Source organism: Sorex fumeus, unplaced genomic scaffold, assembly GCF_029834395.1.
Source record: "Sorex fumeus unplaced genomic scaffold, SorFum_2.1 ptg000030l, whole genome shotgun sequence".
Classification (NCBI taxonomy): domain Eukaryota; kingdom Metazoa; phylum Chordata; class Mammalia; order Eulipotyphla; family Soricidae; genus Sorex; species Sorex fumeus.
This window is the reverse complement of record NW_026606087.1, coordinates 14,270,120-14,341,843: the sequence shown is the minus strand read 5'-3', so window position 1 is coordinate 14,341,843 and position 71,724 is coordinate 14,270,120. Positions and strand designations below refer to the sequence as shown.

General features: G+C 37.2%; 5 protein-coding genes across 5 annotated transcripts; all 5 read right to left on the bottom strand.

The window, feature by feature from the left end:
- Positions 1-9,581: 9,581 nt before the first annotated feature.
- Positions 9,582-10,541, bottom strand: LOC130025217 (olfactory receptor 52Z1P-like). The gene has a single exon (XM_056116160.1). It carries the CDS (start codon positions 10,539-10,541, stop codon positions 9,582-9,584), a length of 960 nt encoding a protein of 319 aa, XP_055972135.1.
- Positions 10,542-33,019: 22,478 nt separating this feature from the next.
- Positions 33,020-34,479, bottom strand: LOC130025145 (hemoglobin subunit beta). Its single transcript, XM_056116090.1, has 3 exons — positions 34,323-34,479; positions 33,975-34,197; positions 33,020-33,256 (listed from the first exon to the last, which is right to left on the bottom strand). Exons 1-3 carry the CDS (start codon positions 34,412-34,414, stop codon positions 33,128-33,130), a joined length of 444 nt encoding a protein of 147 aa, XP_055972065.1. The 5' UTR covers positions 34,415-34,479; the 3' UTR covers positions 33,020-33,127.
- A 4,390-nt stretch (positions 34,480-38,869) lies between these two features.
- Positions 38,870-40,323, bottom strand: LOC130025134 (hemoglobin subunit beta). Its single transcript, XM_056116065.1, has 3 exons — positions 40,167-40,323; positions 39,818-40,040; positions 38,870-39,121 (listed from the first exon to the last, which is right to left on the bottom strand). The coding sequence occupies exons 1-3, from the start codon at positions 40,256-40,258 to the stop codon at positions 38,993-38,995; spliced, it is 444 nt and encodes a 147-aa protein (XP_055972040.1). The 5' UTR covers positions 40,259-40,323; the 3' UTR covers positions 38,870-38,992.
- Positions 40,324-46,962: 6,639 nt separating this feature from the next.
- LOC130025167 (hemoglobin subunit epsilon-like) lies at positions 46,963-48,326 on the bottom strand. The gene is made up of 3 exons (XM_056116114.1): positions 48,235-48,326; positions 47,899-48,121; positions 46,963-47,091 (listed from the first exon to the last, which is right to left on the bottom strand). The coding sequence occupies exons 1-3, from the start codon at positions 48,324-48,326 to the stop codon at positions 46,963-46,965; spliced, it is 444 nt and encodes a 147-aa protein (XP_055972089.1).
- A 5,899-nt stretch (positions 48,327-54,225) lies between these two features.
- On the bottom strand, positions 54,226-55,803 carry HBE1 (hemoglobin subunit epsilon 1). The gene is made up of 3 exons (XM_056116109.1): positions 55,667-55,803; positions 55,319-55,541; positions 54,226-54,493 (listed from the first exon to the last, which is right to left on the bottom strand). Exons 1-3 carry the CDS (start codon positions 55,756-55,758, stop codon positions 54,365-54,367), a joined length of 444 nt encoding a protein of 147 aa, XP_055972084.1. The 5' UTR covers positions 55,759-55,803; the 3' UTR covers positions 54,226-54,364.
- Positions 55,804-71,724: the final 15,921 nt, after the last annotated feature.

Here is a 71,724-nt window from a genome sequence, read left to right as displayed (position 1 = left end):
AATGATACTTACTCGAGTGTAACCAGGAGCAGGCATATTAAAGCATATCACCCTTTTAATTATTTCCTTTCAAATAGCCCGTGGAAACAGTGGCCACTTCTCCTTATATGTGCGTACCTGATTGACAGTGGAAGTGGAATGAGATAGGACCCAATAAGAAGCAATTAACCAAAAATAATTACTCTACGAAGCTGCATCTGGTTTCTTCTAGGAAAGGGAAGTAATTGTTGATTCCACTGAGAGATACACCAGGAAACGCACACACATACAGACATTCTACATATATGTAAGTGTATGTGAGTGTATGTGTGTGCATGTGTGTGCATACAGATATAAAAGTAATAGAAATATTTTAAAATTTCATAAAACCATCCATCATAATTTAAACATATAACAGTATTTCATCATATTTGACATTTAAATATGGAACATTTCACAATATATTTTTATTTCTGTCATGAACTTTATTTTCACACATAAACTGTACATGTAATTCACAGTCTTTATATAATAAATATTTTATTAATGACATATACTTCTCATTGATAAGATGCTATTCCATACACATCAAAAACAATAATAAAGTATAACAAAATGACAACATGATAGAAATAGTGATAGCAAGAAATTAAGACAGCTAAGATACAGAGCCACAGACAAAAACAACTTTCACCCAAACTAAAGTTTGTTCAGAGAACTGGGTGGTTGGAAGTTTCATTTAAATTTATTGTCAAATCTATAAACATTATTTTAAATGCCATTTTCTTTTCTTTCTTTAATCATCTTATGGGTTATTGTATAGTAAGTTTTTGCATGAATATGGATATAATTTATCACAGTCTACCCTTTGTTATAAATATTATTTTATCATATGCTTACTGCTGATTATCTTATTTTTCTAATATAAGTTTATAGTTAATGGAGAAAATGCTTTATATAGATATCAGTGCTTTGTTATATCTCTAGCTCTCAAGAGTAATTTTTAATTGTGGTAATTTTATAGTACTATTCCTGCTAAAAATAGTACTTCTTTTCATTAGTCACAAATCCAAGCACACATAAAAATAGATCATTGAGAGCTGGACACGACAGGGATACTTGACTTTCATACAAAAAATTCCAGATGGATCGCTGACACATGGTCTCCAGAATCTTTCTAGAAAGATGCTAGAGGCTCCAGGGGACACCTGGGTGTCACTAGTCCTCTCTGGCATGGTAGGGCAGAAGCAGCAATGAAGCTCTGGGTCTTAAAATTGAATCATCCAGCTACATTAGCAGATTATCATCAGGATTAACCTCCAAATCCCTGTACAATGCTTGAAGCCCACACCCTGTGCCTTGAAATAAATAATGAATAATGATTACATAAACAAAGAAGTAAAAGCCATCTATAGAAAAGAAACAGAGGTAGATCTTCTGACCTTTGTTATAACAACCAGTTCTCAAATGTGATCATGAACATTTAATCTGATAGAAAAAAAACATACTTGGTGAAAAGATTTTTTTTATTATGTAACAGATTTTGTTCATGAGAATATGAAAAGATAATTTACAGGACAATGGTAACTTAAAAATGCGAGTGTTTAACAACCAAAAACAGGTGAATATTTCAATAGCCTCAAAACCAGAAAAATAACCTCAACCTCTTTAACCTTTCAGTTAAAGAAACTAAGAAAATGACTAATAACACATAAAATATAAATTAAAACTAAAATGTCCATGATTAAATTAAAAAGCTAACAAAGTTAAAACTATATGGGAATGTTGGAACATTAATAACAGAAATGTCAAGTGGTATGAATGCTATAAAAAAGTTTGGCAGTTTCTAAATACACATCTGACAAGGGGTTGATATCAAGGATACACAAAGTACTGGTTGAACTCCACAAGAAGAAAACATCCAACCCTATCAGAAAATGAGGTGACGAAATGAACAGAAACTTCCTCAAAGATGAAATCCAAATTGCTAAAAGACACATGAGAAAATGCTCTGCATCATTAATCATCAGGGAAATGCAGATCAAAACAATGAGATATCATTTCACACCACAGAGACTGCCCCACATTCAAACATCCAAAAGCAACCGGTGGTGGCGCGGATGTGGCAAGAAAGGGACTCTCCTTCACTGCTGGTGGGAATGCTGACTGGTTCAGTCCTTCTGGAAAACAGTATGGACGATTCTCAAAAAACTAGAAACTGAGCTCCCATTTGACCCAGCAATTCCTCTCCTGGGAATATACCCCAGAGAGGCAAAAAAAAGTATAGTCGAAGCAACATCTGCAGTTGTCTGTTCATTGCAGCACTGTTTACAATAGCTAGAATCTGGAAAAAAACCTGGGTACCCAAAAACAGATGACTGGTTAAAGAAGCTTTGGTACTTCTACACAATGGAATACTATGTAGCTGTCAGAAAGGATGAAGTCATGAAATTTACATACAAGTGGTACTACATGGAAAGTATCATGCTAAGCGAAATGAGTCAGAAAGAGAGAGATAGACATAGAAAGATCGCATTCATCTGGGTAACATAAAGTAACAAAATAGGAGACTAACACCCTAGAGTAGCCGAGACAAGTACCAGGAGGATTACTCCATGGCTTTGAGGACAGCCGCACACGCTAGGGGAAAAGGCAGCTCAGATAGAGAAGGGAGCACCAAATAAAGGGTGTTGGGAGGTTCCTCTCAGGATGGGAAATGCGTGATGAGAGTAGACTATAGTCCGAACAAGATTGCCACTCAATGTCTCTTTTGCAAACCACAGCACTCAAAAGGAGAGAGATAACAAAAGGGAATTCCCTGCCACAAAGGTAGGGTGGGATGGGGGGAAGGGGGGTGGGAGGGATACTGGGACTGGTGGAGGTGGAGAATGGGCACTGGTGGAGGGATGGGTATTAGATCATTGTATAACTGAAACCCAAGCACAAAAATTTGTAAGCCTACAACTGTACCTCATGGTGTTTCACTAATAAAAATTTAAGGGAAAAAAACAAAGTTTGGCAGTTTCTAAGCAAATCAACAATATTACAATATTATATTTTAGTTATGCTACTGGGTCACTGTCACTGTCCTCCCATTGTTCATCGATTTGCTCAAGCGGGTCTAGTGACTTCTCCATTGTGACACTTGTTACTGTGTTTGGCATATTGAATACATCACGGGTAGCTTGCCAGGCCTTGCTGTGTGGGCGAGTTACTCTCAGTAGGTTGCCGGGCTCTCCCAGAGGGGCAGAGGAATAGAACTTTGGTCAGCCATATTGGCCTCTTGCAAGGCAAACGCCCTACCGCTGTGCTATTGCTCCAGCCCATGCTACTGGGTACATAGGAAAAATAAAAATTATAAACCAAGACTCACAGAGATACTGAATATAAATGCTTTATCAGCATTGTTCCCAAGGGCCAGAAGTTCAAAACAACCAAAGTATGTATAAACAGATTAATGGTAAAAAGTAATATATATATATATGTATGTATTCTAACACAAATTTGCATGGTATTCAAATTTTAAAAGGATTGACAATAGAAACATACTACAATATGTATAAACTTTGAAAACACTACATTGGGTGGAACAGGTACAACACAAAATGATGAATAATGTATGATTATATTCACACAAGAAAACTAAAATAAGAAATTCAATAGAATTATAAAGTAGAATAGAGATTACTCAGAAGGGATTTGTTATATATAAGTATTTTTGGAGGGGGGCTGATAATAAGACATCTTTTCAGGACCACTGTCCACACACTCGAACAAGTCTCACCCAAGACGGGATGAACCTCACCCAAGAGCAGATTGGCAGGAAAACCCAGATATGAGAGAATCCATGACTGAGATCTCCAAGCCCTCTTGGATCGGGACTGGGCTTCCTCCCCCCGGGTTCCCAGCTTTCCAGTAGCTTGGCAGTCATACCCACAATCTGTCCCTGGTACCATGTAATCTCATCAACAACCAAGACCCAGGGACTATTAACTAAAGCTCCTAGAAGAGAACGACACAGAATTTCCTGGACATTATATTCTATTCATAACAAGCAATACAAAACAAATCATCTGGCATTGCCTTTTTGGCAGGTTTGAGTGATGGTGGGACTGGTGTTGAATTATCAAATGTAACCAAAGTAGAGAGAGAGTATGGGGAAAATTGTCTGCCACACAGGCAGGGGGAGCATTGGAATGGGGGTGGGAAGGTCAAAGAGGGGTAATACTGGAGATTTTGATTGTGGAAAATGTGCACTAGTGAAGGGATGGGTATTTAATGATTGTATGACCAAAGCTCAAACATGAAAGCTTTGTAACTCTATCTAATGGTGAATCAACAGAAAGGTGGAAAAAGAATAATAATAAAATAATAATAATAATAGCACAGTGGGTAGGGCGTTCGCCTTACAAGCGGCCAACATGGCCGACCCGAGTTTGATTCCTCCGCCCCTCTCGGAGAGCCCGGCAAGCTACCGAGAGTATCTCGCCCGCACGGCAGAGCCTGGCAAGCTCCCCGTGATGTATTCGATATGCCAGACACAGTAACAACAAAAGTCTCCAATGGAGACGTTACTGGGCCCGCTCGAGCAAATCGACAATCAACGGGAGGGCCTTTACCTGTAATATAAAATTAACATTATGAATAAAAAAGTAATATGGAGTTCATACCCAATTCAATCAGCTTAATCAATGACTGAATAAATAGCAATAGTCCTCATTAAAAAATAATAAAATAAGACAGCTTAGTTGTGGAACATTTTCAACATTTTTAATGGCACTAAATTACACAGTTAAAATATTCACATAATTAATACTACCTATATTTTATCATAAAAATTCAAATGTTGCCAAAATTTTAAAAAATAAAATTATTAGTATTTGGTATTACAATGAACATGTTTATTCTCTTGGATAGAATTATCTTTATAATAAACTATATGCACTAAACATTTTTCATTTATTTAAAGTACATAAATTTGTGATATGATACTTATTTTCCAATTCACTATTGTTGTTATAAAAAATTACCAGCTTTCACTCAGTTTTATTGCACTATAATTAATAAAATGTTTTAACACTGAAAATTATACAATATTACAAAATATTCTTTTCTAAATATTTGAATTGTGTATTTGACATGTATAGCTGATGACCTGACATTAAAATATACAGTGAAATATTTATAAAGTTGAGAAAATTAACATATTCATGCCCTCAAACATGTAAGTGATAGCACAGCGGTAGGGCATTTGCCTTGCACGCAGTCAACATGACCAACCCGAGTTCGATTCCTCCACCCCTCTTGGGGAGCCCTGCAAGCTACCGAGAGTATCTCGCCCACACGGCAGAGCCTGGCAAGCTACCCATGATGAATTCGATATGCCTAACACAGTAACAACAAAGTCTCCAATGGAGACGTTACTGGGCCTGCTGGAGCAAATCAATGAACAACGGGAGGACAGTGACAGTGACAATGACAGTTAAGAATACCTAAATTCTATGCTGTCAACAAGTTTCAAGGGCACAATACAACATAAAACATGTTTTGGGGAGGAGAAACACAGCTTCATAAATGAACTAATCTAGCCTGCACAGGTCTAGATTAGTTCATTAGGTCTAACAGGTCTGCACAAAGAGACCAGTTCTATGACAAAACTGGACAAAACAACTTCTGATTTATGAAACTTCTTTCTCTCGCCCTCCCTCCCTCCCTCCCTCCTTCCCCTCTTCCCCCTTCCTCCCACCCCTCCTTCTCCTTCCCCCCTAACTTCTCTTCCTTCCTCTCTCCCTCTTTTTCTCTCTGGTTTTGAGAGTACACCTTGTGGTGACCAGGACTTCTCTTTATTCCAATCTCTCAGGGATCATATGCCTTGTGAGGGATCAAATCCTGCCGTCCACTTGTAAGGCAAGCATCTTACCTGCTATACTATCTCTCCAGGCACCTTATGAAACTCCTTAAGAACTCTCAAAGGTAGCATTGTAATTGAAGCAAAACTCTGCTACCCCAGGCCATGTTTTGGTCAAAAGGTTACTTTCATGGGAGGGGCCTTAAAGGTAGAATATAATGTATGTTTTGCAGAGGTGTATTTACCACCAGGTCAGTTAGTTCTACTTCAACCTTCCTGTCCTGTTAATCCTGTTCAGCATAAAAGGAGAAATAACTCAGTACCCACTGTTGAAATGAACTACAGATTAAAATGGATTCCTGACAGCGGGGAACAAAAATTTTAGCAAAAAAGGAAAATAACAAGGATGGCAGCAGAAGTTATACCCAGTGATTCAGGGACTGAATTAAGGTAACTCATTTGCAAGAGGAAGTTCCTAAGTTCTGAACCATCCAATCTGTAAAAGGGAAATATAGAGAAGAGTTTTCCTGTATGTTAGAATATCCAATAAAGAGGTAAAAGAGTTATTAAATTAAAGAGCAATACAATATGACTTGACGCTTATCTTCCACAGAAATGGAAGGAAGAATTGATAAGGGGCATTCAAATCAAGCTAAATATCAAAATTAGACAAGGAGAATGGTCCTTGCTCCAAACCCCAAAAGCCTAATACTCATTTTGTTTAGATTTGAATATAAGATGGAGTTGGCCTCAGGTGATCAGCCCATCGAGAAACTTTGTTGATTTTGGTGCCCACTGGCCTGGAGAGCACCTTTTTGAAAAATATGCTTTCCTGTTCTTTGTTTACAAAAATTCATTCTTGTAACCATGAGGACAAGATAGTTGCTCAATGGACATGAGACTGCCATCTTCTAAACTAACCACTTGTTGCCAATAAAACACTTCCTTGACTTATTTGAAAGAAAATAAGTGATTTTAATGAAGTTATCATGGAACTTTGTTGTCTTTACTGTAATTTGTGGCTACCTGAATATCTCATTTTACCAAATAAATTTAAAAAGCAATTCATGCAAGAAACCCAGATGTGTTTTATTTTATTCTACCTATAAATATCTTTCATTTACATTAGCTAAAATATCAATGTAACAAATTCTGCAGGAATTTTGATATCCTAATCTTGTGTATCCTCTTCAAATATTTATTTTGGAGGGGACAGTGTTGGAGCCACCCCTGATGGTGCCCAGTACTGGGCCCCTTTGTGCTAGAGGAACATATGGTATGGGACTCCAACCTGGTGTCAATTACATTCTAAGTAGATGCCTTAATTCTAAGAGTTATTAAATTAAAGAGCAGTAAAATTTGACTTGATGCTTATCTTCCACAGAAATGGAAGATAATTATCTTCACAGATCTGAATATTGAATACCTTCTTCTTAATAATCTAAGAGGTGGGTCATAATATTCACTATAGTGGAGACCATTAGGGCAAAATAAGAACAATGGGAGAAAAAAATTTTCTTTTCTCTGTGCAGTATTCCTAAATTGGCCGGGTGGGAGGGGGGATCATTTACCTAATGAGTATATCTTTTGAATATCTAATACCAAAGCATGATGACAAATTATTTGTTCTCCCATAATATGAAAGGATATTCTGATATTTTACATTCATAAAATAAGTTTTTTAGTGATGCATGTTGTTTCCCCAACTTCTTCCAGAGCTCATTTCCATTGTATGAGTTATTCTGACTTCTTTTGCTAACTGGATAAACATTTCATTTAAATATAAAAGATAGTTTAATTATCAGAACAATGAGAACCATACTAAAGTATTGTCATGTTACTAGCAAGAAAAACTCCTTAGATAATATGCTAATTTCATACCATTTTATTACTGTATGAAAAGCAAACCAGGATTTCTAACATCAAAATATGTTTTTAACATCTAAAATAGACATCATCCAGGAAAGAAATCCTAAAAAGATTGCTAATGATCAAAATCTTGATTCATTTTTGAATGATTCATGAGTTTATTTTTACTCTTGATTCATGAGTTTATTTTTCTGTTTATCCAAGTGTGAATAATTTCACATTCTCATGACAATTAAAAGAGAAATCACAAAAATAGTTTCTTTATATGAAGGAATTAAAACCTGGAGACAAGCTTTTAAATATAATATTTGGAACAATTAGAGCCTTTTCTATATGATTTTTTGCAAAATATTCATCCTAATTTTCTTTCTTAAAAATTCATTTATTTTTAAAACTGAATAACAGTTACAAAGCTGTTCACAATTGAGTTTCAGTCATTTTATGTTCCAACACCTGTCCCTTCATCAGTGTACAATTTTCCACCACCAATGTCCTCAGTTCCCCGCCCCCATTTCTATGACAGGTATTTCTCTCTCTCTCTCTCTCTCTCTCTCTCTCTCTCTCTCTCTCTCTCTCTCTCTCTCTCTTTAGTTTTGGGCACTATGGTTTGCAATTCCAGATACTGAAAAATTATCAGGTATATCTCTTTACCTACTTTCAACACTGAGTTACTGTTCAAAGTGATCATTTCTGGTTAGTGGTTGGAAGCTTGTCACATGTGGGTGTGGGGCAAAGGGAAGTTAAGATAGAGAAGGTATCAGTATGACAATAATAGTTGGAAGCTGTCCTAATTTTTTATTGTTTTTTGATTAAATACAAGCATACTCAATACTTTATATACCAAATAATATCTCTGTTAATAACCACATAATTTACTGATGGCTTGGGCCCTAAACCCCAGTATCCAGAAAAATAATATTAGGCTATCCATATAATCTCAGGGAGAATAAAATTAATTTTGTCTTTAATTTGCTGTTAATAATCATCCAAGCAATATACATTATGAATCTATTTCTTAAATTATACCTTATGAGATCAGTGAATCAGAAGTATTTTAACTTAGAACTCACAGACTTAATTTAAAAAAAAACTGCAAATAATGATTTACATTGTGTTGAATGCTTTTGGTATATGTAGTTTCTGATTGTTGGAGAATATGTTATCCTTTTAGTAGAATTTTAACTGTCTACTTCCACTCCTGCATTCTGTGTAGAAAGTTCCCATGTGGGTTAAATATTAGGTTATTATATTCATTTTTACCAGATCTATACTTACTTATATTAAGGATATGTTATAATGGAAAATAATAGAATAACAAGAATAGTTGAGAATAAAATTTATTTAAATTCTTTTTCGGAAAAAAATGTTTACATGTTTTATGAAAAGGAATTGAAATTTTGGTACATATCAACTTATATGTGAGTATATTATATATATGCATATGTATTCCAATTACTCTTATTTGTAACTGAAACACACTAACGGCATATGTTTTACTTAAAAATTCCCATTATTGTGTTGAGAGGATCCTCCCAGGAAGTGAGATGCACACTGAAAGTAGACTATAGACCGAACATGTTTGCCACTCAAAGCCTCTTTTGGAAACAACAACACCTTAAGGAGAGAGAGAACAAAAGGGAATGCACTGCCACAGAGGCAGGGTAGGATGGGGGGATGGGAGGGTGAGAGCGATATTGGGATCATTGGTGATGGAGGATGGGCACTGGTGGAGGGATGGGTACTCGATCATTGTATAACTGAAACCCAAGCACAAAAATTTGTAAGTATACAATTGTACCTCATGGTGTTTCACTAATAAATTTTTTTAAAAAATAAACAAATAAATTTTTAAAAAAATTTCCAATATTTAGCATATTTCATTATATTAACAACATGTACTGATTGGAGAGAAAAACAAGATCACTCTGTCTTGTATCTGTTTGGTTTTCACCCCATAAATGATGGGGTTTAGCATTGGGGGCACTACCACATAAAGATTGGCTATTAGGATATGAACATGATGAGGAATTGTTTTGCTCCCAAAGCGATGGGCAAAAAATGAAAAGAATGCTGGGGCATAGAACATGAGTATGACACAAATGTGGGAGCCACATGTGTTAAGGGCCTTGAATCTGGCCGACCAAGAAGGTATCTTAAACACTGTGCAAAGGATCATTGTGTAGGAGGTGATGATGAACACTATATCCAGTCCTGTAGACATCAGAGCAACAGTCAAACCATAAATTATGTTAACTTTGATATTATCACAGGCCAATCTGGCAATACCCATGTGCTCACAGTAGGAATGGGGAATGATGTTTTTACCGCAATATTTTAGTCTGTATACCAGGAAGATAAATGGGAAGCAGATCATAAAGCTTCTGACAACAGCTGCTATTCCTATTTTGCCAATGACGGAGGAAGTTAAGATAGTGGTGTATCTCAGTGGGTAGCAGATGGCCACATAGCGGTCAAATGCCATCGCCAAAAGAATAGCAGATTCAACTACAAAGATGAAATGTATGAAGAACATTTGGATAACACAACTACCAAAAGATATATTCATGGAATTGAACCAGAAGATGGCCAGGATCTTTGGGGCTGTGGCTGTGGAAAGAAGAATATCTGTTAAGGCCAGCATGGAAAGGAAGAGATACATGGGCTCATGGAGACTGTGCTCAGTCACTATCAGGAAGATCAAGAAGATATTTCCTACGACAGCCACAATGTACATTGAACAGATAGGGATAGCGATCCAAACATGTATATCTTCCAGTCCTGGGATTCCAGTCAGAAAATACCACATATCCTGGGGATTAGTGTAGTTATAAAAGGAAGCATCCATCTGTGTCAGGTATTTCAGACCTAGAAAGCGTAGAACTGACTGAAGATGCAGAACAACCTTAAGCTGATTGATGTCTGACTAGCTGTTTTTTTCCCAAATTGTTCTCTGTGAAAGGACAGTGAAATGGGTTATGTAGGCTCAAATTACACTTTGACTCATTCCACAGAAGAACTAAATCTGTATTTTAAAATAACAAATTACGTTTAATAATTGCTTAGTATTTTATAGATTATATATAAGATAAGATAAGATAAAGGCCCTCCCGTTGATCGTCGATTTGCTCGAGCGGGCCCAGTAACGTCTCCATTGGAGACTTTGTTGTTACTGTGTCTGGCATATCCAATACTCTCGGTAGCTTGCCGGGCTCCCCGAGGGGGCGGAGGAATCGAACTCGGGTCGGCCATGTTGGCCGCTTGTAAGGCAAACGCCCTACCCGCTGTGCTATCGCTCCAGCCCATAGATTATATATATAAAAAACTTATTAAATCTTCACAAGAGACTCATGCAAATATCTTTAAAATGATCCATGACATGCATACTATTGTTGGTCAGACAGGGCTAATTTGAAATCTCTGATTTTCACCACTTCTGAATAGTGTCTTTAAAAATAAAGATAAATATAAAACCATCACATCATTTTTTCTGTATCTCATCATTTTAATTGTATCTGTTTTAAATAGACATGTGCAAAAATTTTGGAAATATGCTAATTATGGAAGAGTAAATTATGTTTTGCCAAACTATATTTCAAGTCACATATCAGGTATGTTCTCTTTGACATTTATTCCCACTAATAAGCTAAACATAAACACTGTGAAGGCATTGTAAATGCATGTGTTATAGGATGAACAGTAAAAGAAAAAAAATTCCATTGATAAATAAGGGTTGGCTTTGTAAATGAAAATATTAATCATGTGAAGTAGCATAATAATCTATTCTCCTTTTGCTTGTTGAAAAGCAGATAGTTGGACTTTCTATTTTCAAGTTCCACTACAGTAAGTAAAAGTATTTCCACATTATAACACAGGGGTTGCATACTCCTTTGATAACAAAAAAAATATTTTTGAGTATTTTTTTCCATGCACTCAGTTGACCCGTTCGACCCGGGTTCGATTCCTCCACCACTCTTGGAGAATTTTCATATATAAATATAATGTGTGTATACAAAACTTATGTACATAAACATATGCATGAACAGAGATACATATTAGGTTGATTCCAAGTGGTTCTCTTACCTCTTAGTCTCAAGTCTCATAAAACTTTTAGGCTTGTATCCTGTATAGCTTCGTTCATCTATTTACTACAGTTCAATATACCAATCGTCATGTGATATAATTCTATTTTATTTCCTTTTACTTATGGTGTCCAATATGTAATTCTTCATTCCAATATATAATTCTTCATCCAAAAATGAACATGGAATCACAAATATATTTTCAATGATGGTGTTAACAATAGATAATAGTTTGGTTCTAGGGTCATATAGAACTGGATTCAAATATTGGCTTATTCAAATTTTGTGGTGATCATTCAAAAATAATCTAACTTGAAATTTTGTCATCAGTCGTAAAATACCCACAATGTGTATCAATTAAAAACATGAATCAATTTAAAATTTCTTTGTCTAGGATATTTGTTTTGAAAATAAATTATACGTTTTATCTCAGAAACAGATTAGGGCACCTGCAAATTTGATATTAATCATACTGAAATTATTATTACTTAAACAAGTCTATTGGACTTCAGGCTATGTTCCACCAAAAGTAATAAATTGACTTTGGTTCTCCCTAACAGTCAAGACTTATTTTATTATCTGGCACATAATATCAACAGAAATTTTCATCACAAATGAGTGATATTTTATTTACTTTTTCTTTTTTTTTTTTTTGAGCCACTCACAGTAGTGCCCAGGGAATCACTTGCCCTATGCTCATAGAATCATTCTTGACTGGCTAACACAACTACATGTGGTGATGGATAATTGAATCCAGGTTGGCTGAATGCAAGGCAAGCTCCCTACCTGAAAAAAAAAATTATCCTGTTCCTAAAGTAAGAAAACAGGAGACTAACACCCAAGAGTGGCCGAGATTAGTACCAGGAGTTTTGTTCCATGGCTTGGAGGCCAGTCACACATGCTAGGGGAAAAGGGATCTCAGATAGAGAAAGGAACACCAAATAAAGGGTGTTGGGAGGATCCTCCCAGGATGGGAGAAGCATGCTGAAAGTAGACTATAGATCAAACATGATTGCCACTCAATGCCTCTTTTGCAAACCACAACACCCAAAAGGAGAGAGAGAACAAAAGGAATATCCTGCCACAGAGGCAGGGTGGAATGGGAGAATGGGGGGTGGGAAGGCTACTGGTACCCATGGTGGTTAAAAATGGGCACTGGTGGAGGGATGGGTATTTGATTATTGTATAATAGAAACCCAGGTGCAAAATTCTGTAAATATACAACTGTACCTCATGGTGTCTCACTAATAAAATTTTTTTTAAAAATTTATCCTGTTCCTACCATGTTATTTTTTATAAGGTTTAGGAATTATACATCTTGGTTTGTACTTGGGTTTAGAAGTGTATTTTTTCTAAGAGGTTTAATTTTGCCCTATCAGTAATATAACACTATAACATGTAGTAAAAGATAACAAAATAACACAGTTTTACTTTAATCAGTGTCTAACTGAGCAACTAATACTTAATATTTAAAAAATTCCTTAGGAAAAACAGGCCTACCTATATGTATACAGAAATACATGTTTCTGAATATATAGAAATATATGTATTGAGGAGAAAATATTAAGCAGAAATAAATGCAAAATAAATATTTGTGTATACGGCCTAAATATGTCATCTTAAACAACTAAGTTTTTTAACCACAGTGTCTTGTTTTTTAACATTAGGATATGAGTTCAAGATGTATAAGCACTACATTAAGATCTGTATAGGAAAAAATACTATAGATAAATTATATATATAAACACATATGCATATATGTTGTATTCTTTGCTATCTATTTAATTCTCTATTTACTGAAAGACTGCCAAAATGTTACAATTATAGAGGAAAGTCATTGAAAGCCACAACCAAAACATTCAAAGTCAAGCATGTGACAAATGCAACCTGATTTAATTACTAAGAAGGAAGAGAAATTTCTGCAATCTTTTGACTTAGTTCTTCTGAATTCTTTTCTAAGTATGAGCCTCATTTACTTACCTTTTTTATTTTCCCCCATCTTGAAAATATTAGACCAATTAATAGAATTTAAAAAATAAATGTAAGGAGCTGTTTAAGATACAAATGGGAAGCCTGAAACTGTCTATTTATACATTTTTTCAGATCTCTATATATTACAGGTCTTCAGTTCTCCAGAGGATTGCATTTTATTCCTCTCCTAAGAGAGAAATAGCCTAGAATTAGTCTTTAGTATCCAATCCTCAGGGAAAACCACGTTTGATCCATCTCCCTCTAAGATCTTAGCATATTTTCTTGATGACTAATACTCTCAGACATTGAAGTTAATACATAATGCCAAATATTCCTTTCCTTTACATGTCAGAAACTTATCCTACTACAGTAATATTGTTAGGTGGATCTGAAAATACATGGAATTATCCAAAATATAATTTTCATGGAAGAAGAAACATGTTTTTTCAGTTCTTCATATATTTTATTTGATATTTGGCTATCAAATGTAAAATCCCTTATTCAGTTTTTGATGAAATATATTATTCTATCCCCTGTAATGATTTTTGATCTTGAAGGTATTTTCCTTAGCAGGGAAGATGTTTTACTGGCAATATAGTTCTACTGGGTTGTTTTTGCTTTTGTTTTTTCTTGCTTTTGAAACTGATAACCCAAAAATATATCCATGACAAATGCTACTGGAAATTGAGAAAACAGCGTGCCACTACTTTTTTGGAGACAAGAGGCAAACCCTGCTGTACTAATGGCATACACATGATGGTGCTTGGGTAATTATATATATCCAAACACCTTGGCTACATATAATTTAGGAAATATACATTTTAGGAAATAAAACCAAAGTTGATCACTTGAAAAACAAGCACCTTAACCCTTCTTCTGTGTCTCTGGCCCTGATACTTCTTTTTCATTGGTAATCTGTCAAGTTTTTCAGTGATGAATAGCAGTATTTCTGGAAACTTCAACTTTTCTTCAATATTTGTTTATCTATATAGAACATAAGCTTAAGCAGTAGTCACTATTCCAACTATGAAATTGGCAAATAACCTTAATAAAAAGAATCTATAAAGTTAACTCTAGAATTTTAAAGAAAATGTAGAAATTTTCAATCTTCTTCACATTATTTTCTTTTTTTAATTGATTTTTTATTTTTATTTGTGAAACACCATGAGGTACAGTTGTAGATTTACAAATTTTTGTGCTTGGGTTTTGGTTATACAATGATCAAATACCCATCCCTCCACCAGTGCCCATTTTCCACCACCATGGATAATATCCCTCCCCCCATCCCCCCCTTCCACCCTGCCTCTGTGGCAGGGCATTCCCTTTTGTTCTCTCTCTCTCCTTTGGGTGTTGTGGTCTGCAAAAGAGGCATTGAGTGGCAAACATGTTCAGTCCATAGTCTACTTTCAACATGCATCTCCCCTCCTGGGAGGACCCTCCAAACACCCTTTATTTGGTGCTCCCTTCTCCATCTGAACTGTCCTTTCCCCTAGAATACCTGGCTGTCCTCCAAGCTATGGAGTAATCCTCGGGGTGTTGATCTCAGCCACTCTTGGGTATTAATCTCCTACCCTGTTACTCTATATCCCCCAGATGAATGCAATCTTTCTATGTCTATCCCTTTCTTTCTGACTTATTTCGCTTAGCATGATACTTTCCATATTGTACCAATTGTATGTAAATTTCATGACTTCATCTTTTCTAAGAGCTGCATAGTACTCCATTGTGTAGATGTACCAAAGTTTCTTTAACCAGTCATCTGTTCTTGGGCACTCAGGTTTCTTCCAGTTTCTGGCTATTATAAAGAGTGCTGCAATGAACAAACAAGTGCAGATGTCACTTCGACTATACATTTTTGCATCTCTAGGATATATTCCCAGGAGTGGTATCGCTGGGTCAAATGGGAGCTCAATTTCTAATTTTTTGAGAGTCGTCCATACTGTTTTCCAGAAGGGCTGAACCAGTGGACATTCCCACCAACAGTGAAGGAGTGTCCCTTTCTCGCCACATCTGCACCAGCATCGGTTGCTTTTGTTCTTTTGAATGTGGGCCAGTCTCTGAGGTTTGAGATGGTATCTCATTGTGGTTTTGATCTGCATCTCCCTGATAATTAGTGATGTAGAGAATTTTCTCATGTGCTTTTTTGCCATTCGGATTTCTTCTTTGAGAAAGTTTCTGTTCATTTCATTGCCTCATTTATTGATGGGGTTGGATGTTTTCTTCTTCTGGAGTTCAACCAGTACTTTGTATATCTTTGATATTAGCCCCTTGTCAGATGTGTATTTGGTGAATATCCTTTCCCATTCTGTAGACTGTCTTTGTATTCTTTGTATTTTGGTCACTGTTTCTTTGGAGGTGCAGAAGCTTCTTAGTTTAAGATGGTCCGATTTATCTATCTCTGTTTTCAATTGCTCAGCCAGTGGCATGGCATCTTTGAAAATACCATTAGCCTCAATGTCATGGAGGGTTTTGCCAACTTTGTCTTCAATGTACCTTATGGTGTCTGGTCTGATGTTGAGGTCTTTAATCCATTTTGATCTTACTTTTGTACATGGTGTTAGGCAGAGTTCTAAGCCCATTTTTTTTGCATGTAGCCCTCCAGTGATGCCAGCACAATTTGTTAAAGAGACTTTCCTTACTCCACGTCACATTTATTGCACCTTTATCAAAGATTGGATGATCAATTGATTGAGGGGAGATGTCAGTGTATTCAACCCTGTTCCATTGGTCTGCAGTTCTGGCTTTGTTCCAGTACCATGCTGTTTTAATTATTGCTGCTTTGTAGTAGAGTTTGAAGTTAGGGACGTTGATTCCTCCCATTTTCTTTTTCCCAAGAATTGCTTTAGCTATTTGTGGGGGATTATTGTTCCATATAAATTTCGGGAGTGTTTGCTCCATTTCTTTGAAGAATGTCATGGGTATCCTTAAAGGGATTGCAATGAATTTATACAATGCTTTTGGTAGTATTGCCATTTTGACAATGTTAAGTCTCCCGACCCATGAGCAGGGGATATCTTTCCATTTCCTCATGTCCTCTTTTATTTCCTGAAGTAGAGTTTTGTAGTTTTCTTTGTAGAGGTCCTTTAATTCCTTAGTTAAGCTGATTTCTACGTACTTGATTTTCTGAGGCACAATTGTGAACGGGATTGTTTTTTTTCTTGTAGCTTTCCTCTCTCTCACTGTTTGCGTATAGAAAAGCCATGGATATTGGGGTATTGATTTTATAGCCTGCAACTTTACTATATAAGTCTATTGTTTCTAAGAGTTTTTTGGTGGAGGTTATTGGGTTCTCTAAGTATAGTATCATATCATCTGCAAATAGTGAGAGCCTGATTTCTTCCTTTCCTACCTGAATGTCCTTAATATCTTTTTCTTGCCTAATTGCTATTGCAAGTACTTACAGTACTATATTGAATAGCAGTTGAGAGAGTGAGCATCTTTGTCTCGTCCCTGATCTTAGAGGGAAGACTCTCAGTTTTTCCCCATTGAGGATGAATGCTTGCTGTAGGCTTGTGGTAGATGGTTTTAACTATATTGAGGAAAGTCCCCTCTATAGCCATTTTGGCTAGGGTTTTCATCATAAAGGGTGCTGGATCTTGTCAAATGATTTCTCTGCATCTATTTATATGATCATACGCTTTTTGTTTTCTTTTGTTGATATGATGGATTATGTTGATTGATTTCCGAATGTTAAACCATCCTTTCATCCCTGGGATGAATCCTACTTGGTCATAGTGTATGATCTTTTTGATGAGTAGTTGGATTCTATTTGCTAGTAGTTTGTTGAGGATCTTTGCATCTGTGTTCATCAGGGATATCGGCCTGTAATTCTCTTTCTTTGTGGTATCTCTGTCTGCTTTTGGTATCAGTGTGATATTTGCTTCGTAGAAACTGTTCGGAAGTGTTTTTGATATTTCAATTTCGTGGAAAAGCTTGAAGAGGATTGGGAGTAAGTCCTCTTTAAAGATTTGGAAGAATTCACTAGTGAATCCATCCAGGCCAGGGCTTTTGTGCTTGGGGAGACTTTTTATTACCATTTCAATTTCCTTGGTGGTGATAGGTCTGTTCAGGTATTCCAGATCTTCTTGATTCAGCCTTGGGAGTCTGTAGGAGTCTAGGAATTTATCCATTTCCTCGAGGTTTTGATGTTCTGTGGCATAAAGCTTCTCAAAGTACTCCCTGAGGATCCTTTGAATTTCTGTAGTTTCTGTTGTAATGACCCCTCGAAGAACCAGCTCTTGGTTTCATTGATCTTTCGGATTGTTTTTTGGGTTTCCATCTCGATAATCTCTGCTCTGAGTTTTATTATTTTCTTCCTCCTGTTCGGGTGTTCGGGTTGTGCTCCTTTTGTTGGTCCTTCTCCAAGCTCTTAAGTTGTGAGGTTAGGTTATTTATGTGTGCTCGCCCCTCCTTCCTGAGGAATGCTTGTAGAGCTATAAACTTTCCTCTTAAGACAGCTTTTGCTTGTCCCATAAGTTTTGGTAACTCGTGTCCTCATTTTCATTCATTTCTAGGAATCTTTTGATTTCCTCTTTGATTTCCTTTCTAAGCTAGTCATTGTTCAATAGCACACTGTTTAATTTCTAGGTGTTTGATTTAATTTTCTGTTTTTGTGTGTGATTTACTTCTAATTTCAGTGCATTGTGGTCTGAGAAGATTGTTGATACAATTTCTATCTTCTTAATTTTATGGAGGTATGTTTTATGGCTATTGCCGTACCATATTTGATAGGGTTCGAATATGGTAACACCTACGATGATGATTAGAGGTCGCCCCAAAAGCCTCTATCCCTCTCAGAAAGATTGGCAAGCTGCCGAGAGTATTCCGCCCACACGGAAGATCCTGGCAAGCTATCAGTTGTGTATTCGATATGCCAAAACCAGTAACTACAACTGGTGTCATTCACCTGACCCTGAAGGCTTCACCGACATGGCAGCACTGAGAAGGATGAGAAAGGAAAGGTCAATAAAATCTCAAGGCTGAACTAGGCTGCCACAACGAAGGAAGACAAAAATGATCGTCTGTACTTTCAATGCGCATACACCAGCATCAGATGCATCCATCGAGGACCTGATGGTACAAGTGTGAATGATCAAGTACATCATTGGTCTGACCGAGACAAGAAGGCATGAATCTCACCTTGCCATTTTCGACACTGGAAAATTGGTCAAACTTCTTCATCAAGATCAAGAACGATCGGTTTGAGGCTCTTCATGTTCCCAGAGCGAACAGATACCATTAGGCTACACTGGCATGGGATAGGGACGAATGGAGACGTTACTGGTGCCCGCTAGAGCAAATCTACGACTAAAGGAAAGTTAAGTGATTAAGTGATTTGTGGTTCAGCATGTGGTCTATCTTGGAGAATGTTCCATGGACGCTTGAGAAGAATGTGTATTCAGATTTTTGAGGATGAAGTGTCCTGTATATATCTACTAAGTCCCTTTCTTTTCCCTCAGATGAAGTATGTCCTTGCTAAGCTTGAGTCTGGTTGATCTATCAAGAGGTGACAAAGAGGTGTTGAAGTCTCCCACTAGTATTGTGTTGCTATTGATGTCTTTTTCGAACTCTATGAGTAGTTGTTTTAAGTACTTTGCTGGTCTCTCATTAGGTGCATATACATTTATTATTGTAAGTTCTTCCTGTTGTACAGATCCTTTGATCACTAAGAAATGGCCTTCACTGTCTCTTATGACCTTCTTCACTCTGAAATCGATGTGGTCTGATATAAGGATATAAGGATGGCTACCCTAGCTTTTTTATGGGAGCTGTTTGCCTGTAGGATTGTTTTCCAGCCTTTGACTCTGAGTCTGTGTTTGCTTTGACTATTGAGATGTGTTTCTTGCAGGCAGCAGAATGTTGGGTTCAATTTTCTAATCCATCCTGCCACTCTACATCACTTAATTGGTGCGTTTAGCCCATTGCCATTGAGAGAGATTATTGTTATGGGATTTTGTCCCATTGTTCTGTTTAAACTTGGTGTATTTGAGGGGCCTGTCTTGCCTTAAAGTAGCCTATTTAGTTGTTCTTGTAACCATGGTTTTGAGTCTCTGAAGTTCCTGAGCTGTTGTTTGTCTGTGAAACTGTGTGTTATTCCTTCTATTATGAATGAGAGTCTCGCTGGGTAAAGTATTTTTGGAGAGGCATTTATTTCATTGAGTTTTTTCACTATGTCCCACCACTGTTTTCGGGCCATGACGGTTTCATCAGAGAAATCAGCTGTGAATTTTAAGGATGCTCCTTTGTAAGAGATTTCTTTCTTCGATCTTGCTGCTTTCAGAATTTTGTCTCTGTCTAAAGTGTTGGTCATTTTGATCAGGATGTGTCTTGGGGTATTTTTATTCAGATTTCTTCTAGCTGGTACCCTTCAGGCCTCCTGAATGTGGTCACAAGTTTTCTTCAGCTCTGGAAACGTTGTAGTAATGATGTCTTCCACAGTTTCTTCTTCATCAAGGTTTTCTTCCTGTCCCTCTGGGACTCCAATAATTCTTATGTTACCCCTCTTGGCTTCATCACGATCTTCTCTTGCCATCTGTTCCCGAACTGTGAGTCTCTTTTCCATTTTCTGCTCTTTTCTGGCAACTCTCTGAACTTCATCTTCGAGCTCACTGATTCTGTTCTCAGCTGCTGTTACTCTGCTGCTGAGGCCTTCCACTGAGTTTTTCAATTCACCTACCAGATTTTTCAGGTCTGACATTTCTGATTGCATTTTCCTCATTTCTGCCTTCAAATCCTCTTGTCTTTTATTGGCATTGCTTTCCATTGTTTCTTTTAGTTCCCTAAGCATCCTAAGGAGCTCCCTTCTGAATTCCTTGTCAGAGAGGTTGTCTAACACTACAATACTGTTGGTGTCTTCTGGGTTAGCCTCATTAATAAGAAAGTTTGGTGGGCTTTTGCGTTGCTTTACCATTGTGACCAGTGTGGTTTAGTCCTTCACGTTCACTGTTACTATTCTGGTTGAATGAGGAGAGAGTTCCCGGATCCGTTCAGCTTTGTTGCCGCGAGATGTGATGTTGCCTCAGTTCCCGTCCTGCATAGATCAAGGGAGAAAACCGGCTGTTCTAGGGGATTGAGCTAGCTGTGCATGCCCAGGGAGAGTCCCAAGCTGTGGGGGCAGGCTGTACCTGGTTGAATGAGGAGAGACTGCCAGGAGACGTTCAGCTTTGTTGCTGAAAGATGGGCCTCAGTTCCCGTCCCGTGCAGATCATACTGTTCCCTCTTATAGTGGGAAAGGATTTTGGATAAGGTTGGTCGATGGTAGGCACCCTTCTACCTTTCTGAGTTTGACCTTCTCAATCAGGCATTATTCTTTGTTTTATAACCGACATTGAGTGAAACTTTTGGAGGAGGTGCTATTTAGTACTGAGCTTATACAGCAATTTTCAAACAGGTCTTTGTTGGAAATGGAGTAGGCGAGTGGGATGTTGTTGGATTGTAGTAGAAGAGATGAGAAATTTTTGGTTGGTATTAGGTGACAAGTTGTGGGATGAAAGTCCTGAGTGCACGATGTGAGTGATATAACTGCGGCCACGTTAGTGGCCACCTGCGGAGGAGAAGGCCACGCACACTTTTGGGAGGCCACGTCCCTTCCTGGTGGTCACGCCCCTAGCCCTCCCAGGCCACTCCCACCCAGGATCCTGGAATGGAGGAAGGGTGGTGGACAGTCTCCCCGCTGGGCTCCTGCAGGAATCGGCGGTGCGGCTGGGGGGCAGGAGCGGCTCCTGGCTGGGCTTCCCCTACCCACCTGGAGGGGAGGAGCCAATGAACTGGTGGGCCGGTCCTGTGGAGCTGGACCAGGGCGGTCTCCCCACTGGGCTTCTGCGGGAATTGGCGGCATGGCTCGGGGGCCCACATTATTTTCTTGCTTTGAGTTTTGACTTGGGCTTGGGGAATATTCACAAAATGTTTAGTGAAAGTGTGTGTGTGTGTGTGTGTGTGTGTGTGTGTGTGTGCATGTGTGTGTGTGGTGAGAGGGCTCCAAACCACAGCTCAGGAAGTTCGAGTTAGGGGGCACTTCTATTCTCAGCTAATAGATTCTCAATCAGATACAAGAGCCCAAGCAGAGCAATACTGCTCTGGTCCTGCATTGCAGAGAATACCTGAGCCACCCAGCAGTGCTGAGGGTTCCCAGGTGCTCAAGAACATCAGGAGCATAAATTGTTGTACCTGGAGATGTTGAGGGGACCGTGTGATGCCAGGAATCAACCCTGCCTGGTTCAATTTGCTGTAGCCTAGATGGAGCTGGAGTGCATCACTGTGAGTAAAATAAGTCAGAAGAAGGACAAATACTAGATGTTCTCACGTATCTATGGTACATAGAGTTACAATACAAGAAAATGGATCATATCAAATGTTTACTAGTCTTTGAACCTGATTATAGAAATGAGAGTGCCAAAAAAGAGATAGGGAGGGCTGAATGTTGATAGAGACTGGCAACAGCATAAAAGTATTGCATTTTTGTCTTAGTCAAGATCTTAGACATATTGGTGGTTTAGAAATGAAATAATTATATATCTTAAAATCATAAGAGTGAACTCAGGGATAGTATAGTACATTTAAAACACTTGCTTTGCTTGCAGTCAACCCCAGTTTGAATCCTTGTCAACACATATGGTCTCCTGTACACCTCTAGGAATAAACTCTTAGCACAGTCAGATGTGGCCCAAAAGTCAAAACCCAAACCAAACCAACAAAACAACAAACAAAACATGAACAAATGCTATTATAAGCATGCAAACCACACTATAACAAGTACATCTTTTGAAAAGAGTTTACAAAGGAGGCAGGGTTGGGAGAGGAAGGGAAATTGAGTCATTACTGGAGAGACAATAGCGTGAGTGGTAGGATTGAAGTCTGGACATTGAGTATTCAGAAATCAGTTATTAAACGACTTCTAACCACATTGCCTAAATATAAACTAATCAGTTAATCTTTTGAAATCTTTTTTTCCAATCATAAAAATATACTCCTATATGTGTACTAAAAATACAAATTATTGAAAACAGTTCTTCAGATTATCCACAAAAGCTAGTGGAGCTACACAAAATTTGTCAACCTATTAAAGAAGAGACAAAGAATAGATTATTAATTCCTTTGTAAATGTGTGATGAGAAGCAAGAAAAGATAAGACTAATGAAATCAATTAATTAAAACGTCAAAAGGATTAAGAGGATATGTCAGTTGAACTTTATGTTTCATCTGTAATTTTTAATGATTATTTTCTTTATAAGTATGTTGTTCTTCCACCACAAAAAAAATCTGTTATTTTTTTCTTCAAGTATTTTTAGCCAAAAAAGCCCAAAAAACTCCCCAAAATAAAACAGAATAAATTTATGATATTTTCTTATGCACTTCTGGAGGTTCACTTATGAAGTATGACTTAGAGCAAATTAAACAAATTAATCTTTTAGTGCAATATTTTTTATATCTCCAGTTCAAAATTACCTATTTAGTCAGGCTTTTTTTTTAAGTGTTTTCTTTTTTAATTTTTATTAGTGAAACACCATGAGGTACAGTTGTGGACATTACAAGTTTTTGTGCTTGGGTTTCAGTTATACAATGATCAAGTACCCATCCCTCCACCAGTGCCCATTCTTCCAATCCCAATGATCCCAGTATCCCTCCCATCCCCCATCCCTTTCATCCCACCCTGCCTCTGTGGCAGGGCATTCCCTTTTGTTCTCTCTCCCTTTTGGTTGCTGAGGTTTGCAAAAGAGGCATTGAGTGGCTCTCATGTTCGATCTATAGTCTCCTTTCAGCATGCATCTCCCATTCTGGGAGGATCCTCACAACACTGTTTACTTGGTGTTCCCCATTCCTCTTAAGTTTGATTTGCTAAGGGGCAGGGAATGGGGTCAGTGCTCACTGACAAACTTCCTGATTCAAAATCCCATGCTTGTCTTTTTTTTTTTTTCATTAAAAAAAATTTCTAATAGTGAGACATCATGAGGTACAGTTGCAGACTTACACATTTTTGTGCTTGGGTTTCAATTATACAATGATCAAATACCCATCCCTCCACCGGTGCCCATTTCCCACCACCACAAATCCCAGAATCACTCCCAACCCCCATCCCTCCATCCCACCCTGCCTCTGTGGCAGGGCATTCCCTTTTGAAGTCAGGCTTTTTTAAACTTATTATCATCTAACCTTTACAGCTGATTCTCTGTGTAATTTCTTCTTGCTCTTTTTTTTTTCAGATTCAGATGGATAATGTGAAATAGTACAGGCTGACCCTAAAATTATACAGGAAGAATGGAAACATTAAAATAAGTGTATTTACAATTATTGCTACAAAAATTCTCAATTATGACAATCAACATAGTTTTCTGTTCAATGGTTTAATGATACTCATAAATATTCAACTTTTAACAATAAAACAACCCTTTTGTGGTTTCTCTAAAGGTTTCATAAAGATGCCAGCAGGGGGCAGAAGAGGTTCTTTGAATTTTGCCTTATGTCATGAACGTATAAATTAGACCTGTCGCAGGTCTAGATAAGTAACAGACACATGCAAAAAAGAGATAAGGACTTCCTATTTTAGCATATGTGCTGCCAGAATCAAGCACAAGACTAGCCTAGAGATAGCGTTCAAGTATTCTTAATATACAAACACCAAAGACAGGAAATTCATCACACAATGTAGGATAAAAATTCTAGCCTACATGAATGTTTATTATATCAGTTTTGTGAATAATCTCTTTATTATGTATTATTATTTTTGTGATATATTATTTATTATATATTTCATTATATGATATTTTAATAAAGAACACCTCAATTATTATTATTAAAAATTTCTATTACATGGTATGTTTAATTGTGGTCACCTAGGCATTTTCTAAAACCCTCACAAGTTTCTATAAAGATTAGTGTTATTGGTATTATTAGATTAGGTTCACATAAATAACCCATCTCTTATCAATTATCTGCTTTAATATTTCCCTATATGTAAGAAAATGGGAGACAACTTAATAATAAAACACTAAATAAAAATACAAAATATAAATATATAAAGTAAGAACCAACATACAAAAGATGAAAAACAAGCCAAAAATACAAGGATGATGGTAATGAAATCAACTAAAATATTTAGCTGTATTAAAATAAGCACTTATGCATTTATGTATAAATAGATGCAGCATCATGCTTATTTAAAACCATTTTCTAAGAATTACAGAATAGGCCAGGGCAATCTAATTCATTCTTCCAAACTTACATTAGTTTTATAAGAAATTGACTTATAACACCCAATTTCTCAGCACTCAATTTCTCACCCAAGTGCTCAGGGTCCAAATATTTTTCAAGGAATTTCTATGACTTCACTAAAATCATTTATAATTACCTTCTCCATTGCTTCTCTCATTCTCCCGTCTTCACATAGTGGAGATGAGTAGTTGTGACAACAATTAAAAAAAAGGTAATTCACAAGTCAGTAATTTCTTTGAAAATAAGCCTATAAAACATTATTGGTATTGTAATATAAAATCATATGTATTATACACAATAAATTATATCTATAATCGAGATGAATTGACATTATCATGTTTGATAGTAATATATCAATAATAAAGTTTTGAATTCATATATTGGCATAAAGTTCAGTTTCACTTTCCTCTTCAAAAAGATATTTTTTTAAAAAGCACCTCAATTTTGCCCAGTAAAAGGAGCAGTATTTTGCTAAAAGTGGAGTTCAGGCCCAGATAAGTGGTTATGACAGCTGTATTTGTATTCCTGGAGTTTGGGAGAAAAGATATGTTCTTGGTAAGGGAGAACAGAATGATAAGCAGTGGGTGATCCCCAAATAACTGCTCTGGCCTCCTACACAACTAAGCACCCTAGAACTGCCTCCTAGTCTTACTGCTGCCACAGAGATGGAGCACTTAGCTGCAGTACCTTGTGAAGAGAGGCATGAGGTCCTTGATCGTCAGATCATCTGTTTTGCTGAGGAGCAAAAAATCAAGTGAACTGAAACCAGGAAAGAAAGTCTAAGTATATAGCTGCAGTATCATATGAAAGGGACTTGCCCATAGAAGTTTGTTCATGATGTTATTACTGGAGTATGTGGATACTGCAATGTAAACATGGAACTTTCCTTTGGGTTTAATAAGATTATATGTGTCTAATATGGCTCCTTTGTTCTTGCTCTCCAAGCCTTGGCTATTTTGAAAGATGCACCAGAACTACCCTTAAAAACTACTTTAAAGTTATGTGAGAATTGAGCATCATACATTTATATGAACCATATTTAAAAATGTTTATTGGTCTTTTTAGATTATAAAATTTTAACTATATAATCTCTGGGGTGGCCAGGGAAAGCCCCAGTGGCTCTCCCTCATGCCGCCCAGGTTCAGTAGATTCAGACCACTCTCCTGCCAAGGGCGGCCAGTGCAGTGGGGTGGATGATGGAGAAAATGAGGGTCCAGTCAGCTGGTTGATCAGTTGTCATTTATTCCATTCTCCCCACGTGCCTGTTCCAATCTCACTAAGCTCCCCATTCTAGTCTCACAATGCCCCTCATTCCTGTCTCTCCCTCTCATCTCTCCATATTCCATCTCATAGCCTAGACTTTCTCTCTCCAGGTGCCTGCTCCTGTATTCTTCTACATTCTTCTCCCTCTGTCTCCCTTGCTAGTCTCTCCAAGTTCCATCTTGCTGTCCTGTTCTCTCTCTTGTCTCTCCAACTCCCCAGCATTGCAGGTAAATGCAATGGTAGCAAAATCAACATAAGAAAGCCCTTCCTTTGCTCTTGGTCAAAATACCACTCAAGGTGTTTTTCCCTTTTCTCAGTGCAATAACTTAATTAACATCTTAATTGACATCTTAATTCTACTTGTTAATATTATTTTGTATGGACACAGGAAGAGATACATTGAGCTTGTAGGGTGGCTCTCCTGGGAGCATTTCACCACAGACTCAGACAACTGAGTGCAAAGGCCAGATTAAACTTTCCTAACGCTAGCAGTGTCCAAATCTAGTTATTACTTTTGGTTCATGACAGAATTCGTTGATGACCATGCTCTTAACTTGCAGTTAAGTATTATGGGGCTTTAGCCATGCCCATTTTGATGCCAGGGCAGCATATAGCTCGGAGCTTGTCCTGGGTCCATTCAGTCCCTTGTCAGGACACTGCTTTTGCTGTGCTAGGAAGAAAGGGCAACTGAGGCTTAAGTTGAGAGAACATATGTCTAGGAGGTAAATATCATTCAGAGTCAATTAATTCCCAAACTATGAAAGCATAGTATTAACTGTCTTCTTGTATTCATACAAAAAGGACATTGCTCTGAATTAACTATGCAAAGGACTTAAGGAGAAGAGAAAAACAATATTTACAAGTCAAGAGAGCACAAAGAAAGAAGTTACAAATAAACACAGAGGAATGGGAACACTGTGATGCGGGTAACCCAATAAACCTAAACTCCATGTGGAAAGGCTGAAAGGACAAACCAATGTTACTACAGTAACAATTATTCCATTTTTAATTCTTAGGTTCCCAGCATTTTAGATATTTGAAATTCTAGACTGCATACACTCCCTCGATCCCCCACCCCCTCCCCACCACCACCACCACCTCCATCACCAGTTTAAAGGCTAATGATTAGAGTCCTCACAGGTAGGCATTCTTGGAAATTAGAGAATCTAAGCATTTTTAGCCATATAAAATTAAGGCAGGTCTGACTTGCAAACTGGAAATGATAACTAATTGGAAAAATCCATTGCCCTGCCTTGCAACAAAATATCGAGGAAAGATTAGATGATCATATGTTTGGGAGGAGATGTCAGTATATTCAACCCTGTTCCATTGGTCAGCAGTTCTGCCTTTGTTCCAGTACCATGCTGTTTTGATTTTTACTGCTTTGTAGTAGAGTTTGAAGTTAGGGAGGTTGATTCCTCCCATTTTCTTTTTCCCAAGAGTTGCTTTAGCTATTTCTGGGGGCTTATTGTTCCATAAGAACTTCAGGAGTGTTTGCTCCATTTCTTTGAAGAATGTCATTGGTATCATTATAGGGATCACATCGAATTTGTACAATGCTTTGGGAAGTATTGCCATTTTGACAATGTTAATTCTCCCAATCCATGAGCAAGAGATAGCTTTCCATTTTCTCGTGTCCTCTTTTACTTTTTGAAGTAGCGTTTTGTAGTTTTCTTTGTACAGGTTCTTTAATTCCTTAGTTAAGCTGATTCCTAGGTAGTTGATTTTCTAGGGCATAATTGTGAAAGAGATTGTTTTTCTTTACATCACTTTCTTCTCTCTCACTATTTGTGAATAAGAAATCCATGAACTTTTGGGTATTGATTTTATAGCCTGCAACTTTACTACACAAGTCTATTGTTTCTAGGAGTTTCTTTGTAGAGGTCTTAGAGTTCTCTACATATAGTATCATATCATCTGCAAATAGTGAGAGCTTGATTTCTTCCTTTCCTACCTGAATGCCCTTAATATCTTTTTTTTTCCTAACCACTATTGCAAGTATACTTCCAGTACTATATTGAACAATAGTGGAGAGAGTGGGCATCTTCGTCTTGTCCCTGATCTTAGAGGGAAGTCTCTCAGTTTTTCACCATTGAGGATGATGTTTGCTGTAGGCTTGTGGTAGATGGCTTCAACTATATTGAGGAAAGTCCCCTCTATAAACATTTTGGCAAGGGTTTTCATCATAAAGAGTTGCTGGATCTTGTCAAGTGCTTTCTCTGCATCTCTTAATATGATCATATGATTTTTATCTCTTCCTTTGTTGATATGATGGATTATGTTGATTGATTTCCGAATGTTAAACCATCCTTGCATCCCCCGGATGAATCCCACTTGGTCATGGTGTATGACCTTTTTAATGAGTTGTTGAATTCCATTTGCTAGTATTTTGTTGAGAATCTTTGCATTCATGTTCATCAGGAATGAACATCACAAGAAATGTGAAATTAAGCAAGGAAAGCCTCTTTAACAAATTGTGCTGGCAAAACTTGAAAGCTACATGCAAAAAAGTATGTGCTCAGATCTCTGCCTAACACCATGTACAAAAGTAAGATCAAAATGGATTAAAGACCTCAACATCAGACCAGAATCCATAAGATACACTGAAGACATAGTTGTTAAAAACCTCCATGACATTGAAGCTAATGGTATCTTCAAAGATGTCAAGCCACTGTCCAGGCAAGTGAAAACAGAGATAGACAAAAGGGACTATCTTAAACTAAGAAGATTCTGCACCTCAAAAGAAACAGTAACCAAAATACAAAGACAGTATACAGAATGGAAGAGGATTTTCCCCCAATACCCATTCGACAAGGGGTTGATATCAAGGATATACAAAGTACTGGTTGAATTCTACAAGAAGAAAACATCCAGCCCCATCAAAAAATGGGGTGACAAAATGAGCAGAAACTTTCTCAAAGAAGAAATCCGAATAGCTAAAAGGCACACAAGAAAATGCTCTACATCATTAATCATCAGGGAGATGCAGATCAAAACCACAATGAGATATCATCTCTCACCACAGAGACTGGCCCACATCCAAAAAACAAAAGCAACTGGTGTTGGCGCAGATGTGGCGAGAAACGGACCCTCCTTCACTGCTAGTGGAAATGCTGACTGGTTCAGCCTTTTTGGAAAACAGTTCATTGCATCACTGTTTACACTAAATAGAATCTGGAAAAAAATCTGAGTGCCCGAGAACAGATGACTGGTTAAAGAAACTTTGGTACATCTACACAGTGGAGTACTATGTAGCTGTTAGAAAAGATGAAGTCATAAAATTTACATACAAGTGGTATTACATGGAAAGTATCATGCTCAGTGAGATGAGTCAGAAAGAGAGGGACAGACATAGAAAGATTGCATTCATCTGGGGAACAAAAAGCAACAAAATAGAAGACTAACACCCAAGAATAGCCGAGATATGTACCAGGAGGCTTACTCCATGACTTGAGGCCCAGCCACACATACTAGGGGAAAAGGCAGCTCAGATAGAGAAGGGAGCACCAAATAAAGGGTATTGGGAAGATCTTCCCAGGATGGGAGAAGTTATGCTGAAAGTAGAGTATAGACCGAACATGATTGCCACTGATTGCCTCTTTTGCAAACCACAGCTCCTAAAAGGAGAGAAAGAACAAAAGGGAATGCCCTGCCACAGAGGCTGGGTAGAATGGGGAGGGGGGGGGGATCGAGGGATGGAAGGGATACTGGGATCAGTGGTGGTGGAGAATGGGCTCTGGTGGAGGAATTGGTACTCGATCATTGTATAACTGAAACCCAAGCACAAAAATTTGTAAGTCTACAACTGTACCTCATGGTGTTTCAATAAAATAGCGAGGAAACCTACTAGCCACTTGTTCCATAGAGATAGTTCGGTTATTTCATTCTTTAGTCAATTTTCAATTTTTAAATTTTCAATATATCTCTCTCTCCCTCCCTCTCCCCCCCCCACTCACCCCCCCCCCGTTTATCTGCCTCTATAATTATTTTTTCTGGGCCTCCCTTAGCAGATCCCAGGGCTTATCAAGGCCTACTCTTGGCTCTTTGCTCATGGGTTAATATTGTTAATATTCAGGGAACCATATGCTTTGCCAGGGATTGAAGATCTTCAATGTCATGCTAGGCAAGCATCCTACTCCCAGCACTATCTCTCAGGACATTCTTTGTTTGTTTGTTTGTGGATCACATCTAGAAGTGCTCAGGGCTTACTCCAGGGTTTGCACTCAGAAATTCTGTTGGTTTTAGAGGTATAGGACGCTGGGGATTAAACCCAGGTCAGCTGAGTGCAAGGCAAATGCTCTACTTACTGGATTATCACTCCAATCAACCTTTTCTGAATAGCATTATTTGTTTTCTTATTGTTCACATTTGTAAATTTTTTATATATATGATATTTTCAAAATATTAAAAATGTATCTAACATATATTAACTCATTGCTGTACTATGTACAACAGCCAAGTTGTAATTGTTACTAAGCTTACAGTGATATACAAATGTATAGAAAATGTAACACACACACATACATATATATATATATGTAGAGAGAGAGAGAGAATATGTACCGCTCAGTCATACACATGAAAATAAAATTATGCTTTTGACAATAACATGAATGAAAGTTATAGGGTCGTGCTGAAATAAAAATCAGTGGAGAAAAACAAATATTAGATGATCTCACACAGTGTAGGATAGAGAAAAGCAAAGCAAAGGAGTAGAATAAAATCAAACAGCTTTGGTCTCTGACAGAAGGTGAGAAGTTTCTAGAGAAAAGAAATGTAAGCAGGAAGGGAGTTCAATGCTTTGTGGTGGGACATATTGTTAATTGTTGATGACATAGAGTAGTTACGTATATTTTGAAGAGGTATGAAATTGGACCCCTAAAACACAATCTTGTAAATCATAAGATAAAAATAATAAAATAAAAGAGTCAGCAGAAAAAGACTACAATGTTATAAATAAAATAAAGTCAAGGCAAACTCAGATGGCTAGATGCTTTGTTGGGAGTACAAGTTTATTTGAAAAAATACATAAGAGTAACTAGAAAAATTTAATTGATTTTTAGACAAATTGGGAATTACAATTCAAAATAAATAAGTCATTTCAAAAATCTGATGCTATTGGAAGAATAAGCAAATACGAATACACAATGTGCAGAAAGTTAAGCCATAGATTCATGCATCTATGGTGAGTTGCAAAATTACAAACATAATATCACAAACAGAATAATAGATGAATTTAGGGACCAGAGACAAACAGTGGGTAGGGACCTTGTCTTGCATGAGGCAGACCTGGGTTCGATACCCCGGCATCCGATGTAGTCCTCTGAGTACCACCAGGAATGATTCCTGAATGCATAGCCAGGTATATCCCCTCAGTACTGCTGAGTGTGCATCCCACAAAATTAATGAATTTGTAAAATGTATTTAGTAACATCATACTACTAAAAGAAAAATTGCATTCCTATTAATGTTAAATGCAAAGTAAATTCCAAGTGAAGTACCAACTGAAGGGTTAAAATAAGTGCACCTTTAGGAAATTAAATTTTCAAAAATAGAATTCTTCTTAACCTTTAGCAACAATTATAAAATTAATTATCAAATTCTGATGGGCCAGAGAAATGGCTCAAAATGCTGCCTGAGACTCAGTTTAGTTTTCAAACACCACATAGTACTGTAAGGAGTTCAGTGAGATACTACCTAAGATCAGAGCAACCTCAAATACTGCCAGTTTGGTCCTCAAACAAAGTCAAAGCAACCAAGAATGAAGCCTTGAACAGGAGACTGGAGCTGTTCAAAGGACTGTAGCAGTAGCTTAGTTTAGATCCCAGGGACTGCATGATCTCTAAGCACCACCAGGAGCAATACACCAAGCACTGAGTAATCAACAACAGTTTTAATGGTATACTGAAAAAATAGCAAGTAAAGTAGCACCGTCTTCCCGTTGTTCATTGATTTGCTCCAGCAGGCACCAGTAAAGTCTCACAACAAATTGTGAGACTTCTTATTGTTTTTGGCATATCGGATATGTCACAGGTAGCTTGCCAGGCTTTGCTGTGCAGGCGGAATACTCTCGGTAGCTTGCTGGGCTCTCCAAGAGAGGCAGAGGAATCGAACCCGGGTCGTCCATATGCAAGGCAAATGGCCTATCTGCTATGCTATCACTCCAGCCCAGAAAGTAGGCAAAAATATTTATAGAACATAAAGTACTACAAATATTAAGAAAATTATAACATATAATACCAGGTGAAAGAGTAAAAGGTAGGGAAAATCTTTTTAGTCTAGTTATAAGATAATTGATTGAAGCCAAGTTAAAGAGAGATCAAAAGCAACTTGGGAGCTTTTAACTTTACCTAAACTGAGAAGGGCACTTTTGAGGCAAAAGAGTTGAGGAAAAATAAGAAAGAAAATTATTCCTTGCAGTAAGAACACTTGTGTGCAGGCAAGAAAAGTAGGACAAAGTGAATATATCTGATTCTATTTACTGATTTATTTAATTTGTGGATATATGTGATCAGTTTCCAAAATGGATTAGAGATTATCCTGAAAACTATGTCTAAAGATGTAATTTTCCCACAGAATCAATGTAATGCCAGTATTCACTAAATTTCAAATGTAGTTTTTTTTATAATATCTACACTGTTGAGAAAGAAATGCCTTTTATTAAGTACTCAGTGTTCACACTTTTCTTTTCTGATTTCCCTTGCCCTTTTAACAAAGGGCACACATATTCCCTATCTTTAAATCCTCAGAGTTGTTTCAAAACCTCCATGAACTAATAAATAAGTAAAAAGAAACAGGAAGGTGAGCTGAAAGTTCTTTATTATGCAGAAACCACATCCTTGAAGGTGGGCATTATTTCCCCAAATTCAAAATGACAGTGGTCTCTACGGGGGAGGGGGAGGGCAGATTCTTAGTGGTACTTGTGAGCCAGGGCAGTGGCCACACCAGCCACCATCTTCTGGAAGGCAGCCTGCACGGCAGGGGTGAATTCCTTGCCAAAGTGGCGCGCCAGCACACACACCAGCACGTTGCCCAGGAGCTGTGGAGAGAAGCACAGAGACACAGACACATGAGTAACAGAGGAATCCCGATTGTCTTCTGAGAAACTGGACCACACTCATCTCTTTCTGCTAATACTCTAATCCAGTGCATTGAAAAGATAACACCACAAACAGGAAAAAATATCATTGATGTCAATAGAACATGTTTAGATTCTTTTGGTTTAGATTAATAATCATTGTGAACACTGTCTGTCTTTGAACAATTACCTCTGCCATCTCTCCCTACTTCTCAGCCTTCTGACATTCATTTTTCTGTTGAGAACCCACATTATAAAGTTGTAATAGATTTCTCAGATTTGAAGCATTACCATAAAGAACATTATCCTGTGCCTCATTTCTTAGAGCAATGTTTCCAACCCCCAGAGGAAGCACCATATAAGTTTTCCTTCATGCGTAAGTTACAGATAAGAATAGATCATATTAAATCAGATGTCAGTTGAAGTATGAAAGTTGAGGTAGAAATATGAGAGAGAAGGAAAAGATAACACACTGCATGCAGGCTTGAGGGGAAAAAAGAGCAAGGTTGTGAGGAAAGGAAAAAATTAATTCTGGTGAAAATATCATCAAACTATAACGATTTAGAAGACAAAAATGGTATATGGTGATGTAAAGAGAATTTGAGACAGACAAGGAAAGTGAAAGAATGAAAGAGAAAGATGGCACTGTGCAAAGAAAACACGGATCATGCAAACTCACCCTGAAGTTCTCAGGATCCACATGCAGCTTGTCACAGTGCAGCTCACTCAGCTTGGCAAAGGTGCCCTTCAGGTTGTCCAGGTTGCCAATACCATCACCCAGGGACTGCAGCACCTTCTTGCCGTGGGCCTTCACTTTAGCATTGCCCATGATGGCAGAGGCAGAGGACAGGTCACCAAAGCTGTCAAAGAACCTCTGGGTCCAGGGGTACACCACCAGCAGCCTATGGGGGAAAGCCAGACAGAGCCCAGGGCGCGTCAGTGCCTGTTGGGACCTCGGGCCTGGGCTGCTCCCCATACCCGGCTTTCATTCACTCCCCTTCACCTAGCTTACACACCAGATACCCACCTGCCCAGGGCCTCACCACCGACTTCATCCACGTTCACCTTGCCCCACAGGCCGGTGATGATGCCCTTCTCCTCTCCAGTCAGATGCACCATGGTTGCGGTTTGTTTGGTTGCTCGTCAACACAGAAGTGTCAAGAAGCAAGTGTAAGCAGCAGCTGCCTCTGAGCCTCATTTTATGCCCAGCCCTGGCCCTGCCCTCTCTGTTCTGGGAGCAGATTGGTCATAGCTGGGGTGTGGTTTTGGAGGCTCAGGTCTGGATTTGACAGACACACATGCCCTTGGGAGTGTGGCACTGCCTCCCAAGTCTCACTCTTTAGACCCTGAGTCATCTCTTCTCCTCTCTTTAGGTCTTTTCTCAAGTCATCTGCTAAAACACTACCCTTGCCAAGTTTTCTTGTTCAGTTTGTTATCAGCTACTTTTTGGAACGTTTTCTAGAGGTTGCTTTATCTTACTAAACCTTTTTAATTTCCTTATTTTGAAGGTTTGTTGTTCCAAAAATTGGAGATATTCACTGACTGGTTGTAGAATCTATGGGAAGGGGCCTAAGAGAAAGTGCAGGATTGAAGGCATTTATGTTTGCATGTAGTTTAACCTAGTTCACCCTTCCACTCCATACAGTAAGGTCCAACAAGCTTGCCAGCAGCACCAGAGCCCAGAGCCAGGAGGAGCTCTTAGTATCACTGAATGTGTACCACCCCCCACACCACGTCTCTCCACACCTGCAAAACATGTACAGGACTAATCCTCTCTGTTTTCAGATTATCCCAAGACAATTACATGGATATTACTGAGAATATCTGTGCTTCAGTACCAAGAATAGCTTTCTTCTCTTCAGTTGAATAAATTTTGGTAAGAAAAAAAATTATTTATCCACATAGCCTATACATGATTGTTGGAAAGTAGAATAAATATTAAGTACTCTGTGAAATAGCATTCTGTTTGGCTTTGAGTGTCCATGGACTGAATCATTGGGAACTGTCAATGTAGTGAAAAATGCAATTAAGTCTAACAAAAACTCAACTAACATCTCGAGTTGTTAGTAGTAGAGGGAAGCAATGTTTTAATAAGTAAATTTATGGCCTCTCGAATTGTTTCCCATGTAAGAAGTTCTGTTAGCAGCATGAAGCCAGGGAGATAGTATAGGGAAAGGCTCTTGCTTTGACGGGACTGAACCTGGTTCATTTTCAGGCACCATGTTTGATCCCCTGAGCCTACCAAGAGTGATCCATGAGTGCAGAGCCAATTTACTTTGAGTTTTTTATCTGCAAAAAGATTCTACATCTTGACTTTTAGAAAAAAAAGAGTTCTTTCAATTATTATTATTATTATTATTGGGGTGGTGGTGGCTGGTGTAATTATTATTATATTGAATCACCATGAGATTCATAGTTACAAAGATGTTCATGATCAGGTTCCAATCATACAATGTTTCAACATCTATCCCTCCACCAGTGTACATTTCCCAACACAAATTGTTCTCCCTGTTTTTCCTCCCCCACCCCCTACAGCCTGGATCTATGGCAGGCACTTTTCTCTCTGTCTCTCTCTGTCTCTATCTTGCTCTCTCTCTCGCTACCTTGCTTTCTTTCCCTCCCTTTCTCTCTTTCTCTCTCCCTCTCTGTCTCTCTCTATCTTCCTCTCTCTCCATTTGGGCATTATGGTTTGCAATATAGATACTGAGAGTTATCTTATTTGTTCATTTACCTACTTTTAGCATACTGTTCTTATCCAGAGTAATTATGCCCAACTGTCTTTCATGGTTGTCACTTCTCTATCCCACTGCCTTTCCCCCTAGCACTTGAGGCAGGCATCCAACCATAAATCAATCCTCCTGACTCTTGTTTCTACTGTCTTGGGGACATGTTGACTTTTAAATAAATGGAGTTTTTTTTAAATTCTTTAAATGTGAATGAAAACAATGATGAGACTTTCATCACTGTTTTACTTCTACTGTATGAAGTGGTAAGGTGTAACCAGTTTTGTCTTTCAACTTTAATCCCAACTCTCTGTGCATGAAACATCTTTTCTTCCCTTCACCACCCCTCCCCCATCAACACAAATGGGAAAATGTAACATGCATATAAATAAATAAAAATATGCATACCTATTTCCCAAGATAAATAGAAATGAGTTTCTTTTGTTTATTCCAATATGTCAAGTTTTGCCTAATTTTAATTGTTCTGTACCCAGATGGCTGAGTGTGAGTATAATTGAGGATGAACATTACATTTTTTTCAGATTACCATGGCATTTATTCAGAGATGTCTGGCTCTGTTATTTCTTTTATAATTGCATCTAATGAGAACTTTCATATCTATTCTAGTCTCTAGTGTTCAATATTAAATTTCCTTAGTGGAACATTTCAGCAATCTAATCTTTATTTTCCTCAGTCAAGCAAAGTCATCATTTAATTCTCTCTTCCAGATACACACTTTCTTTGTTATCTCAGTTTAACACACTTTCAAGAATTCAGTTCAATTCGTGAGAAAATAAAATAAAAAGTTCCAAGAAAAGTGCAACTTGGTGTGTGTGGTAGGGGGGAGGGTGAGAGGAGGGCAGACATGTACATAAAATCACTTCTATGTAGGCTAACTAACGCATTTTCAATTTTTCAAATTTATTTTGGAGGATGAGGACAAGCCTCCCAAATAGTACTCAAGCTTCTGAAGGTACTTGAAACATTTTGTGGGTCTGATAGGTGGCCAGGTATGGCAAAATGGTGATGGTCAGTACCAGCTGGGGACCATTAGGGTTAGAACTGTTTATTCTCTGGGGTTCTGCACTTCAGGGATTAAACTCAGGTTTTTTTTTGCTCCAGACTGCTGTGTTATCTCCCTGATCCAAACATTTTAAAAGTCTATTTATCTCAAAAAAATTAAAAAGTCATAGCTCAACATAATCATTACTTTACAACCTGCATTCCAACTTGCTACAATTTGAAAAATAGTACCTCATTAATTTCAATATTAACATTTCCTTCACATGCTAGGTTCTTGTTTTAACCTTGTGTTAACTTCACTGAATATCATGAGAGATAATGAGCAGTGTTTTGCTATATAAATATGAAATTATTCTTTAGGGGCAAATGTTTTTATTTCCATCTGATCACCAACATATAAATATGTGTAAAGAATTAACTTCAAAGGCAGGCAAAATCCTCAGGAAACTACATTACATCTCAATAAATGCATAAGGCAAATAACATTTAAATCCCCGGATGTTAAATTGGATGAAACTATTTTAAAGCAAATGAAAATGTAGATACAATATTGTATGATCCTCTTTCGCATTTGTTCCCTGTTCTTTCCTCCACTCCCCTAACCTCCTCTTTTTTCTGTTTTTCAAAAATATATACTATGTTAATTGAAAGAATATCGAACATATACAAATAATTATGATAGGTAGGCAATAATTATTTGTTAAATTTATAAATTAAATAGCAGTCTAATCTTAAGGGACTAATAATTTCACTCCAACTTTTACAGGAACTTCAACAATGAATGAAAATATAAAAAGAAGATATTTCACTTCCACTACCTAATATATGGTTATTAATTTTTCTGGATATCGCCCCACTTAATGTTGTTGGGGCCCCAACAACCCGCAGTATGTTGTTCCTATATTTTTCTTATTAAAAATTTTAGGTACACTTCAAGCTTAGATTCATTTGCCAAATACAGGGTTTAAAAAAAAAACAAGAATAGTTTATTAATTTCTGTTCTTTTTTATGACAGGGTAGTTTGTATCTCCCTTTTCAGATAATAAAGCCCTAAATCACTCTTTTGACTCAGTAAGTTTCTTCTCCATTCTGTGTAATGAATTTAGGATTGTTAATATAAATATTTATTAACTCACCCCCTACAGACTATTCCACTTACTGAATATCCATTGCCTTTGGAAAACATTAAACATAATAGCAATGTCCAGAAATAGAAAATAGACAAGAATATTCATACAGCATAAAGAGTATTATGATGATTAAGAAAATTACAAGATGTAAAAAATGGGTGAAGAAGAAAGGGTGGAAGAAATATACTTGAGTTGATCATAGGAAACTTGATTGTAAGCAACGTGACAAGCAATACAAAGCTATTAACTGTACCTGAACTAGGGAGGAGGTGGTTGGGGGTAAAAGCTATGATGCAAAGGAGAGAGGAAAGTAACTTCTTAGAACAGGAACACTTTATGAAATGTAGTATTGCACAGGTAAAAAGAGGGAAAATGACTGACTATATTTTCTAATTTATTTACTTTGTGGTATGATATTTGAGTAATGCTGTAAAGAGATCACAGCACTAGACTGAAAGTTATGTGTAAAGATGTGTTTGCCCCAGAGTCAATGTAAATCCAGTGTCCTTTAAATTTCAAACCCTATATTGCTGAGGTAGATGTGTCCTCTATTGAGTTGACCCTGTGTTGATGCTTTTCTTTTCTGTTTTTTTTATCTCGCCTTTTAATCAAAAGACACAAGAGTTCCCTATCTTTTGATGCTCAGGATTGTTCCCAGACCCCAAGGAAGTAATAAATAAGTTAACAGAAGCAGGAGGTGAACAGAAAGTTCTTTATTATGCATAAACCACACCTATGAAGGTGGGCATTGTTTTTCCAGGTTCAGAAGACAGGTTCCACAGAAAGATGGGATGCATCTTTCTGGGAAAGAGGCCAAATTCTTAGTGGTACTTGTGAGCCAGGGCAGTGGCCACACCAGCCACCATCTTCTGGAAGGCAGCCTGCACAGCAGGGGTGAATTCCTTGCCAAAGTGGCGCGCCAGCACACACACCAGCACGTTGCCCAGGAGCTGTGGGGAGAAGCACAGAGGCACATACATATGAGTAACAGAGGAATCAAGATTGTCTTGTGAAAAAATGGGTTATACTCGTGTTTGTGGCAATACTCTACTCTAATGTATTGAGAAGTTACTCCATAAAAAAAATGAGTATCATATCCAAATGGTATGTGGCACATATGGCTGAAGTGACAGATTATTTATACCTGGTCTGTCTTTTAACAATTTATTCTGCTTTCTCTTTCCCTCTAATTCTCTTTTTTATCCACCGAATTTGCTTTTTAAAATCGTCTATTGACACTTGAATTCAAAACTGAAGAGATATTGAAGTAATATCCTGTGCACTTTTTCTTAGAATAATCTTTCCAATCCCCATTGGAAGCACTATATGAGTTTCTCTTCATTCATAAGAAGGAGACAAGAACATTACATTAATTCAGATGTCAGTTGAAGTATGAAAGTTGAGATAGAAATATAAGAGAAAAGGAAAAGATAACACACTGCATGCAGGCTTGAGGGGAAAAAAGAGCAAGATTGTGAGGAAAGGAAAAAAATTAATTCTGGTGAAAATATCATCAAACTATAACGATTTAGAAGACAAAAATGGTATATGGTGATGTAAAGGGAATTAGAGAGAGACAAGGAAAGTGAAAGAATGAAAGAGAAAGATGGCACTGTGCAAAGAAAACACGGATTATGCAAACTCACCCTGAAGTTCTCAGGATCCACGTGCAGCTTGTCACAGTGCAGCTCACTCAGCTTGGCAAAGGTGCCCTTCAGGTTGTCCAGGTTGCCAATACCATCACCCAGGGACTGCAGCACCTTCTTGCCATGGGCCTTCACTTTAGCATTGCCCATGATGGCAGAGGCAGAGGACAGGTCACCAAAGCTGTCAAAGAACCTCTGGGTCCAGGGGTACACCACCAGCAGCCTATGGGGGAAAGCCAGACAGAGCCCAGGGCGCGTCAGTGCCTGTTGGGACCTCGGGCCTGGGCTGGCTCCCCATACCCGGCTTTCATTCACTCCCTTTCACCTAGCTTACACACCAGATACCCACCTGCCCAGGGCCTCACCACCGACTTCATCCACGTTCACCTTGCCCCACAGGCCGGTGATGATGCCCTTCTCCTCTCCAGTCAGATGCACCATGGTTGCGGTTTGTTTGGTTGCTCGTCAACACAGAAGTGTCAAGAAGCAAGTGTAAGCAGCAGCTGCCTCTGAGCCTCATTTTATGCCCAGCCCTGGCCCTGCCCTCTCTGTTCTGGGAGTAGATTGGTCCAAGTCGTGGCAGTAATTCATTGGTTTATAAGATATAGATACACCCTCTTCTTGCAGGTTCCTTGAACTCATCCTCAGATTAGCTGTTCTAATTTGTAAATTCAATCTCTTGACCTTATTTTCTCTGAAGATTTTAGAACAAATAGATTATCAGTCTCAGTTATGTGTTGAGTTTAACTCTTCCAATATTTGTGCTTTATCAATAAATTAACTAATGCCTGTAATGTAGACCATTTATCAATTAGATATTAAATGAGTTTTTCTTTTTCTTTGTATAATTTGAAGTGGCTAAAATTGATATACATATAAAATCATTTTGAACTCTTCCTTTTTGTGTTAATATACACCCTAGAAAATCCTTTTTTATCCCTTGTCATGCATGTTACTGAAAAAAATAACCCACTGACAAAATTTAAAATGATAGTTTTTTCTGTACTAATTCTGAAGGGGTTTTTGGTGGGTGGATTGTACAGAAAATTTTTTTCAGAGCTAAGAAAACAGTTAAAATGTTTTTTAAACTATGTAAAACTAATTTCTGAAGAGATAAGAACTTTAATATAGTTTAGCTTATTCAGTCATTTTGACAGTCTGTGATAATGATAGTGTGGCAGTGTCCACAGCTATCTCAAAAAAAGAGAGATAGACAGAGACACCCCCCCACACACACACACATACACACACAGTGAGAGAGAAAGACAGAGAGAGAGAGAGAAAGAGAGAGAGGAGATTGAACTCAAAAGGTAGTTCATTCTTTTCTCAGTTCAAATAAAAACAGTAACATATCCACAAGGAGAGAAGGGTATGTAAGAAAAGGGAAAGGAATAGGAGAGAAAGGAATGGAAGTGAGAAAGGAAAAAAGGGAGGAGGGAGAGAGGAAGAATATAAAGAAGAAAAAAGGGGGAAGGGATTAGGAGAGAGGGAGAGAGGAAAGAATGAAAAAGGAAAGAAGAAGGAAGAGAAACAGAGGAACAGAGCAAGAAAGGAAGAGAATGTAACCTGAGGAAAAGGGGAGTGAAATATGCAAATTGGAAGACAAGGGACTTTTCGAACATCAAAATTTGACAAGGAATAAAATAGGTCAACAAAATGTTCATATTCTGCTCATAAGCATACTAAATAATGTAACTATTGGACAATGTTTGGTGGTATCTTAGAAAGTAAAATATATCTAAAATCTATGACCTAACAACTATGCTTAAAGATACACACAAATTCAAGTTTTTGTGCTTGCACAATATCTGTAGAAATGCATATGATATCAAGATGCATAATGGACCTAATTAACACCATTTTAAATACTTTAATAATTATTACATTAGCAACATTTTAAATAATTAAATTTTAATATTTAATGAAATATGTAATGTCACATAGTAAAAGATAGACATATTACACTGCAATTAACTATTTCACCTGCAGCAGTACAAATTAAATGTGCAACATAAATTTGATTAAAAGTAACCAAAAGAACTGGAGCTACAGGAAAACAGGTAGGGTGCTTGCCTGAATGTGGCCAACCCAGCTATGATTTCTGGCACCATATACAGGCCCCAAACACCACCAGGAGTCAACTCTGAGCACTTCCAGCTGTGGCCTTATCCCCACCCAAATAATAAATAAATCTATTCTTTTATCCCACCCACTTCCCTTATACCATAGGTAAGACCACAATTTTGAACTTGTAGAATCTTAGAGTTACTTCTGCTGCTTTGAAAATTTATTTATTTTACTTCTTAAAGACTTTTCATACAGTCTTGTAAATATAGGTTTCTAAGAGTAGAAATAATTATGTAGATGTTTATAAGGTTACCAAATTACATCCAATACCAAAGCACAAATATTCTTCCACTACATTCAAATTTCTCCCCAAGCTCTTGGAAACCTCAGTTATATCCATAGAATCTAATGGTTGGCTTCTATTGGGCCATTATATGTTACCTTTTTTTTTCAATTTTTTAAAATTTAATCACCCTAAGATACACATTTACAAAGTTGTTCATGATTGGGTTTCAGTCATAGATTGTTCCAATACCCATCCCTTCACTTGGATACATTTCCGGCCACCAACGTCCCCAGATTCCCTCCTGCCACTCCCCACCTGAGTCTCTCTCTATGGCAGGCAACATTTTTTCTGTTGTGTTTTTTTTTTGTGGCACTATTCCTTTGTTTTTATAACACATTCAGTATTAGTCTTTCTCCTTCTGACTTATTTCACTTAACATTTGTTCTTAACTTCATGATTCCCCAAACGTCATCATTTCTTAAGTTATATTCCACATGCTATATTTTGGCATTAGCAAATAGTGCTTCAATAAACTTGTGCATGTGCATGTGCATTTTCAAATTAGTGTCTTTTGTTATTTTCAGTAAATACCTGAGTAGAATTTCTAGTTAATTTGATAGTTCTTTTAGTTTAATAAACATTTATTTCTTTTTCATTTTCTGGAATAAAATCACAAAGCAGAAACAGTGCAAAGCTCACACTTAAGTTCTCAAGGTTCACATGGAGCTTGCCACACTGAAGCTCACATAGATAAGGGAAGTTTCTCTATGAGGTTAACCATATTTTTAACAGTACTGGCAATAGAATTCTGCACATTTCTTGCCATGAACCTTGACTTTATATTTTTTTAATTTTTATTAGTGAAACACCATGAGGTACAGTTGTAGACTTATAAATTTTTGTGCTTGAGTTTCAATTATACAATGATCGAATACCCATCCCTCCACCAGTGCCCATTTTCTACCACCAGTGCCCATTTTCCACCACCACTGATCCCAGTATCTCTCCTACCCCCCCCCCCATTCCCCACATCCCACCCAGCCTCTGTGGCAGGGCATTCCCTTTTGTTCTCTCTCTCCTTTTGGGTGCTGTGATTTGCAAAAGAGTCATTGAGTGGCAATCATGTTCAGTGTGTAGTCTACTTTCAGTATGCATCTCCCATCCTGGGAGGATCCTCCCAACACTCTTAATTTGGTGCTCCCTTCTCTATCTGAGCTGCCTTTTCCCCTAGCATGTGTGACTGGCCTCCAAGCCACGAACTGAACCTCCTGGTAGTTATCTAGGCTATTCTTGGGTGTTAGTCTCCTATTTTGTTGCTTTATGTTCCCCAGATGAATGCGATCTTTCTATATCTGTCCCTCTCTTTCTGACTCATTTCGCTTAGTATTATACTTTCCATGTAGTATCATTTGTATGTAAATTTCATGACTTCATCTTTTCTAACAGCTACATAGTACTCCATTGTGTAGATGTACCAAAGTTTCTTTAACCAGTCATCTGTTCTCCGATACTCAGGTTTTTTCCAGATTCCAACTATTGTAAACAGTGCTGCAATGAAAAAACAAGTGCAAATGTCACTTTGACTATACTTTTTTTGCTTCTCTGCAAGTGGTATTGCTGGGTCAAATGGGAGCTCAATTTCTAATTTTTTAAAAATTGACCATACTATTTTCCAAAACAAAGACACCACAAGAAAAGAAAACTACAGGTCGATATCCCTGATGAACACTGATGCGAAGATTCTCAACAAAATACTAGCAAATAGAATACAAAAACTTATCAAAAAGATCATACGCCATGACCAAGTGGGATTCATCTCAGGAATGCAAGGATGAATGGTTTAACATTCGGAAATCAATCAACATAATCCATCATATCAACAAAAATAAAAACATATGATCATATTAAGAGATGCAGAGAAAGCATTTGACAAGATCCAGCATCCGTTTATGATGAAAACCCTTGCCAAAATGGTTATACAGGGGATTTTTCTCAATATAGTTAAAGCCATCTACCACAAGCCTACAGCAAGCATCATTCTCAATGGTGAAAAACTGAGACACTTCTCTCTAAGATCAGGAACAAGACAAGGATGCCCACTCTCTCCACTGCTGTTCAATATAGTACTGGAAGTACTTGCAATAGTGGTTAGGCAAGAAAAAAATATTAAGAGCATTCAGGTAGGAAAGGCAGAAATCAAGCTCTCACTATTCGCAGATGATATGATACTATACTTAGAGAAGCCTAAAACCTCTACAAAGAAACTCCTAGAAACAAAAGACTTGTATAGTTAAGTTTCAGGCTATAAAATCAATACTCAAAAGTCCATGGCTTTCCTATACGCAAATAGCAAGAGAGAAGAAAGTGACATGAAAATAACAATCCCATTCACAATTGTGTCCCAGAAAATCAAGAACCTTGATTTTAGAATTCCCAAAAATCACAGTGATGTAGGACAAGTTACTAAAACTATAAAAACTCTTTGATCAAGGGAGCCTATTTCATAATCATAGTCCCAACAAAAAAGGAAAGTCAAGATATATAAGATGCCTCCTGATCAGTCCTTTCAGAAATTCTATATTTCTTCCCCCATCAATCTAGTGTTTATTATCCCATGATTTCTAGTCTGGCCACTTCCACATTCACCCTACCCAAGACTAGAAGGAGTAGCTTTCTTAACAGTAAAACCATAGTGGTGTCTGGAAGCTTCCTGAGCACTGCTGAACTTGGAAGAGATCCTGAGCACCACTGGGTGTGGCCGAAAAGTCACATTCAAGTGGTTGTTGTTGTCACTACCAAGGGTTTTATTCAGACAAAAAAGGTTTATCAAGGTATACATTTCTGTCTCTAATACTGTTGTGTGGCTCTCTTGAGGTAATTCTACTGTGCAATTCACACTGCAAAATGTCCACCCGCTTATTGCTAAACAATAATGCCTGTACATGAGGCATGACTAGAGTAAAGAAATGCAATGAAGAGCAATAATTAGAAATAAATTTGTTGGATATTAAATGAAGCATTAACAATCATATGAGATATGCTTCTGATATTCAACTGTAGTGTAGAAGAATCCACAGATCTCCTTAGTTTTCAAGGTTTAAATGGAGTTCACACTTTCCTAGATCTTGCAGATAGGAATAAATACCCCAGTTCAGTATCAATTTGAAAAAATAACCTAGAATTTGATAATGTAGTGAATTCAATATTGCATCCTTTTATATTGAGTTTCATAAACCAGTGTTTCTGACTAGTACCATGCACCTACTCACTTATGTCAGAAAACACATTTGACCTGGTGAAAAAATGCATTTTTGTGTCAAAAAAGAGTGTGTTAGAATCTTTTTTTGGCAATGATTTAATGTAGGGAGTTATGTATGCTCTGTGTTGCTTCTCCCTCTGTTTCTGTGTTAAAGTTTTACTTATATCTAATCTGTAATCCCCAATCCTCACATACTACTGCTATACACTTCTATAGCCATGATCTAACATACTTTGGGAGTTTATTACTCAAAAAGGCATACATAGGTGTATTCCAAGCATATTACCTATAGGATAAATAATGATTCATTTTATTTTTTAAAAGCCTATTGTATATAACTTTAAAGTCCAGGAAGCAAGTTTACTTCTCCTTAAAATCAATCTTACACATACACACACACACACTCACACACACATATGCACACACACACACCCCAAGTGTAATATTTCATGCATTTTCAGAAGTCTCTAAGTCTTAGAAGGTTCAGCATTATATATTAGTGCTTTCTCTGCTATTAAAAATGAAATTCTTTATTTTTGATTGGTGAGTGACTTTTATTTATTCAACTTCAAATAAATTACTTATATATAAGAAGTGGGTAAAATATACTAATCTGGGGGGGAAATAATTTACCCTGAAAAACTCAGTTATCTGAGAGCATTCAGTCCACACCTCTGCTGATTTGAATACTGTGGCACAGTGATAGAAATGAAGAAGTGTTAATCTCAAAAGGACTTTCTTAAAGATAAAAGGCAAATTGCATATTGGTATAGAGAGGACCTCACCACAGCTGTGATTACTCCTTCCTGTCACTTGTAGCCTACTTTGAGGAACTGGCTCAGGGATGACTCACCATGACCAAAATGTTCATCTCTAAGGGAGCAAATGCACTCAGTGAGCCCTCAGAATCAGAGAGATTACAGTTCTGAATGTTGGTGAATAACTTCCATAGTTCCAGAAAACCTTGGTTTTATTAGTTGTCTGTAACCTTATACTGAGTCCTATATGTAATTTTTACAGAAAAGAATTTGTGCAAAAAGAGAAAAAGGTTTGCTGGATCAGCATATCCAATCCCACCAATGTCAGTGTTCCTATATTTAACATGAGTCCCTCCTTTCTCTACATTATGTCAAGAAATAGTCATACCAAACTCCATATTTTTACTAGCTCATATCTCATCGGTCTTTTTATGATCTTTCCATTAAGTCTATCTTCAAAGGCCCCATACTCCCAAAAGTTCTTGCTTTCTTTGGAAGAGACAAAAAAGATAGTGTAGAGAAGCTTATTTGCACATAGAGATGTGAAACTACACTCCAAAAACCTTATAGTAAATAAAAAAATAGATTTATAACATTTGATTTTAAATAGGCACAAAAACACAGAAAGAGACAAATAAATTCTTTTTGAACAAAATTTATTTTATTTTAATCATAGAGGAGTTAGGTCTGAAGGCCTGGCACAATCCCCAGAACATCAGAAATGGATCTTGGGACATAGGCTTCTCCAGTGGGGGCACGTCATTGGAAAGGCAATTCAGTGGTACTTATGGGCCAAAGCAGTAGCTACAGCACTTGTCAGCTTTTGCCAGGATGCCTGCATATTTGGGGTAAATTCCTTGCCAAAGTGGGTTGCCAAGACAATCAATATCATGTTTCCAAGAAGCTGTAGAGAAAATAAGGATAAATAAAATAGAACATAGTGAAAACTTGACTAAATAAATGTAATACCCATTTCCTTACTGATAAGACTTTATTTAACTCCTAGGGCCATTTTCCCATATGCCTTGACATTTGAGTCAATATTACTTCCGACCCCTATCTAAGGTTCTGTTTTATCTTGCTCTCCTTTTCAGAGTCAGTTCATGACCCAAGAATATTGCTATGTAAAGCCTTCTATTTTAAAATATATAACTATCATATTGTTTGAGAAATATTATAGTCATAATATTGTTAGAGAACTAAAAGGGATGAAAGAAGTCCCCAGTCACTATATGCATACATTTTCTTGAACACTCACATGAAAAAGAATTCTGTGATATATAGAATGATCCGGAAAATATATACATATAATAGTATTGTCATTCCATTGTTTGGGGAGATGGTCTTTTTAAAAAACATCCTTACTTTGTCCTCATTGGGCTAGTAACAGAAAATCATGCAGGAAGTTGTCAATTTTTATAGAAATATTTAGTTAACAAAAGCAAGATGCTTTCCCTGTCAGAACTTCCTTCATCCCAAACACTGACAAGGGAATTTTATCCAGTACTTTTTACAAGACATGGATTTCAGAAAAACCAAATGCACAGAACATCCAATAGCTCTAATTCTTGTCTTATCTGTGTCATTTATAGCAATCTCCCTCAGATTCCATCACTCAAACTCAAACCACATGTGTAATCACAGTTTCAAAGTAGTCCTGGCTCAGATATTCAGACTAAAAGAGCAAAGTTCAATAATAGGCTGCACTTACCACAAAGTTTGCAGGGTCCACGTGCAGCTTGTCACAGTGCAGCTCGCTCAGTTCAGCAAAGGCACCCTTGAGGTCATCCATGTGCTTCACAGCTTCTCCAAAAGAGGTCATCACTTTCTTGCCATGGGCCTTAACCTTGGGGTTACCCATTATGGCAGAGACAGAGGACAAGTTGCCAAAATTATCAAAGAATCTCTGTGTCCAGGGGTAGACAATCAGGAGTCTATAGGAAAGTAAAAGACACAGATCAAATGAGAAGTCCAAACATGTAAGAAACCTGACCAGCATCAGGAATCTTTCTATATGAAGTTGCCTTTGTTAGATTTTAATGCTTACCTCCCTAGGATCTCTGCTCCGGCCACTTCCACATCCACCTTGTTCCACAGGCTAGCAACAGCAGCCTTCTCCTCAGCAGTAAATTGCACCATGGTGTCTAGGAGCTTCTTGTGATTACTAATGTGTCTGCAGCAGGTCTGTGCTGCTGCCTTCTCTGTGTGGCCTTTTATTCCTCCTCTCTCGACCCCAGCCCCTTGTTTCTCCCAATGACTATTGGTCAAGGGTGGGAAGTCACCACCAGGGGAGGGGTTTGGATAAGGGAGGGTCAGCAAGATGGACATTGTGTCTCTGATAATGCTGGGTGGCCCCTTGAAAGGACTCTGCTATTCCTGTCCAATTTGATACTTCACTTCTTTACTCTTCTTGGGGAGCCCACCCTTCCCCCTCCACCTAAGAATGCAATTCGTATCTCAGATTTCCCACCACTATTATCTATCACTGCTTTCAAGGATAATCATGAGGCATGGGTTAGAGCTCTGAAGGATAAGAACTGAAATGTCTAAGGAACTGGGCGAAGTTGTGAGAATGTTTCATTTTTGTTCAGTCTATGTATGGAAGAAATTATTGTTCTTTTTTCCCATTTTTGTTACTATCACATCAGGCACACATGTGGAATATTTTATAGTAATTACAAACACTTCTAGCTAACATCAAAGGAAGGACAGAAAGAGAAACAATTAAGCAAGTTAAGGTAGGATTAAGAGGTACTCCCTCTAATAGCACAGTTGTGAAAAAGTCTCTGTCAATCATTGGAAAAATGTTATAAGAGCTTCAAAGTGCCTTCCAGCTTGTGACAGAAGATGTAGGTGTTAGGGATTGGGGGAAATGAGTACTCATGTTTAACATCAAGAGCTTTAGAAGACTCCATATTATGAGAAGTTTGATTAAGGGAGTTATCTCTACCATAGGTTGGATCTGTAGGCTTTGTTCCATTTTACTTTATGTCCTTTTAACCGTGTAGAGGCATTTGCAGTATGCCACAAATTACCGTATAGAAGGAATGCACCCTGTGACTTAATTAACTTTGGTCCCATGAATTTCAGCAAACATTTATAGAACTATATATCATATTTTCAGTGAGAAGGGGAATTTTTTTCCATCTCAGAGTTTATTATTCCTGCATTAAGAGATACAGAAAGTTTCTTAGTTTTTTTAAAAAGAGATCCCTATAAAAAATAATGTTAATAAATATCAATACTCCGACATAAAAAATAATGTTTAAGAATCTGTATCCATTTACAGAGTTAGTAAAAATAGCTCAAGTATTAGTTCAAATATTAAAGTTTAATTTCTGCTTTCAGAGAAGAAATCCTTTCTTTATGGATGGAGAGTAACTGAGATGTAACTGAGTTGTGACTTTTAACTGAGAGTTTGCTATCAGCTTTTAGAGATAAGGGAAGACTTACTTTTACTTTAAAAGAAGGATAAGATTTCTGGTCAAAGAGGGACTTTCTTAAAAATAAAAGATCATTGAAGTCATAGAAATGAAAAGCAATCTTAAGCACAATAAGAAAACTCAGTGAAAACTTAGCAAATTGATACTAAAACCCTTTTAAAAAAAGCTTTTACTTGCCTCTATCGCAGAACAAAATATTAACTATTACAGTATACCTCTAAATTGAAATTATTTTACCACCCAGCTTGTAATGTTTCCTGAAATTATAATGCCCAGAGTAAAATTTTTTAAATCTTATGACTATATAAAATTTCTATCTTTTCATCGCTATAGATGGCTAAAACTTCTGGGCAATGAGATTTGTTAATCTGTCAGTCACTATTTTCCATTTATAGCTATAATGTTGGGCTGGAGCCATAGCACAGCAGGTAGGACTTTTGCCTTGCACGTGGCCAACCTGGGTTTAATTCCTCCGTCCCTCTTGGAGAGCCCAGCAAACTACTGAGAGTTTCCTGCCCACAAGGCAAAGCCTGGCAAGCTCCCCTAATGTATTTGATATGCCAAAATCAGTAACAGCAAGTTTCACAATGGGAGATGTTACTGGTACCCACTCTAGCAAAATCAAAGAACAACAGGAAGACAGTGCTACAGTTCTATAGCCATAATATTGTCTCTCACAATCTAAGTCTACATAAAATATATTTTGATTAGTATAGAAGTTTAGGACATAGAGTCTATGGAAATCCAGTTTAGATTTTCACAAAGGGGTAGGGGGGTTCAGGGTCAAAGGTAGCTCAAAGTAGTGGAGAGTAAGCCTTGCATTTTCAGCTTTGGAGTTTTATTCCTGGCACCTCATGTTCACTGACCACTGCCAGGTACAGCCAGGGAGGTCATTAGACATGGCTTGGTGACCCCTGAACAACACAGGTGGCTCTGGTGACCTCCAAAGTAGTTTGCACTCCAGCAACATCATCACATTATCACCCTTAAACCATCTGGCTTGACTGGTGGAATATCTCCACAAGTGGCCCCCCGTCACCAGAGCATTGCTGAGGAGACCCATCAAAAGAAACAGAGTAGAACTAGAGCTAGAAATGTAGCTAAAAGGCAGAGCATTTTATTCGCATATGTGAAGTACTTCAAGGACCAGAAAAATAAATAAATGAATGAACAAACACAGAAATAAGTTTATTCATTTAGTGAGGCAAATGTATATTGATCTTTGACCACATTTGATTCATTTGATTATACAGAATAGTTTATAGAGCCTGACCATAAAGACAAGAAGATTTTTTTTTTAAGATTTGGGTCACACCCAACAATGTTCAGATGTTACTCTTGGCTTTGAACTTAGGAATTATTCCTGGTAGTACTCAGGGAAACTTATGGGGTGCTGGGGATCAAATTCTGATGGGGTGTATGCAAGGCAAATAACTTATCTGCCATACTGTCTCTCCAGCCTCAAAGGGCTTTTTCTTAAGTCTCTGAAAACCTTTACATTATTTAAATTTGATTATTCCTCCAAATTGGATGCCTTTTACCTCTCCTGTTTGCATATACACCCCCTACTTTTTTTGAACCCTAGTTAAATAATTATCTATAAGTCCTATTTTCCTCATATATGTAACTATATATTGCAGGGTCTCATATATTGCAATAGTCTCATATATTAGTATCTATTATAATTGTTCTAAGAACTAGGGATTTAAGATAACTGAGACAAATTTTGTATTTTTTGTATTTCATTGATTTATATATTATTTAAGTTTTATAATATTATTTTTAAAAATTTAATTTGTATATGGTATACACAGAAGTAAATAATATGCAGTTATTAAAATATTATAAAATATTGTTATTTGTTGTGAAAATTCCTATCTGAACTTAAGGAAATAACAATATGATTGCATCTAGAAGCATCTTAAGGAGATAATATTTGAACTTTGGCAAGAATGAAAAGAATCCTGCAATACCAAGATATTGAGAAAGAAATTATGAAAATTGGGCCAGAGAGACAAGTACAGTAGATAGGTATGCTTGCCTTGCATGCAGCCAACTCAGCCTTGCTCCCTGGCACCACTTATGGTTCCACAAGCACCACCAAATGTAATCCCAGTGTCCAGAGCCAGGAGAACCTTCTCATTCTTCCCTCCAATTAGCTTTTGACTGATTAGCCTCAGTACCACATGCTCAGTCCTGAGCACTGCCAAGTGTGACCAAAAATAAATAAATAGTGACATAAAACGGAAAATAATAAATCATGTTTAAAAAATTATGAATTTTTGCCTAGCAAATCCCAAACCTTGAGAAAGGTAAAGTCAAATTGTAGTGTGCAGTTGATTTGTAATTAGAAAAAATTGAGCATTGAAGGAAATATTGACTAGAAGAAATATAGCTCAATAACTTAGACCTTAACTTTAAAGGTGAGAAATGAGAATATAATATTTAAATATGGTAATGGTATAGTTTTAGACTATGCCCTCAGTTATCTTAAATCCCATTACTCTTAGATTAATACTCCTGTAATATCCTGGTCTGTCTGTCCACTGTCCTCCTGTTGTCATCGATTTGCTGAGAGGGCACCAGTGACGTCTCCATTGTGAAACTTGCTGTTACAGTTTTTGGCATATCAAATATGTCACGGGGAACTTGCCAGGATTTGCCATGCAGGTGGGATACCCTCAGTAGCTTGCTGGGCTCTCCAAGAGAGGTGGAGAAATCGAACCCAGGAAGATTGCATGCAAGGCAAACACCCTACCCGCTGTGCTATCACTCCAGCCCCAATATCCTGGTAATGGCCATTATTTAGTTTAGGTGGCTTCACTGCCTATTAAAATAATTAGTCATCCTTTCTTTTTTAAATTAAATTATAATTTGTTTGAAAGTAATAATAACAAGAAAAATTAGAAATACAAATGAGCACTATACATAATTTATATACATTATTATATGTAACCATGAGTTTTCAATTAGAGAATGCAAGTTAGAAGAACATGCCATTATATTCATAAGTCAGTGATAATTATAAAATCCAATAATAACAAACACTGGTAAAGATTCAGAGCGATAGTAACAAAGTTTCTGTGGATATGTAAATTGATAGCATTTTGTAGTATTAAATTCTGGGATTATCTATTAATATTTGATTAATTAAAAATCATTTATTAAGGCATCATGACTTAAAAAGTTAAACATAGCTGAAATTTAAACATGCAATGATCCTCACTATCCCATCATCAGAGTCAGCTTTCCCTACCAACTTTCCCATATTCCATTGCCACCTTGGACCCCCTCTTCATTCCCCACCTGTCAACTTTATAGGCATATTACAAAGTTTCAGTGGTTAAATTTGGTTGTTGTGATTAGGATCTGTGGCTTTCATTATCATTGACTCTGCAATTTGGATATGTAGCTATACACTCCTCTGTACCATGAATGTCCTGGAGGCCTTTGACACCTGACCCCATAACTTCCTATCTTCTTCCCCTTACTCCTCCTCCCCACCTGCATTTCTTTTCTTCTTTGTCCTTCTCCTCTATATATTCTGTGGTGAAGTTTGACCTAAGCATAGTCTTCTTTTTGCTAAAAGGCTGAGCCCAAAAAATGAAGAGTTATTATGGTACTACATACAGTCCCTAGAGCATTGGCAAAAGTGATCACTTAACAAAGATCCAGGAGTAAAGCCTAAGTACTGGTGAGTATGCCTCCTTCCCCTACACACACACACACACACACACACACACACACACACACACACACACACACTTCTTAGTTCTTTAAATCTCCATGTCTGTGTGCATGTATGCCATTTGTTAAGTTTAAATTTCCAAACTCTCTTGAACTGGTATAATCTGCTCTAAATTTAATTCCCTGAAGGATAATGAGTGTATCATATGACCACCCCCCTTCCTGATCTATGCTTTTATGTCCTTGGCATTTACAGTCAAAACAAGAGAGGAGCAAGAAAGAGTTTGGTTTAGGTTATGATCTCTTGTTATTACATTTTCTTGGTTATTTTCCCCACAAAAGTTCATTCATTCTATATCCGAAATATAACTAAATTAAGGCACTTACAATCTGATGACAATGCCCAAAAGTGATTTCCTTTGTCAGTCTTGCCTTTCCAGTGATCCTGTGGAATCCACTAGGAGAAAAAGGCTATTGATCCTTCATGGAGACTTTTCTGTCAATCCTCAACTCATCTATATCCAATTCAATCTCACAAGAGATTCACAAGCCTAGTTTATTTAAAATGTATGTTAGAGTAATTAAAATAGTAATACTACCCTTGGTCTCGGATCCCTACAAAACTTCTTTTTAAATGGATTTTGTCATGCACCATAAATTCTTTTTCAGGCAGTTTTTATCCCAGTCTCCCCATAAGTCCTCACTTGCTAATTATCTTTTACCCACCCCCATTAGACTTCTTCCTTGCCTTTGCACTATCAGACCCCCCAGAAATCTTTCAAAATGCCTATCTTTCTTTATGAATCCCCATATGCTTGTCAAAGTCACTTCTGCTTCTTTCTTTGTATGATACCCATTTTAGCCATAAACCATTTCTCCCCATAAGTCACAAGTTTAAAAAACAGACAAGAAAAAAATAGTGATTTCTGATTAATGAGTAGAATGCACTTTATTAAACAGACATTATGCTCTAGAGACCAAATCCCAAGCCCCACACAAAGTTGTCACTGGGAACACAAAAGGGCACTTGGGAACAGCAAAGTGGACTCAGTGGTACTTGTGAGCCAGAGCAGTGGCAACGCCAGACACCAGCTTCTGCCAAGCAGCCTGCACCTCAGGGGTGAACTCCTTGCCAAAATGAGAAGCCAGAACAATCACGATCACGTTGCCCAGGAGCTGTTATTTAAAAGAAAAAGCAATCAATAAGAATATTAGAAGTATTCAAATTCAATTGCAGAAAAAAATAATGACTTGATACCTATATTTCTAACTAGTTGCAACTTACATTATTTAAAGGATTGTTATCCAATAATTCAAATAAAAATTCTTAAATTTTGTTAAATTTAATGACAACTCCATTCAATATTCTGCCTACATGTAGCTCAGTCTTCTCTTCCATGTCACCATTTTTATTTACTTTCTGTCTACTCTTAATTGAATGATCTTTTGTAATCATATATTCATGGCTGTATACTGTCTCGGCATGAATTTAGTTAAACTCTCCAACCAATACAAGAATATACCTCAACTTTATCACAGTACTGACAAGTCATTGAATATATTTTACAAAATAAAATGAACATATATTTACAAAATAGCAAAATATTTTTCTTTGAGACAATCAAATATTTCTCCAAAGCTTCTTTTTAATTTTAAACTATTTTAACCACCTATATCGTTTATTCCTGCCATAAATCATGTCTACATCTATCAAAATCCAAATTCTATTATTTTTCAAACACAACTACTTTTGTTTGATACTATTCTCTGGTATTATCACATTCAGTTCTAACAGAAGTCCTTGAAAAGTTTTAAGCAAATTCAGGCTTCTACTAGCATTTTCCTGTCACGAGTCCCTGAATTACATGGCTTTGGTTATGTTCATGTAACTCTGCCCTATAAGTATGATCCATATTCCTTAGATATTTATTGTCTTTCTAATTAAAGTATCAACTTCCATTTATATTTAAAAAAAGCACATGAATGCTTTGTTGAACTCACCCTGAAATTCTCAGGATCCACATGCAGTTTGTCACAGTGGAGCTCACTCAACTTAGCAAAGGTAGCCTTGAGGTTGTCCATGTTCTTAACAGCTTCTCCAAAGGAGGTCAGCACCTTCTTGCCATGGGCTTTGACCTTGGGGTTGCCCATAATGGCAGAGGGAGAGGACAGGTTGCCAAAACTGTCGAAGAACCTCTGGGTCCAGGGGTAGACAACCAGGAGCCTATAAAACAAAATCATAGCAAGATGTAAAATTGAGATAATTCTCAAAAATCCTGGAGAGTTTGATCTCCGTTTTCCAGACTCATCTTGCCATCCACTCCCATTCTTCAACATTTCAGATCTTACCTCCCAAGGGCTTCACTGCCAGCCTCTTCCACATTCACTTTGCCCCACAGGCTAGTGATAACATTCTTCTCCTCGGCAGTGAAATGCACCATGGTGTCAGGTCTGTGAACTTAGGCGTTCTCAGAGAAGTGGCAGAAGCCGAATGTGCTACTGCTGGAAGATGTGACCTTTTTATTCTGTACCATTGCCCTTCTGGCCCCTCGTTCCACTTAATCCTTTGAAGCCATTGGTCAAGGCAGAGCTGTGTCCTTCAAGGGTGGAGTCAGTCCAGCAAAGGGTCAGCTGTAAGGAAAGGACATTGAGTTCGCGATAATGTGGGTTGGGTCCTGTCAAACTTTTCCTTTCTCCCCCTCACATTACTTTCCATTCATTTTTCACTTTTTATCTTCTCTCCCATTGTAATCTCATTCACCTTTCCTATTTTCCTTCTCCAGGAAAACTCCATTGAGAAGAGGTATCCTCAAGATAGGAAAAGTTCCATTAAAAACTAATATTTAGGCTACTGTTGGTAACAAGGATAAGAAGAGAGTCATGGAAAAAGAAAGACAATCTTTGACATAGCATCTCAGCAGTTTTTGTTCTCTTGTGAAATGAATTAATTGCTAGACTTTAGTTTTCCAAGAATAAACACAAGACTGGAGTATCAAGGAATCCAACACAGGACTATGACCTCAGTCTGAAAGTACTTTAATGACGATGATTTTACAGAGAGGGCAGACCGAAAAAACTTCATCCTGTGCTTCCTGGGAACAGACTCTCTATTTATTTCTCTGTGACTGCAAGGAGAATTGACTGCTGTAGCAAGATTGCCCTGGGCTCTCATATTTAGAATATATATATATGTATATGTGTATATATATATGTATATATATATATATATATCTTTAACAAGTCAGGCAGCTAAGGAGCATGGGATTACCTAAAATTAGACTTATGGTCAAAATGAGAAATAAATCAGTTGGTCCACTGAGGAGGAACTGTGTGCATATATGTGTGTTTAATGCATGCTGTAGCCATACACTGAAACTTCAAATTGCTCTGATGTGTTGTCTCCCTTTCCTTGTTGGGCTGCTAAAGTACCCATCATAAAATAGTTCTCTGCTTTACAACTATTAAAGTATAATATACTGTTATAATGATGTCATAGTAAGTGTAGTAAGGGATTGAGGAAAAATTATTTTATTTGCATTTTATTTGCATCTTTAAATCTGAATTTTTGGTGGGTCAGTGCTCATAGACTATGATCTTCACAAATGCTTTAACTTTTTTTCTTCTTCAAAACCCAAAAAAGTCTCTAAGTCAAGAGTGAAGCAATTTGCCAACTTTGTCTTCAATGTACCTTATGGTTTCTGGTCTGATGTTGAGGTCTTTAATCCATTTTGATCTTATTTTTGTACATGGTGTTAGGCAGAGTTCTGAGCCCATTTTTTGCATGTAGCCATCCAGTGATGCCAGCACAATTTGTTAAAGAGGCTTTCCTTACTCCACTTCACATTTCTTGCACCTTTATCAAAGATTAGATGGTTAAAGAAACTCTGGTACATCTACACAATGGAGTACTACATAGCTCTTAGAAAAGATGAAGTCATGAAATTTACATACAAGTGGTACAATATGGAAAGTATCATGCTAAGCGAAATGAGTCAGAAAGAGAGGGATAGACATAGAAAAATTGCATTCATCTGGGGGATATAAAGCAACAAAATATGAGATCAATACCTAAGAATAGCTGAGATCAACACCAGGAGGATTACTCCATAACTTAGAGGCCAGCCGGATATTCTAGGGGAAAGGGCAGTTCAGATAGAGAAGGGAACACCAAATGAAAGGTGTTTGGAGGATCCTCCCAGGAGGGGAAATGCATGTTGAAAGTAGACTATGGACTGAACATGATTGCCACTCAATGCCTCTTTTGCAGACCACAACACCCAAAAGGAGAGAGAGAACAAAGGGGAATGCCCTGCCACAGAGGCAGGGTGGGAGGGGGGGTGGGGGGAAATGGGCACTGGTGGAGGGATGGGTATTTGATCATTGTATGACCGAAACTCAGGCACAAAGATTTGTAAATCTACAACTGTACCTCATGGTGCTTCACTAATAAAAAAAAAAAAATGCTAGCACAAAAAAAAAAAAGAGTGAAGCAATTTGAATAGTTACCTACTTGAAGAAGACTAGAACAGCAATTAATATGAGTTGTTTTAATCACTAAAGGCGGGGTTCTAGGTTTCCAAGGTATATTTTTTATAGATCCAGAATGTAAAGGCTATTGTGCCTCTTCAGGTCTTGCAAAGATTAAACATTATTAAATTTCAGAGAATAAGAACCAAACCACATAAAACTATAAATTTAGAAAGCAATTCTTTTCCTGAATAAACCTCATGAGTATATTCCACTGTATTTCTAATTCAGAGACTGCAGTCTTGTTTTAAACTCAGAACATGAGGTAGAAATGGGAGATGTGGGCATAAAGTAGATAAAGGACCAAACATGATGGCCTCTCAGTAGCTATGCAGCAAAATAAAGCCCAAAAGTAGACAGAGATTATGGGGAATCATGTCTGCCATGGAGGCAGGGGGAGGATGGGAAAAGTGGGGTATACCGGGGATATTGGTGGTGAGGAATGTGCACTGGTGGAGGGATGGGTGTTTGATCATTGTATGATTGTAACGCAAACATGAAAACTTGTAACTATATCACGGTGATTCAATAAAATTTTAAAAAGAGTTTCTCTTCTTTTGCATATTGCATTAGCATAGGTCATTCTAATCTCATAGTTTTTTTCTCAAATGTAAAATGTAAAAATATTAGTAATTTATGAACTTTGTTAAAATATAGTACTCCAGAAGTATGCATCAATCTAATATTTAAATTTCTAGTTGGTGTCAATTGAGACTGTTTTAAATCCAATTTCCACATATAGTGGAAAAGATTTATTCTATGCTAAGATTCCACTTCTGCTTACAAAAAAATTGAATATGTTTTTACTTTGTAACTTTTAACTTTTAAAATGAGTACAAAATTGCTTTATTTTTTATTTAGTAAAAAGTAAGACTTTGTCCAGATATTCAATATTGAAGCAAAGAATTACCTCTTTTCTGAATTAAAATAGCTACAATTATTTTGGGGAAGGGATAAATTTGAAATTTGATGATGAGGGATAAAATGGAAGTAGCAATGATTATGTTTAGACCTCTACATACTAATAAAAATTATTAAGAAACAGGGTCCTTTGCTTCATACGACCTAGTACTGCGGGCAGTTAATGGTTACTCTTTCTGATCTTCCTTAGCTCTTATTCTAGCCCCAAAATGATCCTTTTCTAAGCCAGGTGCCTATCTTTCACCTTATTGAGTTTGAGGTGTCTTTGAGGGAAAGGAATGACTTAGAGTCTTAAATAAACCTATAATGTAGTTCTCTGCATCCTGGTCTCACTCACACTTTAGTCATCAGTCTTTTTCTTCTTCTTTTTCCACTTACTCTTTCTTTTCTTCTTACTTTATTCTTTTGTCTTATGTTGTTTTAGGGATATTTATTTTATTCCATTATTTTGACTAACAGAGGCAGGCAAATTTGGTGTTTTCCTTTTTCTGCAGACTCAGTCAATGATAGCTGGGTGGGGTCAGAAACTGTGGTCACAGATAAGGACTCTCCTCTACACAGAGTTACAGAAAGGGAGGGAACTAGCTAAACGGAATGAACTTCAGGCCAATGTTCTTCTCTTACTACCTTAAAATATCCTGGTTTTGATTCCTATACAAGTAGATAAATAAGAGAAACTGTGAACTAGTAGTTCAGAGTTACACATTTTATGTGCTCCAATGTACAAAATAAATATGCTCTGTATAATATGTGTATATACAAATGACTAAGTATTGTCAAGATAGAGTGATTACATTACTTGGCTAGAAGATAAGTGTTATTTTCTAAATTTGACACTAAAATTAAATGCATTGATTAAAAAAAAAGAGAGACTCAGATTCTTCTTAAAGAGGCAGTATGATTCTCTCAGACCAGAAGCTGCTAACTATAATTCCTGGAATGTGATGGTATATAAAGAGAAATGTGTTAAACATTAGAGAGATAGTCAATAATAAAAGTATATAAAAATCTAGCCAGAGTCATAGCATAACAGAAAGGGCACTTGCATGACATCAACTTGAGTTCAATTGAAAATAAAGTTAAGGAAGAATCTGGTTGAGTGAAGGAAAGATTAGAAAATGATGTGGTCATAAAGGAGCTAAAGTAAAAAAAAGTAGGAAATTATTAGTATTCTTAGAAAAATATATATGAACATGCACATATTATAAATGTGCATGCATACATATCTATATAAATATATGTATATGCACATATTATATGTATATGTTATAATAAGCATGAGCAATTGTTTTAATAGAAAATTCTAAGTATTTTGGCTTTCTTTTACTTACTGCAAGAAACTGTCATTTTTTATTTATTGGTTTTGTCTTTTGGGTGTGTGGAGGCACACCTAATGGTGATCAGGGCTAACTGTTGGCTCTACACTCATATCACTCATGCTGGGACTAAAATAATTACATGGGGTACTGGAGATCGAACCTGCATCAACCTCATGAGAGGCAAATGTCCTACTAATCGTACTATCTCTTCAGCTCCGATACTGAGTTTTTCAGACTCTTTGTTATTGCCTAAAAATTCATAGTTATTGCCTAAAAATTTTTATTTTATTGAATGAGTAGATTAAAAAAATGGGAACTATTTCTTGAGCTTTAGCCAAAAATTACATCAACCAATGTTCTTTGATTAGAGTTGCAGAATATAACCCTCTTACAGGGGAAGATCACATTTTCTTTGAGGATAGAAAAATGTCACAAGAGTCAGAGAATGATCAGACAGGATAAGAATTCTGTGAAGAGAAGCAGGTCATTAAACTGAGGTCTCTGGTCTAGGCAAGGAAGGCTCACTTTTCAGCTTTGACTTTCAAATACCCAGTCAGGGCTCTAGAACTACAGTTCCACTCATTGGATATTTCTACATCCTGGTAACTTCTTTGTGTGAGTGTAAATTGGAATAAGAATGGAAGAATTCAATCCAAAACACTAATTTTTATTGTATTATATGCATAGGTGGGAATTTTGTTAGAAATACATATAGCCCAAATACAGTTCTTCTCATTAGGACCATTTACATAATTTCCAGATCCAGTGAAAAATGAAAATGCATGTCTCTCTTGTCAGAAATTCTTAATAATTTTATGTTGGCAGGAACAGATTTTAATCAAGTATAGGGTCCTGCTGAATGCATGACCATGTTTGACTACACAAATCATAAACATGATTTATGAAGATAAACTTTCATGAAGGTTCCATCTCTTCTGAAAAGTTGTGTTCTGGTTATATTTTCTTATTAAAGTAAAAGACCCCAATATATTAAAACACCTATTAAGGACAATCCAGAAATAAGGTTTGACAAGGCAGCTCTCTTGGGGATAAGAAGAGCTTGTGATAGAGTTGAGAATTGGAGGGGGAAAAAAACTGAAATGAAAGGTAGTCCATGATCAAATGTTCCCAGTGGGAAAGAGACAGGAAGAGTGGTGGTTGCCTCTGGATATTGAGGGTAGGGAGAGAAATAGTGATTTGACCAAATGGCGGGGATTAAGGGGTGTTAGATACTAATACTAACTAACTAAGTGCTTTAGACTTAATCAGTGAATTGACTCTTTTCCTCCCCACCAGAGACACAGAGCTCTTATGAATGACCCTAATACCTTGAGTTTACCTTTAAACTTTCCTTTGTGCTTTACCTCTCACATTTCCCAAGTCAGTCCTGGTTACTTATAAGTCAAAACCTCTGATGGTACTGAATTTGTATTTGAAGTAAATTACTTGATTTTTCCATATAACTTTATATTTTACAATAGAGCAATGTTCTTTGCTTAAACACAGAAAAACCTTTAATGCTATGCTCCTAATATTTGGCAGTTGAATGACTCAGTTACATCTACTCCTGGGCATCTGTCAAAATTACTTGACTCAGACTTCAGTTGCTATAGTTCCTAACACCCCATAAAGGAAGGTTCCACTGTGGGCCTTGGATGGACTTGGAGTGTGTCAAGCTACCACTGCATCAAAATGGGAGTCTAGAAAGCATAAATGTATGGTCTTGATGCAAGTCGTTATGACTTCAAAGACAGGACCTTCATGGGAAGGACAAGCTGAACTGGTCTGAGGATTTTGTCTGGGATTTATGGTGAAGCCCAGAGGGCTTGGACTCAGAGCCCAAAGAACTAAGTGGAATCTATATTTCATTATGTTTATCCAAATAACTGAAAGTATTAATAAGAAGTAAACTTTATTGTTTTAATTGTTTAATATGTACAACTAGAAGGAAAGAGAAAATCAATAATGTCCCTGGGAGACAGTGTCTCCTTGAGTTAATCCCCCAAGAGAATGGCCTCCACTGAAACACATTACCACTGTAATGATCCATCACACCTACATGCAGTCCCATACCTCAAACCCCCTCAGATGTGCTATATTTATGCTAACAGCTCTGCATTAAGCTGGATATTTTGACCATAAGCCTATGGTCCCCCTGTCTCTTTCTACCTCTGCTGAGAAGGCCAGGGTGGCAGTTCTCAGCCACCAAATATACACATCATGAACCCACATTTTGAAATCACAGGAAGGATATTGCTAAAAGATAGGAAAAGAAAATATTCCAAAATTGAACAAGCTGATTGCTGCACAACAATGAATGTCAAAATCACTTCATTTGACACTTTCAAAAAGTCAATATGTATAACATATCTCAATAAAGTTGATATAAATAAATGTCTCAGACCAAGAAACAAAAAATTTCCTGAAGACAGAAAGCAGATTTTGACTCACCTCAACCTTTAAAGGAGCTATATGTATTTGAGCAGGGTAATTGTGTCAAGTGTTGGTAGGTTAAACAATGGGTCCGTGCAAGCAGAGGCAGTCAGGAAATTGTTTCTGCTTTTCATGAAAAAGTTATAGCGTAAGCCTTCTCAGAGAACTAGAGAGAGTAGTGTAGAGAATTAAACATGTCAGAAACACAGTAAAAATGCTGTATCAGAATTTCAAGATGATGGCTGGATCCCTAATCCCAAGAAATGTTTTCTAATAGAGTGAAGAATCAGAAATAATGCCACAATTTTACCCATCCTTCCTCTAAGGAATCTGCAATATTTCTGTTCCTTTAACATAATATATATTTCTATTTCTTCTAATGAATTTAGTTTCAAGTGTGTATTCTAACTAAATTTAAACTCTATAGACATCTCTATAAACTACTCTCCTATAAGGGACTCTCAGCAAAGCACAGGGCTAAAGAGAAAAAGTTTGGGGCTGGAATGATAGCACAGCAGGTAGGAAGTTTGCCTTGCACACAGCCAGCCCTAGTTCAATTCCCACGTCCCATATGGTTCCCTGAGCACCGCCAGGAGTAATTCCTGAGTGCATGAGCCAGGAGTAAATCCTGTGCATTGCCAGGTGTGACCCCAAAAACAAGCAAGCAAGCAAGCAAGCAAGCTAGCAAGCAAGCAAGCAAGAAAGAAAGAAAGAAAGAAAGAAAGAAAGAAAGAAAGAAAGAAAGAAGTTCTTCTAACTCTGGTATTTTTCTTCAAGCTTATTAGCTGAGGCTTACATTTTAGACAATAGCCTAATAGCCTTCAAAAGACTTTCACTAACAGAATGTTTTCTGTATCTTGTCATTCATTTAATAATTATGTGTCTATCACCTTCCAAAACATGTTTAACAAAGTTAAGTTAAGCCAACAAATAAACAGATAAAACACAAATCAAAGGTCAAAGAAATACTACTGCGCATGGGGTGCTTGCCATGCACTGACAGATTTGAGTTTGATTCCCATTACCCATATTGTCCCTAAATCTCTACCCGGAGTGATACCTGTTCACAGAGTCATGATTTTCCCTGAGCACTTGCTGGGTCTGGTCCCAAAACTAAAATATATAAATAAATAAATATATTAATTAAAATGCTGTCAGTTTTTTTCCCTATAAACAATGAATTTTTTTGCGGGGGGAGGTTGGGGGTACACCAAGTAAGCTCAGGACTTACTCAAGCCCTGAAATCAATCAATTTTCAAAGTGAATATTAGGATTTATGGACAGAATATGTTATATCTTCATAAATGTTAACACCTGAACTCCATACTGGTTATGCAATTTCTGTAAGAAAGACTAACTTTAAATGACTTAAACATTAGTCTTCAAAAGCTCCTTATTTCTGAATCTTAATTCTCTTTATGCTCTGAAAGTTCTTCCAAGACTGAGTTGGTAAGTTGGTAGCTAGAACTTATTCTTGGACAAAAAGTCAGAGCATAAAGAAATATCCCACTACTCAACCCCCTTGATTAAATATTATGATCTTTTCCTGATTCTGGTTCATAACTCCATCAATTCTACTACTTGCTGTTGCTATCACCTATGAACTAAATTTCACCTTATTTTCTCCATTTCACAACCAGTCTATATCTTTGATTAGTAATTATTGGCAGATAATTTGCTTCTGTGTTTTCTCCATATCAATATTTTTTAATTTTGAGGTTATAATAGTCCATTTACCTGAACGACTATCAGAATATATGAAACATCAAGTCCAGTGATAGTGTTTTATTCACATTAGTAAACTAAAGATAAGTACAGTCTGTTAGATAGCAGTGTTCTAGATATGTTTACTAAGTTGAATGAATGAGTGAATGACTTGGCAAATTCTCATTCTGTTACCTAGGTAATCTTTCTTTCTAACCAATATCATCTTATTTTCTGTATTAAATCTCTAATCTTTATCTTCTTGCTGTTTGATTAGATGTCAATATTGAAACATCTTGTCATGGAACAAAAATACCTTTACAATTTGGCTCTTGAATCCACCTTCAGTCTCTTTCCTATTAATTCCGCTTACATAATTTCTTATTTACATAGAAAAATGGCATTAAGAACTTTAATTTTGTGATAAGTTTTATACTACTTTATTCCTAATGCATTGCATGACACTAAAAGAGGATTATTGACATATAGCCATTATCAATTATGATTTTGGTACTTTTGAGCAGTTTATATGTTATATGCCACAATCTTCATCACTTAAATCACTTAACTTCCCACTAGTCGTCAATTTGCTCGAGCGGGCGCCAGTAACGTCTCCATTTGTCCCTGTCGCGTGCTAGTGTAGCCCAGTGGCATCTGTTCGCTCCGGGAACATGAAGGGCCTCAAACAGATCGTTCATGATCTTGACGAAGAAGTCTGACCATCTGGTAGGTGGGCGGGCACGCGGTCTTTTGACATCCCCTGGAGTCCAGTCGGTAACAGCTCTAGTCCAGCGGTCATCTTTAAATCTCATTACGTGACCAGCCCATCTGATTTTTGACACCTTGGCAAATGAGACAGCGTCCCTGATTCTTGATCATCGACGGATGTAAGAACTCCGGATTCTTTCTCCCATTTGAGTGAAACGTGATATTCCAAGCATAGCTCTTTCTATTCTTCTTTGGGAGACCGGAATAGATTGTGTTGCCACAATGTTCATATTGAATGTAATAGAGATATAATTTCTATATGTGTATACATATGTATGTATATATAAATATATATTTTCATATGATAGAGCCTAAGTGGGCTGGAGTGATAGTACAGCGGTAGGGCGTTTGCCTTGCTCGCAGCTGGCCTGGCCGAGCTGGGTTCGATTCCTCTGCCCCTCTTGGAGAGCCTGGCAAGCTACCGAGGGTATCTCACCCACACGGCAAAGCCTGGCAAGCTACCCGTGATGTATTCAATATGCCAAGCGCAGTAACAACAAGTGTCACGATGGACATGTGACTGGGCCTGCTAGAGCAAATCTATGAACAACGGGAGGATAGTGCGACAGAGCCTAAGTGATTCTTCAATTCTCTCAAGAACAAACCAAGAATTCCTGAATCATAAACTTTGTGCCTTCATTGATCAAGATATAGTTCCTCAGTTGAACTGTAAACTCCAGTTGAATTATTACTATTATATCATTCTGCAAGTTACATTATATTTCCTAAAACATATTTTTTCTACAATTAACTCTTCAGAATCTACCTTAAAAATCATTCTTTTGAAAAACTTTTCTGACCCCTTAACCTCCTGTTATTTACCTACCTTAGTACTGTTTCATAGTTTGTATTTCTTCTTGTCATGTCAGAAGGGAATGTCATGTCAACACATGGGAATCCTATTAATTCTCTTCAAGAAAATACCCTTACATGCTTATAATTGCATTTCCCAATGAGAATGGCAGCACCAAAACTGACGAGATGTTTCCTTAAACAGAAGGATGCCAAGTATTATCCCCTTCTGACCTCACCTAGCATATGAAAATGTTTTTTAAAGTAATGCAGACTCTATCACCTACAAATTTAGGAATAACCTATAATTATGAATAATTATTTAGATTTTCTGTTTTATGCATTTATTTTCATTTCTTATTTTTGCCTCTATCTATAAAGTGTTAACGTTAATGTTCAGTATATGAAATCTTAAAAAGAGAAGCAGAGGCAGGGTGGGATGGGGGGGATGGGGGTTGGGAGGGATACTGGGATCCGTGGTGGTGAGAAATGGTCACTGGTGGAGGGATGGGTATTCAAAATAAGTAAATTAAAAATAAATAAATTTTAAAAATTTAAAAAATTTAAAAAAAAGAGAGAAGCTGAAAAAAAATCTTTAGCCATCCATCACTGCCACAACTGTATACAGGGCAAAGTAAAATGTTGTCTTAGTTTATGTGATACATACTAGTCAAAAAACTCATTAACAAAAATCCTCACTAACTTCAAATTGCTTTAGCATTTGACCAGAGATTATAAATTTTATGAACTTAAATTCATACACATGGACTGACAACTGATATCTTTTCCGCTTCTTGGTATGAAAGTAAATTTGCAAAATAAATATTTGATGAATAATGACTGATGATTTTATGACATCTATTGGAGTAACATATATAGTATTTTAATTTCAAAAGAAATATATTCAAAGCAATATCACACTCCAATTTAGTGATCTACTTCTCTTCACAGAAGAGTGTTTCGGGTGGACTTCATTTAAGTATTCAACTTCTCCTTTTCATGCCATCTGTCTGTAAGTCTCCTGCTGGGGATCCAGATAGTAGTCATCACCCAAGGCCGAAAACATCTGGCCACACACCCTTAGCCTCAGCATGACTCGGCATGACTCAGCAAGGTCACCTGCAGCTAATCCTGGCCAACAAGAATATGCAGAGTAAGTAACAGGTAGGCCATTGATTTAAGTGGGGAGCCTGTCAGAAATGACTAAGCTTAGACTTTGGGAAGGCAATAGAAGGATAAAAATTGATTTGTTATGATCAATAATACCTGTCAGTAATGTTAAAGCTAACTAAAATTCTGATGGAGTATAATTTGTAGAGTGTTATGGTTCCACTCATTAGTGCCTGATTATAGAGAAAGATTTCATGCCTCAGCACAATAAACTTTGCCATCCCTCTGTTCTTCTCATTAAAGGTTTCATAAAACTACAGACATGAGACAAATTTTAAAAAGAGCAAAGAATAAGAATGAATCTATAATAATTACAATCATCTATAATGAAATGAAGAGGTGAATGTTTCAATCAAACAGGATTACAAGGAATTATTAGGTATTCAATGACCCCCAATACCACCTACACCCTTTATTTTATTTTATTTATTTATTTATTAATTGAATCACCAAGAGATAAACAGTTACAAGATTGTTCATGTTTGGGTTTCAGTCTAATAGTCATCCCTTCACCAATGCACACCTCCCAAAATCAATGTCCCTGGTTTCCCTCCTGCCACCCTCCTGCCAGCCTGCCTCTATGGCAGGCACTTTTCTTCTCTCTCTCTCCCTCTGTCTCTCTCCCTTTCTCTCTCCCTCTCTCTCTCCCTCTCTCTCTCTTCCTCTCTCTCTCTTCCTCTCTCTCTCTCCCTCTGTCTCTCTCCCTCTGTCTCTCTCCCTCTCTCTCTCCCTCTCTCTCCCTCTCTCTCTTCCTCTCTTTCTCTTCCTCTCTCTCTCCCTCTGTCTCTCTCCCTCTCTCTCCCTCTCTCTCTCCCTCTCTCTCTCTTCCTCTCTCTCTTCCTCTCTCTCTCCCTCTCCCTTCTGTCTCTCTCTCCCTCTCTCTTCCTCTCTCTCTCTTCCTCTCTCTCCCTCTCTCTCTCTTCCTCTCTCTCTCTTCCTCTCTCTCTCCCTCTCCCTTCTGTCTCTCTCTCCCTCTCTCTTCCTCTCTCTCTCTTCCTCTCTCTCTCCCTCTCTCCTTCTCTCTCTCCCTCTCCTCTCTGGGCCTTATGGTTTACAATATACGTACTGAGAGGTTATCATGTATGTCCCTAACCTACTCTCAGCTCTCAGTTTTTGTCCAGAGTGATCAGTTCCAACTATCATTGCTGGTCTCTTTATGTCCTTGACCATGCTGCTTAATACTTCATATCTTTTGTGAATAATGAATTATTATTCATTAATAATAATAGGAGCATAACAATTTTTGCATAGGGTTGTTAAGATAATAGATTAAAGTTTTTTCATAAGTAGATGCAGATTCAGTAAATGCTTATTGCTACCTGACAATATAAGCATATAGTTGGTGCTATTTAAAAGATATCTGAATTTTTTTGTCACATTTGATTTTCTTTGTATTTTTATCTTTAATGTATACAATATAATTTGATATACATTTTACATAGTGAAATAATTACTGCAGTAAAGATACTTAACATCTTTGCCACTTTTTATAACAAAAGAATCTGAAAATTTTTCCTAACAAATTGTTAGTATTTGATGTTGTATTACTAATTATAGTACTCATGTTCTACATATTAAGGATCAGTACTTATTCATCCTGTATAACTTAACCAATGTACCTCTAACCAATTTCTGCCATATCCTTACTTCACCGCTGTTTTATTTACTTCTACCTACGTGTTTGACTTTTTAGACTTCACACGTCAAATTATCTATTTTTTCTTTATATGGAGTTTATTGATTTTAATTATCAGTGTACTATTTAGTTTATTTTGAGTCATACCCAGACTTTCCATAACAACTCTACAGTAGGTATTTGGACAGTTGTACATCATGTTGATATTTTTAGTCTACATGTCTACTTTCTTTTCCTTTTGGGGGGTTGCAGGGGTGGTACTGTGAGGAGACTAGGGTTAAACCCAGCAATAGTCAGGGCTTACTTCTGTCTCTGTTCTACACATCACTCCTGGGGAGACTGAAAACCAAATGGGATACCAGGGATCAAACCCAGGAGGGCTCATGTAAGGCAAGCTTCCTACCCACAGTACTGGGACCCTACATTCCCTTCATTAACCTTCATTAACAAGTTTCTCTTACTGTTTGTCTCTGCCATAATGCCTTCTCTCTAGTCTTCCCTTTACTTTTTTATTAATTAATTTATTGTTTGTAGTTCTGGGAATTGGGCCCAGATCTTCACACATGTAAGACAAGAGTTCTACCACTAACTTCATCCCTAACCCCCCAGTTTTCTCTTGAACCAGTGAGTGTACTCCCAAGGGAATCTAAGATCTAAAACTACAACTTAGAAGAGGAAACTTGATGTCTGACTTTTAAGAGACATGGAGTAAGAGAGATTAGAAAAAACATATTATAGGCACTTTATAAAACTGAAGCTAAATTCTTCTATGCTGAATATGGATAGGTGAGGCATTGTGAAAGCCAAACATAATATGAAGAAATTAACAAATAGAACAGGGCCTGGCACTTCTAATTCTGGGACTTCCTGCTGTCAGATTCTCTAAAGAAATGTGCAGGAAACATGCAGGACTTTTTCTCATACTTTGTGTTCCTAATTTATCACCACAGTGCTGCCCTTAATATGGTTTAATATCTGCAGTGCCTTACACATGTTAGAATGTGTACTTGTCTAGAATTAAATAGATAAATATGTTTAAGCATTCTGGGGAGGGAAGTTCCAAGTTATTGCAGGGTAAAAGAGAGAATATTGGTTAAAACTAGGGAGTAACTGAATAACATAACACTTAATAACATAAAACTCTTTCCCTCTACCAAAGTACACATTTGGGGAGCAATGTCTGGAAATACAAATGACATCGCTTACATTGCTGACATCTCTAAACCAATATACTCTATCATCCAAGGTAAAGCTTCCTTTTATTTCAAAGTTGCTTCCAAGTTTTTGTTTACATTTTCCCCCTCAAAAGTCTTTAATGTGAGTAACCGGGCAGACTGGTTACTAAAATTAGTTTGCAGTTATGACTGAAATAATGACCTCCAATCTCCAAAGGGGATGTGAATGTGATATCTATTTCTTCTTTTGGGGGGTTCACAGAGTATGTCTCTGTGGTGTTTTGCTGCACTTTCTGGAGCAACAGCGCTAGGCTTATATGCTACCCTCATAGTTTACAAGTTCTGTGAGTTTTCAAAGATTAACCATCAAGTTTTCCACACTTGGAGAGGCATAATGTAATGTATAGAGACATTTCATTACATCATAATGTAAACAGTGGGATAGTCAAAACACCTGGTTTAAAATCACAATTGGCTACTTATTAGCTAAATATTTTTTTTACATTTTCTGGGTCTTAGTGTCCTCATCAGTAAGAGACATTAATCCATTGTGATATATAAATTAATTTATATAATAAACTTAGATATGTTAATTCTATTTTATGTCTTAAAAGATAAAGATTATATCTAGATGACTTATAACTTTTAAATCTTATGTTACTCAAGAGACTACTTGCCCTTAACACGTGTTACACTATTTTCAAAAATATGTGCTTTCCATTACTATCATATTCAATGAGATCATTAAAATAGCCCTGTATTACAGAAGTAATTGAATTATAAAACAATTTCAGTACGAACTCCTTTTCTCATCTCATTTTCTCTAGTTAAAACCCCCTCTATTCTTCCAGTGTATCTCCTGTGGCCCATTGTACCTTAATCATCTTGCTTCTTGCTCAACTCTAGGTTAGATTTTAGTGACCTACTGATTTTCAGAATCTTGGAATATACATACAGTAAAGTGAGGTTCTCTTAAATTGAAAAGTAACTGTAAGTTCTCTTCATCTGTTCCTTTAGATTTCAGGTATTAATGCTAAGGTCTAGACTTTATATTACCTGGGAAGATGAGAAAGTTTCTATTACTCAGTATCTCAGGCCATTAATAAATTTAACATGGGGCTTTGAGAGTTTCTTTACGACTTTAAGAATGTTTGATGTTAGTTTCTAGAACCATCCTGTTCCTTTGATATACCTGTTCCCTAGGGACCTCAGAGATCTGTCCTAAATTTCTCTCACTTATCTGTTAGTGTATACCTTTTCAACACTCAAAGTAACCAAAAATAAAAATTATTATACATGGAATCACATTATCTTTTAGTTATGGAGATGGGGAGTTTTATGTGTAACAGAATACTAAACACTGTATGTATGCCTGTGGCCCCTGCTTTACTCACTCTCTGTACTCACAGTCTATCTCCTCTGAGAGTGATGAACTCCACCCAGACTGTGAAGCTGACCAGACAGTCTATCTGAGCCTACAGTTTAGTAGCCCATCTGGGTTCTGATAGCTGGCAGCTGGCCCTGGCCCTGCCTTCTCTGCAACCTCTGATAAACACCTTATACAGCAGCTCCTAAAGTCCTCAGGAGAATTTGGATTTGCTGAGTCAAAGAATGCTGAAGTCCAAGCCCCAGAAACTGCTTCTTCCAAAGTAACAGTCATTAACTTCCTCATTTCTGCCCTTTTTGTGCACAGTCTTAAATCCCTGCTTTCCTAAAACACCAAGCATCTAACACTAGTTAGCAATGTAGCAAAGAGCAAATGAGCAGGGGATTTGGGGAATGATTTGGTCTACAAACATGCCCTACATGTCCAACCTTACATGAATGCCTTAACTCAAACTGTAATGATAGTTTAGGCCATTAATACTGTCCTTCTTGCCTCCCTGCAGATTTCCTCCTCAATCTTCATCTCTTTATGCTCTTTCTTAAGTTTATTTCCCTTCATTCTATTATGTAGATTCC

What these genes read in the sequence shown, in the direction of transcription:
- LOC130025217 (XM_056116160.1), bottom strand. Translation starts at nt 10,541, where the DNA reads ATGGATGCTTCCTTTTATAACTACACTAATCCCCAGGATATGTGGTAT.
- LOC130025145 (XM_056116090.1), bottom strand. Translation starts at nt 34,414, where the DNA reads ATGGTGCATCTGACTGGAGAGGAGAAGGGCATCATCACCGGCCTGTGG. An exon ending in GGTGGTGAGGCCCTGGGCAG is followed by an intron (nt 34,198 to 34,322) that starts GTGGGTATCTGG and finishes TTTCCCCCATAG; the next exon opens with GCTGCTGGTGGTGTACCCCT. An exon ending in TGGATCCTGAGAACTTCAGG is followed by an intron (nt 33,257 to 33,974) that starts GTGAGTTTGCAT and finishes TTCTCTCCACAG; the next exon opens with CTCCTGGGCAACGTGCTGGT.
- LOC130025134 (XM_056116065.1), bottom strand. Translation starts at nt 40,258, where the DNA reads ATGGTGCATCTGACTGGAGAGGAGAAGGGCATCATCACCGGCCTGTGG. An exon ending in GGTGGTGAGGCCCTGGGCAG is followed by an intron (nt 40,041 to 40,166) that starts GTGGGTATCTGG and finishes TTTCCCCCATAG; the next exon opens with GCTGCTGGTGGTGTACCCCT. An exon ending in TGGATCCTGAGAACTTCAGG is followed by an intron (nt 39,122 to 39,817) that starts GTGAGTTTGCAT and finishes TTCTCCCCACAG; the next exon opens with CTCCTGGGCAACGTGCTGGT.
- LOC130025167 (XM_056116114.1), bottom strand. Translation starts at nt 48,326, where the DNA reads ATGGTGCAATTTACTGCTGAGGAGAAGGCTGCTGTTGCTAGCCTGTGG. An exon ending in GGAGCAGAGATCCTAGGGAG is followed by an intron (nt 48,122 to 48,234) that starts GTAAGCATTAAA and finishes ACTTTCCTATAG; the next exon opens with ACTCCTGATTGTCTACCCCT. An exon ending in TGGACCCTGCAAACTTTGTG is followed by an intron (nt 47,092 to 47,898) that starts GTAAGTGCAGCC and finishes TTTTCTCTACAG; the next exon opens with CTTCTTGGAAACATGATATT.
- HBE1 (XM_056116109.1), bottom strand. Translation starts at nt 55,758, where the DNA reads ATGGTGCATTTCACTGCCGAGGAGAAGAATGTTATCACTAGCCTGTGG. An exon ending in GGCAGTGAAGCCCTTGGGAG is followed by an intron (nt 55,542 to 55,666) that starts GTAAGATCTGAA and finishes TTTGTTTTATAG; the next exon opens with GCTCCTGGTTGTCTACCCCT. An exon ending in TGGATCCTGAGAATTTCAGG is followed by an intron (nt 54,494 to 55,318) that starts GTGAGTTCAACA and finishes TTTAAATAACAG; the next exon opens with CTCCTGGGCAACGTGATCGT.